We start from the raw sequence: 72,089 nt of genomic DNA, 5'->3' as shown, positions 1-72,089 counted from the left end.
CTTGTTCAAATTGGATCAAACTGAAGTTGAAAGCCTCTAGATCCCAGTTGGAATTGGTTGGTGGCCTCCCTCTCCTATAAATAGAACCCCATTCCTTTGTATTTTCATCTTAGGGTATTTACATGCTAATGTAATTTTTAATTTAGTGTAATTCTATTATCCCCCTACCTTGCCTCTCCATTGTGAAATTTTGGAGCTTCATTAATCCTCTTCTTCTCTTGGAGATTATCCTCTTCTACTTGGTGGCCAAACTTCTTCTTTGAGGGCTTCACTTCTCTCTAAAGAATCAAGCTAAAAACCAAGGGTAAGCCTAAAACAATGGTGTTTTACTCTCTTCTTGAATGGTAATCTTCTTCCCAACCTCTCTAATGCTTGGGAAGCATTTTAATCCATGGTTTCTTCTTAAAACCATGCTTTTATTGATTTATGTTGTTTAAATGCATTAATGTTAATCTCTTATTCTTAAAAATAATGTTTTTGAATTGTAAATCTCTCTTTCTGAAGAATACTCACCTATATGGCTAAATATTTCTTGGAAGGATAGACCTTAATCCTAATCTCATTTTCTTACCCAAAAATCTAGGCCTAACAAGCTAGAGATGGAGATTAAGCATTTTTTATTTTTAATCTAATTAAAATGAGGATTAATTCATTTAAGCTTGTTTTATGTTAAGAAAATTCATAGTTATTCATTTTAAGTTGAAAGAGAGTTTATGGTAACATTCTTATAATTATTTTCATAAGGAAGTCATATTTGGGTATTTTTTTTAATAAACAAGATGCATAGATGTAATTATGCTTAGGTTTATGCATAAACTAATTTTTATATTAAAAGTAGAATTTTAAACATTCAAATTTCATAGAAAATGTGGGGAAGTTATGGCAAAATTTTATCATTAGAAAATGAAGGTTTATGCATATTTTTAAGAATGTAAAAAGAGGAATTTTCATCATATTCTATGCATAAACAATTTAAATGCTAAAAGAAGGATTTTTGTTATATTTTTTAATATACATTTATAGTATGCATGCATAAATGTTTAAAAGTTAAAAAGAGGAATTCTCGTTATATTTTAAATAGGTATATTCATGGTATGTATATACATGGGTATTTTTATTTATCAAAAGAGGAATTTTCATCGTATCTTTAAATAGAAAAATGCATAAATTAATTTTAGTATCAAAAAGAGAATGTTTCATCATATTTCTATGTAGATAATTATGGCATGTTGATGCCTAGGTCCAATTGGAAAAAAAGAATATTTTTATATCAATATTTTAATAAAATTTTAAAGGATCATTGGAAAAAGAAATATCCTTGTTAAATTTCATTATTCACATGAATAGAGTTATTTATAGTTCTATTATGTCCAAGGAAGAATGAATTTTCATAATTTTCATAATTTTAGATATTTACCCTTAACGATTAGAAAACATAGTTATTTTATGAGATAAATGGAGAATTATCTTTAGGAAATATCTTTAGGAATAGATTCCAGTAATTCGGTGCTAGACCATGACCACGTGAGAAAGGTGGGCCAGTAAGATGCCTGCCCATCTCTTGAATCAGAAATTAAGCCAAGTCTTGTGACCATTCCCATTTCTTTATTTAGTATGAAAAATGGATAACTGTCTGGTTTAGAGAATTCCTCCTAAGACCGAAATCGTCTAGAAATAAGTTGGAAATTCGTTGTAATTGATGGATGGATCACTGAGATACGAGATTTGTGATTTTCTTTGAGAAAGATTGGGTTTAGAAAAAAGGGGTCTTGTGAAATCAAACTCAATGGGAAATCCTTACTTGCATAGAGACTCTATTTTTGTAAAGGACTTTCTTACGCCAGAATGCTGGGTGGAGGAAGCATTTGGCTTATTGTTAATCTAAGGAGAGTTATGTTACAACAGCTGGCGGGGAGTCATCGAGAAGGATGTCTCTCGGCAAAGCCTGCCAAGGTCTTGACCAGCCTCGGTATGGTTAAAAATGGTGCGCTTCTAGTAGGATGGGCGAGGGTTGACGAAGCGGTCCCTGAGTGAAGTGCTAGGAAACCTAAGGAGGATCCTAGAGGGTTTTGATCAGGCGATGCACGGGTTTGTGGGGGTGGCTACTAGGACACCCATGCGTATGTCAAGGAAGATATTCATGGATTATCCAAAAATTATTTAAGTGAACTGGAAACTATGAAATTGGATCTCATTGGTTGACTAGCTGTCCCGATGACACTTGTTTGTAAAAACAATGGAACTGGAACATTGAGGATTATGATAGAAACATTGTGGTTTTATTGCAATTCTGTCTTAAAGATAGTTGAATCTGAGAAAAGGCAATTTCATATAAGTGGTGTGTCTGTTTAGTATATTTGCATGAGTGCCAGCTAGGGGGCTTGGGAACTCTTTTCCCTAGTACCCGAGACAAAACACAATTAATTTTTATAAAGAGGGATCCCACCAATACAGTGGTTGGGCGGTTGGCTAACCCATGGGCCAGTTGGGGTTAGGTAGTGGATTCCTACAATAAATTTCAGTTATGTTCAAGTTACAATAGTTAAATTAAGTCACAGGGAGATTCTTGTTCTATGGGAAAGAATCAACGGCTGTGCCTCTCTTGAGGGGAAAAAAGTGATGATCTCTATGAACTAAGTGCAAGTCCCTTCCTTGATTCGACCATGTGACCTACGGGTTCGGTCAGAATAGAAAGGATAGTTAAGGCTCTTGACCCCATTAGATAAATTTTAGTTAGAAGATTTTCCTAGAGGAATCGCCCGTGCTTTTTGGGCGAGGAAAGTATTTCCGGTCTTGGTTTCAGAAGAACCGCCGGACTAGTCCCTTGCCCGGACATCCGTGGGCGAGGCCCCGAGTGGAAAGCTCTGCCCTGCCAATGAGAGGTTGCTACTTCCGCTGCTAGCACTCCTAAGTTTAGGGGTCTCACAGCTGGTATGAGAGCTTTTTTGAAAGCTCAAGAATTGAAGATGGATTTTATCAGAATTTTATAATAAAATCTTAGAAAGATGCATTCATATGTTATATTTTCATTTAGATTAAGCTTCATTGATGAAGACTTATAATTGATAAATTGGAATTTATAGATGGACACCCCGTACTTATCTGGTATCCTTGACCTTACCCAAAATCAGGATATGATTGCCTTTGCTTTTGAGCATAGCCTCTCCTCCACCAGGACTCGAACGAGCATGGCAAGCCTTGCTAATTATTTCCAAGAGTTATATTTTCGAGACCCAGTGGAGAGACGACTGCATATGTGGTACTCAGCACTATATGTCCATGCCTGTTGCAATTAGCGAAAACGACTGAGGCTGAGTCAGAATGTCTCTTTAGCAATGGTTCTGTTGAGGATAGGGGTAGTTCATGGTGTTGTACTTTATCACCCCTCGCCTCAAGATTTTAGAATTAGTTGTTGTCATATTTTCAGGCTTCTCAGCCGTTTTATTCCGAGGAGTAGAATTGTAGCATCAATGGCGATAAGGGCACAATTGCATCGCAGCATGTCCACAGTGCAGTATCGCCACTACATGCATATGCAATTGAGGCATTGAATTTTTGGAGCCATAATACTCTATGTATATATTACAAACCTTATGTAAATAAAGAATGTGTTGCAAAAATTCCAGTTGTTTAAGTGATTATGAACACCAGATATTGAGTTTAAAGGAATAAGTTTTGTTTTCTCACAAGACATATGTCGTGGATCTATAGTAGAACGATCACCTTGTTGAATGAATTAATTTTGAACTTCTTAAGTCTTAGAATCTCGGAACAAAGTCGAATAGAAAATTTAATGATGTATCATTTTCACAGAATCATGAGATGTGCAAATCGTGGTAGATAGCTAGATCCTCAGATGGATGAGGATGAGCTTGACCCTGATGTTCGCAAAGCTCTACATAGGTCCCAGCCAGGTCCCTTCAAGGGCAAAGGGGAACACTTAGGTGAGGCCGTAGAAAAATTAATCGAAGCAATGGAGGAGTACTTCAATGTCACTGGTTACAATGAAAAAAGTAAGGTGGCTCTTGCCAGCAGGCTGAAGATTGTAGAAACAACTAGAGTAGCATGGAGGAACCACTGTGCGAGACAAACCGCTTGGATCGGAACACCCAAACGTGGGACAATCTCAAAGCGTACCTGAGGAAGAGATTCTGTCCTCTCGACTTCTTGGAAACAAAGATGAATGAGTTCCTGGAGCTAACCCACCAGGGAAGCCGAACCACGGAGGAATATCACTAGGCATTCGCTCTCCTCCTCAAATACTCGCCACCGCTGGATGAAGAACAATTGCTGGTGGCCAGGTTCATTCGAGGAATGAACGAACCTTTGGATACCCTAGTAAATAATGCTAAGTCAGTTTCTATGGCCGAAGCAGTGGCAAAGGATTTCGCCAAGGCCTTTGTTGTCAAGGTCCCGCCCGAAGCCAGCTCCCTCATCCTTCAAAAGATTCCAAACTCTAGGAATCACTTCCAACTTTCCACCTCCTAAGAGACAGCAAGGTCCCAATCAAAACCAGGAGATGGGAAGTTTCAGAATGGAAGGAAGGCCTTTTCCTCGGAGCACATTTTCTGGAACTCCGACTCTTTCCAGGATGTAGAAGGAAGATCTTCGAAGTGAGAGCATGTGTTTTGGCTGTCAAGGTTTTGGACACCAGCTCAAGGATTACCCAACTCCTTCTATGACAATGGGCTAGGGAAGCCAAGGTCCTAGAATGCCGAGACTAACTCCTTCACATCAATCTAATCAAGGTCCATCTCGCTAAAATCAGGGCAACCCCAGAAGAATGCCAGCTCAGCCTGCAGCCTCAATGCAAAATAGTCTCAGATCTCCCTCCCAAATTTGGGAAAGCCAGAGAGAGAGAGAGAGTTCCACCCCAAATAGTAGCAGCGAGAGCTGTCACAATAGCTGATGCAGTGGAGGAAGAAAGAGGATAGATTTATGCCACCATTGAAAATCAAGTGTAAAATCGGCAGTTCTCGGTCCTTCAAACTCTAGCAGAGTACAAGGGTAAGCACTTTAAGCTTTTGATTGATTCAGGCAGTACACATTCTTTTATTTCCCTAGGATGCTTGCATAAGTTAGTCCTAGAACAGAAAATAGGGAAACCTATGCAACTAGAATTGGCCAGTGGGAAGATTCTTTTCACACACCATGAGACAGACCATATTCAGTTTAATCTAGATGGGAATGTAATGGACTGCCAGTTCAGAGTCTTACCCTTGGGAATCTATGATGATGGAATCCTTGGAATGGATTGGCTCCATAAGAATCCGCCTGACATTCACTATCACAATGGAACCCTCTTTCCTCGACTTTCACGGGAATCAAGTTCAAGGAACTGGAATTTTTGGATCCCCAATTTTGCAATTAGTCAAAGCTTCTAAGTTGCTGAAGGGACTCAGAAAGAAGCAAGCTTTCTATGTCATTAAATTGAATCCAATAGACAAAAAATGCAAGGCTAAGGAACCAGAGTGGCTAAGTGAGTATGCTGATGTATTCCCAGAAGAGCTGACCGTGAGTGATGCCTCCGACTCGTGAAGTAGATCATGAGATAGAGCTAACCCCTGGAGCTCAGCCGATAGCCCAGCGTGCATACAAAATGCCGGTCCTAGAAGCCATAGAACTTAAGGAGTAGTTAAGACAACTGCTAGAGCAAGGATTCATAAGACCCAGTGTTTCACCTTGGGGTGCGCTTGTTCTCTTTCAAAAAAAGAAAGTTGGAACATTAAGACTCTGTATTGATTACAGAGGATTAAATCATTTGACAGTCAAAAATAAATATCATATTCCTAGGATTGATGAATTTTGGATCGGTTAAGTGGAACATGAAAGATCCTTGTTCCCTCTGGTGCAACGAATTCAGGGGTGCTAGCGCAGCAAAAGTAGCACTTCTTGCACGGAGGCAGGGTCCCTCACTCGGGGCCTCGCCCATGGATATCCGGACAAGAGACTAATCCCTCGATTCTTCCAAAACCGAACCCGAAAAAACTTCACTCGCCCAAAAAGCACGGGCGAATCGTCTAGGATATTTTTACTCTTTCGTAGTCAAAAGCCTTAACTAACTAAATTGATCTGACCAAACCCGTAAGTCCCATAGTCAGATCAAGGAAAAGATTGCACTTGGATCATAGAGACCAATGCTTTTTTCCTCATTGAGAGGCACAGCCGTTGATTCTTTTCCATAGAACAATTTTTATCCGGGATCTACTTCATCTATCATACCATAACATAATTGAGTCTCATTTTAGGGATCCATCAGTCCAGCAGTCCCGTGGGTTAGCCAACCACCCGCCAACCGCCCAACCACTGTAGTGATGGGATCCAATTAAGAATTTGGGTAGGTTTTTTCCTGAGTATGAGGGAAAAGAGTTCCCAAGCCTCCTAGCTGGATATTCATGCAAACTTAGAACTAGTCACACCACTTACACACCTAATATGAAATTGCCTTTTTTACAGATTTAGTGGTCTTTAAAACAATCTTTTAATGAAACTATAGCATCACTGATCATAAACTTCCAAAATATCCAATTGAATCCTAATTTCCAAATTTTCCTTCATCGGTGTACCTATGGCATCATTGGCAACCAGAACGCTCTCCACCTGTCCACTCATGGGCCTTTTCGATACTTCCTAGCTCATAGAGTAACCGGCAATATTTTCACTTATAACAATCAAAATGGAATCTCCGTTGAAGATCAGCAAGACCAACCAACAGATCCATATAAAAGAGCCATGGACTCATCCATTGCGGACCAGCAAAATTAATCAACCAGATCCATGCCCGAATTCAGAAAACAACTCTTACTCCTTGTTCCAAAATCTTCCACGACGCTCGTGTGGGTATCTTTGGCGACCCAGAGCTTGAGCACCGTATTTTCAGCACCCTCTAGGATCCTTCACAGGTCACCTAGCACTTCACTCATTGGTCCCTCATCCATCGTACCGGAAGCTCACCATTGAAATCATGAGACGTCCTCCATTGACTCTCCGTCAACTATTGCAACTTTATTAGATAGGTCTCCACAATCTCATTCACAAGATGGTCAAAATGCTTCCCCAGCATTTTTGACATAAAACAGTCATTTAAAAACAGGTCATAAATACAGTTTCTATAACGAACTCTCGTCTTTCCACATCAATCCTCATTTATTTTATATGTATTCCCATTAACATCACATCATTTTCCATCTCATCACATCTTTTCTCATTTATCCGCATCATTTCTCATCACTCGCATACATCTACCCATATCCACATCTCATCACATCATATTTCACATATCACATCTATCCCAATTTACATCACATCTCATTCACTCACATCCCGATTCACATGACATCACATCTCATTCATTCACATCCCGATTCACATCACATCACATCTATTCACATCCATCACATTCATTTACATCACGTCCATTTACATCCATCACATCACATTCATTCATATCCATCACATTCATTCATTCATATCCACCACATTCATTCTCATAACCATCCCATCACATGTATTCTATCCATGTTATATTACCTCACTTCTATCCACATCATATTACATTACTTCTATCCATATCATATCTCATTCATACACATCTCAGCTCATTCATCCATATCCATCCAATCGTTCACATGTACGACTACTCACATCTATCCATACATTCATATCTATCACTTCACATCCATATGTATTCATGTCACATCACATTCTTTCACATACACATCCACATCCATTCTTTCACATACATCCACATCCATTCTTTCACATGCTCATCCACATCCATTCTTCACATACACATCCACATCCATTCTTCACATACACATTCACATCCATTTTCATCACATATCATCCATTCATTCACATCTATCTAATTCACATCATATCTATTCACCTCATATCTCATCACATCTATTTACTTCACATCCCATCCATCCATTCATTTACATTTATCTGATTCACATCACATCTCATCACCTCATATCTCATCACATCTATTCACTTCACATCCCATCCATCCATTCATTCACATTTATCTGATTCACATCACATCTCATCACCTCTATTCACATCACATCCATCCATCCATCTCTTCACATCCATCCATCCATTCATTCACATCTATTTTATTCACATCACATCTCATCACATCTATTCACCTCACATCTCATCACCTCTATTCACATCACATCCATCCATCCATTCATTCACATCTATCTGATTCACATCACATCTCATCACATCTATTATCCTCACATCTCATCACATCTATTCACCTCACATCTCATCACCTCTATTCACATCACATCCCATCCATCCATTCATTCACATTTATCTGATTCACATCACATTACATCCATCCATTCATTCACATCTATCTGATTCACATCACATCTATTCACCTCACATCTCATCACCTCTATTCACATCTATTCATAGAATTTAAACATAGAATTTAAGAGTTCTAATTTTGATATAAAAATTCTTTATGCATCTATTTATGCATAAAAATCAATTTTAATGGGAATAACACTTTTGAAATAAAAATAAATCCTTTATCCATCTTTCTATGCATAAAATCAATTTTAATGAGAATAACACTTTTGAAATAAAAATAAATCCTTTATGCATCTTTCTATGCATAAAAATCAATTTTAATGAGAATAACACTTTTGAAATAAAAATAAATCCTTTATGCATCTTTCTATGCATAAAAATCAAATTTAAGGAGAATAACACTTTTAAAATAAAAATAAATCCTTAATGCATCTTTCTATGCATAAAAATCAAATTTAATGAGAATAACACTTTTGAAATAAAAATAAATCCTTTATGCATCTTTCTATGCATAAAAATCAATTTTAATGAGAATAACACTTTTGAAATAAAAATAAATCCTTTATGCATCTTTCTATGCATAAAAATCAATGCATCTTTCTATGCATAAAAATCAAATTTAATGAGAATAACACTTTTGAAATAAAAATAATTCCTTTATGCATCTTTCTATGCATAAAAATCAATTTTAATAATTAATATCAGTGATATCCATGCATATTCATAGGTGAATATGTACTTGTGCTTTTCTGGGCGAGGGAAGTTTTTCCGGGTTGTTTTGGAAGAACCGAGGGATTAGTCTCTTGTCCGGATATCCATGGGCGAGGCCCTGAGTGAGAGGCTCTGCCCTACGCAAGAAGTGCTACTTTCACTGCTAGCACCCGAGAATTCATTGCGCGAAGGGGGCAAGGATCTTTTAAATCGAGCTCAAACTTGGTAGGTCAGTAGGCCTATGGATGGTGGGTAACAATGACCTAGGCTTAGTTTTACAAACAAACACCTAGTTAGGGCATCTCTCACATGGACATGGAATCTTTAGATGTAACCACTCACACGGGTGCTATGTCATCATCAAAAGAAGAAGTCAATGGCCGTCTATACATGGTGGGCACCTAGTTGTCAACATCCATAATATAAAAGTGTATGAATACACTGTTCCATTTCATCAAACAAAAAATTAGCTCTCTCTAATACAACTCTCTTGAATTTTATACCAGTATGTGGCTATTGGTGTGCAGCTATGGGCTTGGCTATACCCACGCCTATAGCCATGCCCATATCCGTGCATGATAGCCGCGTACTAGGACAAAATAATCGGATACCTCTCTCCCGTGTGTTATATTGCATGCTTTTACTTTCTCAAGTCATCTCCTCACGCGTTTATAGGTCGACTGGGAGCAGGCTATGGCTCCCTAAGCTCCCTTGCCCTCCCTTTCCCTTAGTACAAGCCCTTCTCCCTTCACACAAGCCCTCCCTCACTACCACAAGAAAAACCTCCTCTTCTCCCTTTACAAGCCCTTCTCAAGCTCTTCTCACAAGCCCTTCTCCCTACACAAGCAAACCCCCTTATCCTGTCTCACAAGAAAACTCTCTTCTCCCCTCACAAGCTAACCCCTCTTCTCCATTCACAAGGAAGAAAGGTCTCTCTCCATAAGCATCACAAGCAAGGCAATATCAAGGTATGTACCATATCCTTATCTTCTTTGTTTTCTTTAATCTTTTTTTTTTTAAATAAACTAATTGCTAGGGTTTGAGACTTACCTCCATATGCTTGCTTTCTCTCTTGTATGCTTACTTGCTCTCTTGTATGCTTACTTGTTCTCTTGATTGCTCTCTTGTATGTTTAACTAGTTGTATTAATAGTTATTTATAAATAAAAACTTTACTAATGTTTTTCTTTTTGTGGCTAGGTCAAGGCATTCTTTGGCTAAGTTAAGGTAATCTTCTCCGAACTCCCTGAATCGCCTACAAGCTTCTAGAAAGCTAAAGAGGTAAGCCCTTGACCAAACTCTTTATTATTTTTGTACCTTCACGTGCTGGGGATTATTTTTTGAGTTCTTTAAACCTCTAGTACTTATTAATGCATTATATATAAAGCATTAAGCTTATGTATAATGCATTTATGCATAATATTATGTATTATGCATTCATGCATTAAGATTTATGCATTATACATTCATGCATTATACATTCATGCATTAAGCTTATGCTTAATGTATTATTATAGCGTGCAATAAGCTTAATGCATTATGCATAATACATAATGCATTAATGTTTAATACATAATGCATTAAGCTTATGTTTAATGCATTATTGCATATTAAGACTTTATGCAATAATGCATGAAGTATAAGCTAGAAAGAGCTAGACATGTTTATAAAAATACTCTTTTTCCTAGTGTTGCATTATGGGCATTGCCTAAATGCACACGCTTTTTCTCGAGGTTTTCAAAAGGACCTGGAATGCTCAGAATTTCACCAAACTTGATTTGGTGCATATTTGTAGTGCAAACAGTGTGTTGGACTCCTTAGACCCAAGTTAGCAATGAAAAACTGCTAAAAATAGGCAGTGTGACGGATAGTCCATCCTGAAGGGTCCAAAATCAAACTTGTATGGTTGGGCTCAAACTTTGTAGGGTGATAGGCCCATGGAAGGCAATCAACAACCTATGCTTTGTTTTGACAACTTTCAAAACTAGAAAGAAAATAGGTCAAGGTTTTCTCTAGATTTATAATGTGTTTCCAACACCCCCCTGATTAGTTTCGACTATAACTAAAACTCTAAAACTCCAATTTTGATGATCTTATAGTCAAAATCTATCTACAAGAGGAAAGGATTCCAAAGATGGACTTATTATGTGATTTTTACATGCACAACATGAGTAGTTTTAGTTGAGGGAATTCGTAAAAAGGTGGTCTAAAACGACATGTCTTCCTACAACTCAGTCCCCAATCTACCCCCTCACAATTTAGTGATTTGCTATGTGATGATATGTTATGCAATGCTCAAAATGATCACTAATATGAAAATTTTAGGGTTTAGGACTTACTAGGATGTGGTGAATGCTCGTGGGATATCATATTGATGACTAAAAATGCATCAAAACCACGACTTGCGCTCCTTTTGTCCACAAGTTTTTGAAGCTCGAACCCTCCCTCCTCCTTGCAAAAAATAGATCACAACCCTTGCAAAACTTAAAGAAAACATCTTTAAAAAAAATTTAAAAATATAGGTAGCAAATTTTTACTCTATGAGTTCTCGAGACTCTAGACGAACTAGCAACAATGACCCTTAAAGTTATGTTGCAAAATGTGTGTGTGTGTGGAGGGATGGGATTTGATGCTTATCACCACTTACCCTCAACCTTGTCTTGGTTCTTTGAAGATGCCAGTGGATTCATATGAATCTCTAGAGTTTGATTTTTTAATAGGCGTGAATCACCCTCCTATGCCCTATGCCTGCTCATGGATATAATAGAGTGATCCAAGAAGACACAAAGGCAAGCTAAGGATAATACTTGTACCTTCTACTGACCTTCTTCCTCGAATATCAAGATGTCATAGGAAAGCACCATCATGCAAGAGCATGCAAATACAACTAGGTAGCTTTTGGTATCACCACACTAGTAAAAGTATGTTGGGTGAAACGATAGAATCTCTTACCCCATGCTCTCTTACCTTGAGCCCACCACCCATAGGAGCAATAGTTTTTGATGTTCTCGTTCTTCTTTGCTTCAAACCTATCACAAAGAATGAGTCCCCAAAAGGTAACAAAACATGACTTCTAAGAAAAGATGCATTAAACTATTAAAATCCTAAGTTGCAACTCAAGCTCTAGAAGTGATACGAACATCAAGACACATGTTCAAATTCTCAATTCTATTACCATAAGCAAATAAGAAATGTGAACACAAGATTTGAACTCTCTATAAAACACTCTATTATAGAGTAAAAGAGAGTAATGTTTTGATTAATCATAAACCAACTTAGTTAAACCCAAATACTAAAGTCAATATAAAAAATTAAAGCTAATACAAATTAATTTATGATGGTAAGCTTCATTAATCATGATTAGTGGTGGCTAAAACTCAAGATTTTCTATAATCGTAATCTAGTTGATTGTTGCCACCACTAGATGAAGACTATTCCTCACAGCTTTTGAGAATGGAAGCATGACTAGGTAAGAGGAGTTGTTCACACTTTTCATTCATTAGGGAATCCCATCCTCTAGCCTAAGAGCATTTCACATTATGTATGGCCATGTGCCTCAATGATGTAGCAATTGTTTAGCCATAAGGCCTGCATATAAGAGTAGAAAATACGTATATATATAACTTTTGATAATGTGAATAGGGAGAATTAATCATTTCTTAAGTGTAAAGCTTTCTTCTTTTGTGCTCTTACCTTTTTGTTTGCTTGTAGTATACATGCTTATGTGATTGCTTGTAGTGTGTGGAGTGAAGGGTGGTTTAAGCTTTCTAGCTTAAACCATGAAAGGATTAACTTAGAGGTTCAAGAGTCGAGGAAGAGCTTAAACAAGAGAGATTAATACACCTCTTAGCCTCTTTTCCCTCTCCTAATGGGACTTCCATCCAAGATAAGTGGTTTGGCCACTATCCTATGATTCCTTGCAAATGGGCAAGAATGTTGAGATATCGAGCTCAACTAGTGCTACGGTGGACATTGACCCGTCTGGGTGATAGCTTCCACATCTACACTATTGGCATGGTTGGTGAGATTATGGGTGATATGCAGCTAGTGGGATGACAGGCTGTGTGTGACAGCCATTTTGGATTACTAGATACTGGCATAGTTATAGAGCCACCTCATTTAGTTGGGTTCACATTACAGACCGACCCTTGTATGTTGTAGTAGTTGAGTACTAACCCATATAGTGTGTACTCTTATCTTTATGTTATGTTGGTTGAGTAGAGAAGAAGAAGATAGAAGAAAATTCAACTATCTGTCTCTCTCTTGTGTCTTGCTCTCTCTTGTGTGTGTATGTTTGCTCGCTAGGGTTTGAAGCTCTCTCTCTCCCCCGAATTCTCTTTATGGTATCAGAGCCTGGTTTGTGTGAGAGCTAAGGAGGCAAGCAAGGGGCAAGAACAAGCAAGGAAGAAAGCAGTACTACACGGGTAAGAGCACCATCATCTCTTTCCCCTTCTTGGTTTGTGTGAGAGCTAAGGAGGCAAGCAAGGGGCAAGAACAAGCAAGGAAGAAAGTAGTACTACACGGTTTAGATACAACACCCCCTTATTGGTTTGTGTGAGAGCTAAGGAGGCAAGCAAGGGGCAAGAACAAGCAAGGAAGAAAGCAGTACTGCACGGGTAAGAGCACCATCATCTCTTTCCCCTTCTTGGTTTAGATACAACACCCCCTCAGTAGCTCTGGGACTTACACATCTTCGATTGAGGAGGTATCTTCGCAGGAGCGAAGCTACAGGGTAGGTATTCTGTCTTATTGGACTAACTTTTTACGGCCACATTTGCATTTTGGACGCATTCCGAGCCCTGTTTTGTCACTATAGAGTATTTTCGACAGTTTTCTGAAAGTTCTGGTGGTAGAGAACTATTTTTGCTCGAAATTTGGTTATTGCAGTGCAACAGTGCATTTTGGAAGTGCAGACAGGGTTTGCACATGTATTGTTGATACTGGGTGTATGTACATGTACTCTGGTCACATTTGGTAACGCACAGGCTGTGCTGAAGTACCGTTGCTGCAGCAGTTAAAGGAGATACTACTGTATTATAGGTTGCATACAGAAGTTGTATGTTTGTAGGTTATTTGATTGCTGCAGGAAAACATGTCTGACAGAATTAATCAGATTGTTAGTGAGAAGCTGGATAAGAATAACTTCCATGCCTGGAAGTTCAGAATGATCAATTTCCTAATGGTGGGTAAAGGATTTTGGGACTATGTAGAAGGAGACAATGAGGAGCCTCTAGAGTTATCTGAGGAGAATGCCACTCATGCGGATATAAAGGCATTCAAGGATTGGAATCAAGGTGCAAGAAAAGTCATGTACTAGCTTTCAATTAGTGTCACAGACACTATGATAGGACACATACAAGATGCAAACACTCCAATAGTTGCATGGCAGAATCTAGTTCAGATGTTCTAGACTAACACAAAGGCAAGGAAGTTGTAGTTAAAGCAAGAGTTGCATACTGTGGAAAAGAAAAGTATGTCCATCAATGAATATGCCTTAAAGATCAAGGGCATTGTTGAATCCCTTGGGTCTATCAATGTATCAGTGGAGGATGATGATTTGGTGAGTGTCTGTCTGAATGGGCTTGGCAAAGAGTACAAGCCATTCAAGACCTCCATTGCAATTAGGAAGAATATTCCCAACTTTCGGGACTTGATATCTATGCTGATCATAGAAGAAAAGGCTTTAGGTGAGGATTCTTCTTCACAAAGCAAGAACACATGAGAAAAAAGGTTATAGATGCTATAACCCTACCACTCGTGAGATGCGAGTAAGCAGAGATGTTGTCTTTGATGAGATGAGTAGCTGGTATGCACCAGTAGTGAAGGCAACAAAAGATGCAAATGTAAGAAGTGCTCATGTTGCACCACATGTAGAGCAACAATCACAGGTGCTGAGTGGACCTGGGGAGTCCTCGAGCAGTGGATCCAATGTTAGCCCATGGTCAGGTAGGTTGAGGAATGATGTAGGTACACATGTATCACAGAAAGGAAATGAAAGGTAGATCAACCTTTTTTGCCTGATCTGTAAGCAGGTCACTCATATGTGGATGGTGACTCTAGTGGCTCTGAGAAGAGCCTTGATGAGGAGCTTGGCATTCTGTATGTGGTTACTCTTGGTGTAAGGAGAACCAGGGCTGTTTTGAGGACACCTAGCAGTGATCCAGGTGTATGCAAGTCTATGAGGGTTAGATACCTGTTGATAGGTTAAGATATGATGGATATACAGTCCATCATTATGCTTACATGGTAAAAGTAATACAGGAGGTTGAGCCCACTTTCTTTGAGTAGGCAATTGGAAATAAGAAATGGGAAGATGCCATGGATGAGGAGATGGCAGCATTGGATGCAAATGCAACATGGGAGTTAGTGCCTTTGCCTAAGGAAAAGAAAGCAATTGGATGTAAGTGGGTGTATAAAGTCAAGCACAATGTTGATGGTTCAGTGGCAGGTACAAGGCAAGATTGGTTGCCAAGGGCTATGCGTAGACTTATGGCATAGACTATGAGGAGACATTCAACCCGTTTACAAGAATGGCAACCGTGAGAGGTGTCATTGCTATGGTTGTATAACGAAGGGTTGGTCTTTACATCAAATGGATGTAAAGAATGCTTTCTTGTATGGTGATTTGCAAAAAGAAGTGTACATGATGCAGCCACTAGGTTATGAGAGTGATGCACATCCAGATTTTGTGTGCAGGTTACACAAAGCCTTGTATGGCTTGAAGCAAGCACCTAGAGCATGGTCAAACAAGATCGGTGAGTATCTTATTATTATTGGATTTCAGATATCCAATGCAGATTTTTCACTATATGTGAAAAAGATAGATAGAGGGATCATGCTATTAGTCATCTATGTTGATGACTTGATTATCACTGGGGGTGGTGATAGTGATGCAGACATACATGATGTCAGAATGCTTTTGAAGCAAAAGTTTGAGATGAAGGATTTGGGTGAGCTGCGGTATTTCTTGGGCATAGAGGTGGTGAGATCACCTCATGGTATTTTGCTATTGCAGAGGTAGTATGGCTTGGACATGTTTTCCAAGTATGGTATAACAGGCTGTAAGCCTATTTCAGTGCCATTGGAGCATAACACAAAGCTTTCCGCAGATATAGGTGAGCTTTTGGAGGACCCCACTACATACAGGCGCATAGTGGGTAGTTTGATCAACATGACCATTACAAGGCCAGACTTGAGCTATGCTGTTGAACTTGTGAGTTAGTTTACATAGGCCCCTAGGAAGCCACACTTGGAGGCGGTGGCTAGATGGATCCTCAGGTACATAAAGTCCACAATTAATTATGGACTTTTCTATGAGGTTGGTACAGAGATACAGTTGCATGGGTACACAAATGCTGATTGGGCTAGTAGTATTGCAGACACGAGATCTACTAGTGGTTTTATGTTCTCATTTGGGAGTGCTACTGTGAGTTGGAGCACTAAGAAGCAGCCAACCGTTTCCTTGTCGACTACAGAGGCAGAGTACAGGGGTGCTGCTATGGCAGCTTGTGAGGTAGCTTAGTTTCAGAAGCTACTTAGTGACAATGGAGAGCTCGTGGATAGGGCAATTGTCATATATTATGACAACATGAGAAGTATACAGTTGGCCAGTAACCCAGTATATCATGCTAGAACGAAGCACATCGAGGTGCATTATCACTTTGTGAGGGAGAAGGTTCTAGCAGGAGACATAGATTTGGTATATGTCAGCGCACAGAGGATCAGGTGGTTGACATCTTCACGAAGGCATTGGGCACAGAGAAGCTCCACAGGTTTAGGAGCTTACTTGAAGTGCAGTGTGTGGAGTTGAGCTCCAGGGGGAGTGTTGAGATATCAAGCTCAAGTAGTGCTACGGCAGATATTGATGACCCGCCTGGGTGATAGCTTCCACATCTACACCATTGGTTGGTGATATTATGGGTGATATGCGGCCAGTGGGATGACAGGCTATGTGACAGCCATTTTGGATTACTAGAGACTGGCATAGTTATAGCACCAACTCATTTAGTCGGGTTCACATTATGGACTGACCCTTGTATGTTGTAGTAGTTGAGTACTAACCCATATAGTGTGTACTCGTATCTTTATGTTATGTTGGTTGAGTAGAGAAGAAGAAGATAGAAGAAAATTCAGCTATCCATCTCTCTCTTGTGTCGTCTTGCTCTCTCTTGTGTGTGTGTGTGTTTGCTTGCTAGGGTCTGAAACTCTCCATCTCTCCCTAATTCTCGTGTCTTGCTCTCTCTTGTGTGTGTGTGTGTGTGTGTGTGTGTGTGTGTGTGTGTGTGCTTGCTAGGGTTTGAAGCTCTCCATCTCTCCCTAATTCTCTTTAAAGAAGTCTCTTTGACATGAACCATTATCATTGATGTAGGTCATGTAGGATGAATATGACTCATCCTACATATGTAAGAAATCTCTTTAACATGAACAATTATCATTGGATGCAGGTCATTGTTTCTTGCTGCTTTCACTCTCACAGCGGAATGGCAAGATAACATTCTGGGGTAACAGACCATTCAGGCAATGTCATGGGAGACATGTAGCCACCTGTCAGAGCTTCTGGATTCAATCACCAACTCTAGTGTGGTCATGGGGACACACAAAACACCACTCAGTTTGGAACTTCTCACACTCACGCTCTTCTCTCATACCACCACATAACTCTCTCACTCTCTTGCACTCTGTCTCTCAAGTACACAACATGTTTCTTAGGACAGAGTTACATTATTCCTATTCAACACATTGCAGCAATTACACAGAGATGAAGGGAAAAGCAACATTGTTTGTAAGATCCCTGTCCCCACCGTGCAACAATTTCAGGGGTGCTAGCAGCGGAAGTAGCACTTTTTGCGCATGGTAGGGTCCCACACTCGGAGCCTCACCCACGGATATCTGGACAAGAGACTAATCCATCGGTTCTTCCAAAAACCGAATCCGAAAAAACTTCCCTTATCTAGAAAGCACGGGCGATTCCTCCAGGATAACTTTTCTCTAACGTAGTCATCAAAAGCCTTAACTAACTGAACTGATCTGACCGAACCCGTAAGTTCCTTAGTCAGATCAGGGAAAAGATTGTACTTGGATCATAGAGACCAATGCTTTTTTTCTCATTGAGAGGCATAGCCATTGATTCTTTTCCATAGAATAATTTTTTTGATCGGGATTTACTTTATCTAACGTACCATAACAGAATTGAGTCTCAGCTTAGGGATCCATCAGTGCAGCCTAACCCCATCCAGTCCCATGGGTTAGCCAACTACCCAACCACTATAGTGATGGGATCCAATTAGGAATTTGGTTAGGTTTTGTCCTAGGTACCAGGGAGGAAAAGAGTTCCCAGGCTCCCTAGCCGGATGTTCATGCAAACATAAAACTAGTCACACCACTTACACAACCCAATATGAAATTGCCTTTTTCTTAGCATCAGCTATCTTTAAAACAATCCTTTAAATGAAACCATTGTATCACTGATCACAATCCTCCAAAATATCCGGTTGAATCTTAATTTCCAATTCCTTCATCGGAGTATCTATGGCATCATTGGCAACTAGAACGCTCACCACCTGTCCAGTAAGGGATCTTTTCAATAGTTTCTAGCTCATAGTACCCAGCAATATAATCACTTATAAAAATCAAGATGGAATCTCCATTGAAGATCAGCAAGATCAACCAACAGATCCATATAAAAGAGCAATGGACTCATCCGCCGTTGAGGATAGCAAGATCAATCAACCAGATCCATGCCCGGTTTCAGAAAACAACTCTTACTCCTTGATTCAATATCTTCCATGATGCACGTGTGGGTATCTTTGGCGACCCAGAGCCCGAGCACTGTATGGTCAGCACCCTCTAGGATCCTTCGCAGGTCACCTAGCGCTTTACTCATAGGCCACTTCCTTGGTCCCTCATCCACCGTACCGGAAGCTCACCATTTAAATCGAACTGAGGTCAAGACCTCGACCGACCTTGCTACACAAGACGTCCTCCATTGACTCTCCGTCACCCACAGCAGTTGCAACTTTATCAGTTAGGTCTCCACGACCTTAATCACAAGACGGTCAAAATGCTTCCCCAGCATTCTTGACATAAAATAGTCATTTACAAACAGGTCACAAATATAGTTTCTATATTGAACTCTCGTCTTTCCACATTATCCCTCATCTCAGTCCACATTACTTATTCCACATTTCATTCATATATGTACTCATTCTCATCCAATCACATCATTTTCCATCTCATCACCTCAGATTCATTCACATCACATATCATATATTCACATCCCAATTCACATGTCATCACATCTCATCCATTCACTCATATTGACGACACATCATTTCACATACACATTCGCATTCATTATTCTACATACACATCCACATTCGTACATCCACATCATACATCTAATTCCACATCCGCATTCATAAATACACATCCATATCCATATCCATACATCCACATCCACATTCACACATCCATTTTCACATCCTTATTCATACATCCACATCCACATACATACATCCATACGTCCACATCCACATCCATACATCCACATCCACATCCACATCCACATCCACATTCACATCCATACATCTATACATCCATTTTCACATCCACATTCATACATCCACATCCACATCCACATCTACATCCATACATCCACATGCACATCTACATCCATACATCCACATCTATATCCATACATCCATTTTCACATCCACATTCATACATCCACATCCACATACATACATCCATATCCACATCTACATCCATACATCCACATCCACATCTACATCCATACATCCACATCTATATCCATACATCCATTTTCACATCCACATTCATACATCCACATCCACATCCACATCTACATCCATACATCCACACCCACATACATACATCTACATCCATTCTTTCACATACATATATCTACATCCATTCTTTCACATACATACATCCACATCCATATCTACATCCATTCTTTCACATACATACATCTCCATCCATTCTTCATTCATTTTCATCTATTTGATTCATTTCACATCCTCATATCTATTTATACAATACAAGAGAATTCTTATTTTTGATATAAGATTTCTTTACACATCTATTTATGCATAAATTCTATTTTAAGGAGAAAAACACTTTCGAAATAAAAATCAATCTTTTATACATCTTCCTATGCATAAATTCATTTTAAATGAGAATGACACTTTTGAATTAAAATTCAATCTTTTATGCATCTTCTCATGCATAAAATCAAAATTGATGAAAATAACTCTTTTGAACTAAAAGTAGATTTCTTTATGCATCTTTTTATGCATAAAATCAAAATTGATGAGAATAACACTTTTGGGTTAAAATAAATTCTTTATGCATCTTTCCATGCATAAATCCAATTTAGTAGGAATTACACTTTTAGAATAAAAGAATTTCTCTTATGCATCTAATTTATGCATAAAATCCATTTATGATAAAAATCTCACTTTTAATATAAAAAAAATCTGTTATGCATGTGTTTATGCATACAAATCATTTATGATGAAAATCACTCTTTTAATATGAAAGAATTTCTTTTATGCATCTAATTTATGCATAAAATCATTTATGAGATGAAAATCACACTTTTAATATTAAAAAATATCTTTTATGCATATGTCTATGCATACAAATCATTTATGATGAAAATCACTCTTTTAATATAAAAGAATTTCTTTTATGCATCTAATTTATGCATAAAATTATTTATGATGAAAATCACATTTTTAATATATATAAAAATATCTTTTATGCATATGTTTATGCATACAAATATATAAAAAAATATCTTTTATGCATACAAATCATTTATGATGAAAATCACTCTTTTAATATAAAAGAATTTCTTTTATGGATCTAATTTATGCATAAAATCATTTATGATGAAAATCACTCTTTTAATATAATTTTTTTATCTTTTATGCATATGTTTATACATACAAATCATTTATGATGAAAATCACTCTTTTAATATAAAAGAATTTCTTTTATGCATCTAATTTATGCATAAACTCGTTTATGATAAAAATCACACTTTTAATATAAAAAATATATCTTTTATGCATATATTTATGCATACAAATCATTTATGATGAAAATCACTCTTTTAATATAAAAGAATTTCTTTTATGCATCTAATTTATGCATAAAATCATTTATGATGAAAATCTCACTTTTATAATCAGAATAATAATTTCAATATACTTCCTTCTATGCATAGAACTTAATTCTAAAGAAAGTAACACTTTTTTAATAAAATATTTTTGGTATGTATTTTCTTATACCTAGGATGAAAATTAACACTTTAAGAATACATATACGATGGGAATTACTCTTTTTGAATAAAAATAAATAAAACTCATTTTACATAATTTTAGAAAATTTCACCATAACCTCCTTTGTATGACTGACCATTTTTCAATTTTTAACTCTCTAAAATCAACTAGAATTTCACCAAGAGTATTTAAATCATTCTAATGTAAACAATTTCTACTTATTTAAGAAAAACATTATGAAGAACTTGATTCTATCCATTAATCATTCATCTAGGATAAAGAATGGTTGGATTTACTAAAGAAGAGAAGGGAATACATTTTTTCAATGAGGCATAACATCATAATCATTTTAGAGAAGATAAAAATCATAAAAACCATTAAAATTAAGCATAAATGGGAATTTATGTATTTCCTTACTACCATTCATCAATTAACTTCAATAGCATTAAAAAGCCATTCCAATTAAGCTTCTCAAGCTTGAGAGGGGTTGAGAAGAGAGAAACATTGAGAAATTATGGAAAAAGATCAAAATTCACACTTTACCTTACAAATTGCTTGATTCTTTGATCACGGTAGAGGCCCCCAACCAATCAATTGGTTTGGTATGTTGATGGAACCACCAATGGAGATTGAAGAAGGAGAGGGAAGCTCCAATTTCTTCAATTTGGAGAGAATTTTAGAGAATTTCTTCAATTTGGAGAGAATTTTAGAGAATAGTAAAAATTATCATTATTTCAGCATAATTCTGGCATAGTATAATTCTCCTATTTTTTTACAAAGGACTCGGGTTTTATTTATAGGAGAGGGAGGCTCTAACCAAGACCAACTGATTTCTAGAATTTTTTAGATTTAGTTTGGTTGAATTTGGACTAGATTTGGACCTAGTTTGGTTCCTTTTTTATTCCTTTTTGATTTGGTTTGATCCAAGAGAGAGGAGAGATAAAAATATCACATTATTTTTTAGTTTAACACTCATTCAAGCATGTGAAGTAGGCACCTCCTTGAAGGGACTCCCCTTCCTTACACATGTGTCAAAATGGAATCGTTATACCCAAAATATCTCATTTTTTTAGTAATACTCATAGTTTTTTAATAATAACCCTTGTACATAGTCAACTCTTCATCTTATGTGAGCATTTACTCATTTTTGGGTATTTTTATTTTACAAATTGGATTTATCTCCTCCCCACACATGGATTGATCTTATTGGTCCATAGGAACCTTAATTTAAAATTTTGAAAAAATCTTGACCCTCAGGAGATAAGGCCTTGAACAGATTATACTTGATTTCTAATGCACCTTCTGAAAATCTTTTTGAACTTCTGTTTCGGGGGAGCTTATTTTAGTAAGAAAAGATATTTTTCCATCCAAAAAATTGAATTACCACTCTCTAGAAGATTTTCTCTCTCTAGGCCAAAACTAGTAGAAACAAGATCTTTTATATTTCTGAAGAGGGATTTGACTACAGGGGAAGATACTGGACATCCTGAGAGATTGGGGATGAATCTTACATTGTTCTTGTATTACTTCTAGAACCAATACAAACTCACAACTAAGCAACTGCTTGAAATAAGACTAAAAACATGCTCTTTTACAATCTTCAGCTGGTGCCTTCTCCTCTCTCTTTCTCTCATTGCTTGCCTTACACCATCCTTTTAAGCTCGGTCTTCTTGATCTTAGCGAAACGACTACTCCAGTGGTTACAACCCGCCATCTTCACACGTGCAAGAGGTGTTGAGATATCGAGCTCGTCTAGTGGGGCGGTGGCCACTGATGACCCGCCTGGGGGATAGGCCCCACACTTACACCACTGGCATGGTTGGTGAGATCATGGGAGATATGCGGCCAGTGGGATGACAGGCTGTGTAACAGCCATTCTAGAGACTGGCATAGTTATAGCGCCAGCTCATTTAGTCGGTTCACACTATAGAGAACCCGTGTATGTATTGGTTGAGTACCTTTCATATTATGTGTACTCTTATTCTTGTATATGGTGTGTTGAGTGTTGAGTAGAGAAGAAGAAGATTTTCAGCCTCTCACCTTGTGTGTTCTCTATTAGGGTTTTGTGAGTGTGTGTGTGTGTGCTTGCAAGAGCTCAAGCTCTCTTCCCCCTGCATCTTTTCATGGTATCAGAGCCTGGTTCGTGCTAAGGGTTGAGCTGCAAGCAAGAGAACCATAGGAAGCGGTACGAGGGTAAGAGCTTCAACTACTCTTCCCTATTGTGTTGGTGACTACACCCTTGTCGGGAGCTCTACGGGAGGCACCGGCAAACGGTCTCTAATTGAGGAGCTTTCTTCGCGGGAGTAAAGCTATAGGGCAACTATACAATCCTATCGGACTAAGATTTTTGGACAGAAAACGCGTTTCGGGCGCGTCTGGACCTCCATTTTTCATAAAGCAGGTGATTTCGAGCACTGCTGCGGGTAAGTCATCGATTCTCTACAGAACTCTGTTTTAAGAACTGCAGGAAGACAGATTGACTGTGCAGACACTATGGGTGCTGCAAAGAGGTCTACAGTTGCCATTGGGTGTATGTATGCACATTGAAGTCACTGGTTGTGACATTTGAGAGTACTACAGTACCGCTGTGCAGAAAATATAGCAGTTTGTGCAGAAAAACCAGAGTGCAGTTTCTGGTAAAATTGTGTGTTTGGCAAGATGTCTAATGATGGCATAACACAAATTATGGCTGAGAAGCTGGATAAGAATAACTTCCATGCTTGGAGGTTCAGGTTGACAAATTTCCTAATGGGAAAAGGCTATTGGGACTACATAGAAGGTGAGCATGAAGAGGCACCGGAGATACCGGATATACTGCTCTGCTGTGCAGATGTGAAAGAGTTTAAAGACTGGAACCAAGGAGCCAGGAAGGTTATGTATTGGCTCTCCATTAGTATACAGGACACCATGATTGGGCACATTCAGGATGCCAAGTCCCCCAAGGAGGCGTGGGACACCTTGGTAAAGCTCTATGAAACAAATACCAAGGCACGTAAGATACAGTTGAAGAATGAACTTCATACTATGGAGAAAAAGAGCATGTCTGTGAATGACTATGCGCTGAAGATAAAGGGTATTGTGGAATCCCTTGCATCTATTGGTGTGTTAGTAGATGATGATGATAAGGTGGAGGTCTGTCTATGTGGTCTTGGGCCACAATACAAGGCATTCAAGACGTCCATTCAGACTCGGGAAAACATTCCCAACTTTACAGATTTGGTGTCTATGCTGATTATCGAAGAGAAGAGCTTGGGTGAAGACCAACAGTCTTCACAAAGCAAAAACAGTTCAGAGCAACAGGCCTTCTACACGAGTTCAGGAAGAGGACGAGGTAGAGGAGGCTGTGGACGCGGTCAAGGAGGTGGCCGAACAGGTAATCAAAATTATGGTCAGCAGCAGCAACAACAACAACAGTCCCAGAATCAACAACAACAACAACACGCAGGTGGAAGAGGCAAATTCAGAGACAGGGGGAGTCAAAGAGGTCGTGGAAATTGGCATCGGTAATATAATGATGCACGTGAATGCTATTATTGTGGTAAGCCTGGACATGTGCAGTCAGAATGTTATAAGAAGCAGGCTGACATGCAAAATGGGAAAGTGCAGCAAAACAACTATGCATCCTCAAGCAGAAATAATGAGGATAATGAAAGGTTGTTTGTTATGCAGCATGTTGTGAATGCCATGTCTGAAAATGTTGATGCAACACAAAAAGATAATGTATGGTATGTGGATTCAGGCGCTTCGAACCACATGACGAGTCATGGGGAGTGGTTCAAGGAGATGAAAAACCCGAAAAGACCAGGTTTTGTGGAAACAGGGGATGACACTGCTCATCCAATTGCCCACGTTGGAGATGTGCCATTGTCTATGCAGGATGGCAAAGTGAAGCACCTTGCAGATGTACTTCATGTACCGAACATAACAAAGAATCTGGTTTCAGTTGGCCAGATGATTGAGTAGGGTTTGCAGGTTCGGTTTAACCCTGATGGGTGTTATGTTGAAGATTTTAAAGACAAGTGCAGGTTGGTTGCAAAAGGCAACAGAGTGGGCAGAATGTTTACGTTGAATGTAGACATGCCTGAAATGAGTGCTGCGATGTTTGCAAATGGTTCAGGAGTTGTTGCAGACACAGACATATGGCATAAAAGAATTGGACATGTAAATGTGCAGAGATTGAAGTCTATGCATACAAAAGGAATTGTGAAAGCGCTACCAAAATTTAAAGTGGAAGGTATGCAGAAAATATGTGAAGCATGCCAATTTGGGAAGCAAACAAAGCATGTGTTTCCACGTAACAGATATGTGAGCAAAAATGCACTAGATGTTGTGCATTCAGATGTATGGGGTCCTACGAAGACCATATCTATGGGAGGCTGCAGGTATTATGTGACTTTCATTGATGACCACACAAGGAAAGTGTGGGTATATTTCATGAAAGAGAAGAGTGAGGTGTTCACTCACTTTCAGAATTTCAGAGTTTTGGTTGAAAAGCAAACAGGAAAATATGTCAAGTGCCTAAGGTCAGATGGAGGGGGAGAATACTTCTCCAATGAGTTCTCTGAATTTTTGAAGAAGAATGGTATTCGGAGACAGTTCACATGCAGATACACTCCGCAGCAAAATGGAATTGTTGAGCAGAAAAACATGCACATTGCTGAGATTGCGCGAGCATTGATGGAAGAGAAGAATATGCCGCATTGCTATTGGGCTGAGGCTGTTTCTACAGCAGTATACATCATGAACAGGACTCCAACTACAGCCATACATGATGTAACTCCAGAGGAGAGGTTTACTGGTAGAAAACCAGATTTGTCTCATCTGAAAGTCTTTGGATGCATTGCATATGTGCATGTGCCAGATGAGCTGAGAACTAAGCTGGACCCGAAAGCTGAAAAATGTGTGTTTATTGGATATTCCCTTGAGCAAAAGGGATACAGGTGTTATAACCCTGCTCTATCCAGTACAGAGGCCGAGTACAAAGGAGCTGCTATGGCAGCATGTGAGGGAGCTTGGTTGAGAAAGCTACTTACAGATTTGGGTCTGTCAGTGGATAGACAAGTTGTCATTTTTTGTGACAACATTAGCAGTATATAGTTGGCCAGGAAGCCAGTCTTCCATGCTCGTACGAAGCACATAGAGGTTCACTACCACTTCGTCAGAGAGAAGGTCTTAGCAGGAGACCTTGACCTTGTTTATGTCAGCACAGAGGATCAGGTAGCTGACATCTTCACCAAAGCATTGGGGTACAGAGAAGCTCCGCAGATTCAGAGCTTCGCTTGTTGGTGTACATGAGATGGAGTTGAGCTCGAGGGGGAGTGTTGAGATATCGAGCTCGTCTAGTGAGGCGGTGGCCACTGATGACCCGCCTGGGGGATAGGCCCCACACTTACACCACTGGCATGGTTGGTGAGATCATGGGAGATATGCGGCCAGTGGGATGACAGGCTGTGTAACAGCCATTCTAGAGACTGGCATAGTTATAGCGCCAGCTCATTTAGTCGGGTTCACACTATAGAGAACCCGTGTATGTATTGGTTGAGTACCTTTCATATTATGTGTACTCTTATTCTTGTATATGGTGTGTTGAGTGTTGAGTAGAGAAGAAGAAGATTTTCAGCCTCTCACCTTGTGTGTTCTCTATTAGGGTTTTGTGGGTGTGTGTGTGTGCTTGCAAGAGCTCAAGCTCTCTTCCCCCCTGCATCTTTTCAAGTGGTGGTGCTCACGACATGGAAGGTGGTCAAACTAATCAGCCTGAGCGCTCCGCCGCCACTGAGCTATTGGGCACAACACCTGGCACACCCGGTGCTAGAGCTTCTTCTCCGGAACCCACTTCCTTGACAAATTTTTGGTTGGATTATCTTCCTCCCCTCCGGAGTCTGAGAGAACAAGAATTGAGAGCATGGATGTTTCGGAGGAGGAAGGGGTTCCCTGCTCAATATGGACCTTATTCTATCTGCATTTTGAAATTATTGTGGTAACTCCATGTTGGCCTTCAGTAGTTCTGAGAACATCACATGAGAGGCTTCAAAAAATGGGTTATCTATGCTTGCCCATGGAGCAACTGATCTGTTGACTAAGCTATCTTTTAGGCACTCATTTTCTTTGTTCATGGCTTGGTTGGTGTCCTGCAATTTACGGCTCTCAATTAGTAGGTCCCCTTGCTCTCAATTAGTAGATCCCCTTGCTCCTTTCTTGGCACAAGGGCTAGCAACATCTTTGTGCTTTCTATGGCAAGCTCCGCATCAGCTTTCACCTTGGTTGGTGTCCTGCAATTTACGGCTCTCAATTAGTAGGTCCCCTTGCTCCTTTCTTGGCACAAGGGCTAGCAACATCTTTGTGCTTTCTATGGCAAGCTCCGCATCAGCTTTCACCTTGGCAATTTCAACTTGTAGCCTTGTGACTTCTTCTTTTTCTTCTCTCAGCTCCATTTTCCACTACAATCTTGTTTTATGGGTTAGCTGTATCTTTTCCGCCATTGGCCGTGCCTCCTCTATCTGCCTCTGGAGGGCTGTCTTGTATTCTTCCCAGTCTTGGGGCCTTTATCTTCTGAGCTGATCCTCGTTTTCTAGACAGTGTTACATTTCTAATTATGGAGCATTTAGTTCTCTGATTATATCCATTTCAAATTTTGTGCTCTTCTCTAGTTTTTCCTTATACTTTTTTGCCTGTGATTTGGCTTCATCTCCGTCTTTTAGGCTTCTCTCAAAATTTATGCATACTCATGGGAGGATGTTGCATCCTATAATTCCTATTGTAATTCTTTGTTTCTCTTTGCCAGCTTTTTGACCTCGTTCTCCCTAGTGAGTTGCTTTCCATGTGGTAGCCTTCAGGGCTTGCACCAAGCTCTGCTTTTCACTTGCTTCTCTTTTCTAGAAGTACTTGGCCTAGGAGATCCCTAGTCTGTAGGAGGCTACTGCTGCTCATGTTGTTGTTGCCGTTGTGTTTGCTATTGTTGTTGTGGTTGTTGTTGCTATGTTTGTTGTTGTTGTTGTTGCGGCTATTGTTACTGCTCCTTGTCAACATCATCATATTCATCTCGATCATGGATGACCTTTTAAGCTTTACAAGCCATCTATTCTTATGTTGCAATCAGAGCATCTAAAGCTTGGTCCATACCTTACTGAGTTTGGCCTTTGGTGTCTTTATAATTGATGTTTTGGCATCCAACAAAAGGCATAGTATCTCTTCTTCCTCCTAGTTCTTCAAGGCTTGGACCTCCGTCGGGGTGAATGCCAATGTTCTAGTGCTTTCTAGCACTTCTTCTTTCAACCCTTGGATGTTGTCACTCCAAACTTTGGCTGGCTTCTAGGCTTCTGCTAATTCCGCTCTGAGTCTCTCCACCTAAGCCTGGAACATATTTTTATCGTTGGTGAGGGTTCTGATCTTCCCTTCAACCCAGCTCTTTTTGCTAGACCAAGGCCTTCTCCGTCAAGGCAAGTTTGTTCTGCATCTCCACATTATGTTGAGCCATGAGTTGTGCTTTGTTCTCTAATTCCTTGGCTTTGTTTGTAGCTTTTGTGTGCAGACCGTGTTGTTGATGGTTCAGGGCGCACATCTTATGAATAGTGTTCTGGGCCTTTGACTCATAATCCTCCATTGCAGTCATGGCCTAATAAAGAATGTTCTAGGCTATGGTCATTAGCCCTTTGTTCATGCTCAACTATTGAGTGGGGAGTTGCACCTCTAGTTCTTCGGGTAGCTTTTGGACCTTCTTGCATTTTTTGTGTTAGAGTTGCCACCCAAGGCTAAAGTTCTCGTGGTGTACAAAGTTCCGCCCCTACAGCCATCTTGCCCTTTTGTGCCTCTTCTTCTCTTTTTATGTTGTTCCCCTTATCTTTTCTTTTTCTCTTCATCCTCTTTTCTTCTCTTCTCTTCTTCCTCCTTTTCCTTTTTCTCCTCTTCCAGCTTCTTTTTCTTTTTAGACTCTACAACAGCTACTCGCTTCTGTATCTCCTCTAGTTACCTTTTCCTTTCCTCTTCCACTTTCTGTTTCTTCACTGCTTCCGAGTCTAGGAACAGGTCTTCATCCACTCTATGCTTTCTCTTTTTGCTAGCATTATGGGCTATCTTCTACCATTCATCCACATCATCTTCGAACAAACTGAAGGTCATTTTAGTGGTCTTTGAGGATCCTATGGCTTCATTTTGTGATCATCCCACATTGGATTCTCTAGACCTGATATCCACGGACCTGGCAGCTTGTGCGATTGCCCTTAAGTGTGCATGCACCACCATTGGGTGTTTTTCTTTCGCCCATGTGTGGCTACTCATTTTGCCAAATTTTCCTTGTAGATAGCTACCCAATTTATTTTATCTCCTACTTCTGCTGCTCTGAGCAGCTTATAATTCTTATTTGACATGACCTCCAACTTTCCCATGAACATTACATTCTGTAAGAAGAAGACAAATTACTCTCTCGGGTCTCATTTGCCACATCCTTCACACCTGGTGCATGTTTCCTGTCTTCGGGATTTCTTCCTCCACCCTAGGCTTTATGTTTGTGTCTAGCACCCCATCCATTAGCAACCCTAGAATGTGGTGCATTACAAGCTCTAAAATCTTTATGGGCTCCTTCCCCTCCACATGCACCATGTTCATCTCAAGAAACTGATTGATCAGTTTTCCCCCATCCTCAGGGTCGTGCAAGTCCTCCCATCGACAATCCAACAACTTTTTGAAGCTGCACTTCTTTGCCCACTCCTTCTCTCTAGCCTTTGTGTCGTTAATATTTGGCATGGTTTTGTCTTCAGAGAGAGTGCTGTGAATCGGTGAGAAAGTTGGGATCAAGAAAGCAGGTAGTGAATGTGCACGTTTTGGCTCCTTGTGATCTTTTTTGCGATTCTTTTTTCTCTTTCCTTCCTTTCTTGGGGCGTTGTCATTTTTGGCTTCATGCTTTTTGATGTGACTTGACCATTGATTCATATCATTCCCGTCGTCTTCGCTTAAAGGCATTAAACTTTGCAGATGCTCCGGACCGGCTCCTGGTCCTCCACTTGTTCTATTTTCGGTGTGACTACCACCAGTTGGACCATGTATTTTTTCATCTTGAAGTCGTTCATTGTTTTGGGAAAAGGTATGCCATCCAAGCCTTCTAGTGTAAAGACATTCTGACTTACCGGGCCTATCCACCCGAATCTTGAATTTTTCGGGATGCGATTCTAACTTGTAGTTGTAGACCAATACCAGGTCTCCTTGTTTGAAAATTTTGTGCTTGAGATTCTTGTCAATCCAAGCTTTCCTTCTCTCCTACACTATCTCCGCCTGTAGAGAGCTCAGTTGCCTTTCCTCCTCTAAAGCTAAGAGCTCTTGTATTTTGTGCCCCCGAGATTCCTCCATTGGTAACTTCTCTTAGTTTGCCACTTTTAGACTAGGCACCACAAATTCCATGGGCATTACAGCCTCCAACCCATATTCCAGCTTGAATGGTGTTTGCTCTGTTGAGATTTTGTATGACGTGCGGAATGCCGATAAGGCGGCATCTAATTTCTGGTCCCAATCATTTTTGTTGGCATTTATGATCTTCTTTAGAATTTTGGTCAGAACCTTGTTGGTGGATTCCACCTGGCCATTGCATTGTGGGTAATAGGTTGAGGACTTCTTGTGATTGATATAAGGTATATTTCCATCAACCCTTTCATTACTTTGTTCATGAAGTGTGTGCCCTGGTGGTCACTCACTGACTATCTCCACTGGCAAACCATGCCTAGCAATGATGTCTTTGAAAAGGAACTTCACCACCTGTTCTGTGGAATTTCTCTTTACAGCTATAGCTTCCAGCCACTTGGTGTAGTCAGTTTGCCACAATTATGTATTCACACCTACTGCCTTTCATGGGTGGTTTGATTGGTCCAACAAAATCCAATCCCCCCTTCATAAATGGAAATAGTGGTGGCAAAATGGGCGAGATGGGCAATCTATCAGAATCTCCGGGTTGACCCATCGCTGACAAACATCACATTGCTTTACTTCACTATTGGCATCCCTCATGACCGTTGACCAGCATAGGCTTACTTGCAAAATTTTCGGGGCTATGATTCCTCCGCCTATGTGTCCTCTTGTAATGCCGCAGTGTGCTTCTCTTAAGACCCATCCTTTATTTCTACATAGTTCCCCATCACTTCATCTATATGTAACATGTACAAGGGCACCAAGTCGGGATGTTCGTGGAGTATTATGTCCTCTTCATCATCATCAAAGCCTTCTGACATATTGAATGTTTCTAAATGAACTAGCCTACTGATCCTCTTACTCCAGAAAGGTCGGCATGGACTTTTCGCTTCCCTTTCTGATGGAGATTCTATTTCTGGCCCAGTCCTTCTTCACTCTGTAACCAGGGCCTTTCCAATAACACCTGGTAGGACCCAGTATGGTTCTCAATGGTTATGACCACTAGGTTGGCCCTGAAGTCTACTTGCTTGGCTTTCATGAGAAATTTTTGACAATTCCCATAGGAGCCACCATTCTATTATCTGCCATTCTCATGTTAAATGGAATGGGTTCCCATTTGAGACCCAATCCTACTGTAGTTTCCTCTGTAATGACATTTACTCTAGATCCACCATCCAACATCATTGATGAGTACATTGTTGAGTTGAATTGTGACTTTGGCCACTTCATTATCTGTGGAAAAACTGGGAGTCCCTCAGCTTGCATTCTACTGCATCTCGGAGTTTCTTCTTCTTCAAAGTTTTTCAATTCTTTACTCGGTCCTTCAATGCTTGCCATCGAGATTTTAGTCTTGAATCTTGGACATAAATCCAGCACTTGTCTCAATAGGACTTATTTGTCCAACAACATTGATACCACATTGGTTTGCAACCAATCAGCATCCTTATTGCTTTCTTCCATGCTTCTTTCATTATTGAGCTTTGCTCGCATTCTTGTGCAGATTTTTGCTTGTCTCCGATAGATTTGCCGATGACTTCACATGAGCTACCCTCCTGCTTGCCTTGCCTTCTTTTTATTTCCTTTGTGGCTTAAATCCTCACCTTCTCTTGCTGATCCTAGTCCACAGCTGCCTTCTTGTTTGCGGGCTTTGGGTGAGTCAGGATTATTCGCCGGAGTTACTACTATAGCCAATTCATTAGCTTTAGCCCTTGTGACTGCCAGGATGCCTTGAACCTCTGTTAGCATGTCATTCGGCTACATCATGCTGGTGCTTGTTGACGGATTTTCTTTGAGTTGCATTAATTTCGCCTATCTTTCCTCATCATGCTTTTTCTTCATGGCACATTCTGCCTTGGTGTGCCCAGGCTGTTGGCAATAGTAGCATGTGAAGATGGTAGATCCACCATGTCCTTGGCTTCTCCTTCCTGAGTAATTTTCATAGCCTCTGCTCCCATACCTTCCCATTTCTAGGGGTCTTCTTTTCGCTTCTCCCACGATGTTCACCATGGAGGCTCTATTTTTCATTTTGTACCTACAGTTCCATGTACTATGACTATACATGTTACAAATGGTACACATCGGTGGCACCGTGCTCCTCCTTAAGGTTGCCTTCCTATTTGCATTGAGAGCAGAGCATATTTTTGCGGAATTATGAGCTTTTGATCTTTTTCCTTTCTTGCAATCAGTTGCTTCACCTACATCACAAGTTCTCTAGGGCTCATTTTTGCCTTTGAAGATTTCTTCTTTTTGTCCTTTCATTGGGGTGTCCCAGTGAGGTGTCGCTTGAATCATCCTTCTCAGTTGTGACACTTTTCTTGGGCTTCCTCTTTTGCCTTCTTTCTTGGCTCCTTCTTTTTGCCATTTTGGCCAGCTCAACCAGTTCCTCAAACTCCTCTTCAGTTTTCGGCCTGCTTTGTGTTAACCGCTGCATGGATGTCCGGCTTAAGCCCTTGGACAAACCGATCTGCAACAACAATTTGCATCGAGGGTTGGGTTTGTTCCACCACTCTCTGCCTCAAGTGTAGCAGTTTTGTTGCATAGGCTTCCACATCCATGTCTTCTTATCGGAGTTCTCTCATTTGATTCACAGAGTTAAGTTTTAGAATCTTGTAGAATCTCCCCATAAAAGTAGTCATGACCTCTTCATAAGTCTGGAAATGGTTGTCTTGGTACCTTGATATACCCACTCCGTTGGCTCTATCTTTGAAGGTGTTCATGAAAGCGTCTCTACGGATTCCACTCAACTCTGACTCTTCCACATCCCTGGCTACTTTCCAGTATTTCTCAAACTTCCTTACATGCAAGTTTGCATCTTCCCCTTTTGCTTCTAAGAACACCGAAATTTTTTTGGCCAATGATGCCATGGCTCCCTTTGAACCTTTTCTGGGGGTTTTGTTGTGGGTGTTCTATGAATTTTGTTGCTCCACCCTTCTTGGGCTTCCTAGACCTGGGACTATGCACAGCTCTTAGCTCTTGGCACTCCTTTTCTTGGTCCAAATCATTCTTGAACCCTGAGACTCCCTCTTGCTCATGTGGTGTTGTGGAAGTTTCCGCACTATCTTCCTAGTTGGAACGGTGCGAGGCACTCCGATCTGCGACCTTCCTAGAGGGCTTCTTGGAAGGCATTACTTTTCTCCATTCTTGGGTTCACTATTATGCAAAAGGCATGCCTGAATCCATTCTTGTTGGTTGGGTAGTGTGGCGAAAGGTTCTCTGCGCTGACCTTTACAAAAAATTCCCTTCATGTTATAGCTTTTCTGCAGGCTTCATATAGAGTTAATTGTGCAAAACCAGAGTTTTCCTTTTCCTAAAGGTGCAAAATGCTACTTAGAGGAGATTTTTCGCTTCACCTACCGCCGCAGTATCCCCCACAAGAAGGAAGAGTGGAGATCTTTCAACACGACATTTCCCAATGGTTTTGCGTAGTAAATCCCCAGCAGGATCGCCAGGTGACTCTCGCTACTTTCACTCTCTCAGCGGAATGGCAAGACAGCAGTCCGGGGTAACGGACCAGTTAGGCAATGTCGTGGGAGATATGTAGCCATCCGCCAGAGCTTCTGGATTCGAACACCAACTCTAGTGTGGTCATGGAGTTACACAGAACACTGCTTAGCTTGGAACTTCTCACACTCACACTCTGCTCTCACACCACCACATAACTCTCTCACTGTCTCTCTCAAGTGCACACAACATGTTTCTTAAGACAGAGTTACAACATTCCTATTCAACACATTGCAGCAATTACACAAAGATGAAGGGAGAAGCAACATTGTTCTTGTATTACTTTCAAAACCAGTACAAACTCACAATCCCAAATAATGACACTTGGTATATCATGGCTCAGTTTTCTCAACATGGTATCAGAGCCTATGTTGATTAGGACTCTTGTGGTGTAGATTAGGTCATTTTTTCCTCATTTTTCCCTTATCTTCTACTTGTGGAGCTCAACCCCCTGGTAGTGGAGGAGCTCTACCACCTTGTAGAGGCCTCATCTTGAGGAGATTTCAACTAATGAAGTGAAGTAGACTCGTGGGCAAATTTGGTCGTACAGCCAATTGCAAGTTTTGGTGCTTCATCACGGCGGCATTCCCTCTGGTTCAGCCTGACGCCTGTGTTTCTGCTGCAGTCGTGGCCGTACAGGAATTCACCGTGCACAGGCGATTAAAGCCAACATTAGTTAAGGGCTTTGGTAGCCCACTCTCTGAGGACTCCATAGCTCAAGTTTGAGCTTCAACCATGCTCTGACGCGCTGGCTAGAACAAAAAAACCAATCGCTTCTTCTCCTTCTCCATGAAGCTTTCCATTAAAGCTTCATAAGTGATTTTCTCTTGCTCTAATCACCTTCTCCCTTGCTCTAATCATCCAAGTGATGATGTGAATGATTTTTGCTGATCTTTCTCTTGAGTTTGAAGTGGTGCCAACCACATGCGGTATCCATAAACCTCATTCTCATCAAGCTCCATCATCAACATCAACTTTCAAGCTTTCAAAGCTTTCAAAATGTGCTTATTATGAGCACTAATAGTGTTGTTTAACACTAATGAAGCTGTTAAACCAGCAAAAGAAAGTTATTATAAACACTAAGAGTGTTATTAAACACTAATGGTAAACTAATCACCAAAATAAGTGTTATTAGACACTAAAAATATGCTTTTAAGCACTAATTATATTTTCTACACACTAATGATGATCTTAATCACCAACCAAAGTGTTCTTTAACACTAATGCAGCTAATCCCCATCAAAATTAGTAATTAAGCACAAACCCTAAGTGCTAAACCATAAAAATTACTATTTTAATCTCCTATTTATGCAACATTCTCAACTTGATTAGGGTTGTTGCACTCTCATAAGCCTCTCTTTCTAATTAAGCCTAAATATCATAAATTTTTGGTTTTTTCTTCTTCATAATTAGCCCATTACTCACTCATAATCTCTTTCAATACCCAATGTCAAAGGACAACACACAAATCAAGAAGTTCTCGGGAGAGGGCTTCCACACTTGGCAAGTCCTTGTCAAGTACAAGATGATGTCCAAAGGCTTTTGGCCATTCATCTCCGACCATTCATCATCTTGTCAAGTACAAGATGATGTCCAAAGGCTTTTGGCCATTCATCTCCGGCACTAAGGTTATTGATCGAACAAAGGCTGAAGATATTGAAGATGATGAGAGGGCACAAAAGCCATCATCATGCTTCATCTTGATGAGGCACTCATCCACTATGTGGACCAGCTTCCGACTGCAAAGGAGAAATGGGATGAGCTTGATAAGCTCTATGGAGCTCGTGGGGGTAAGAATTCCAAGATCTCACTCAAAATTGAATTTTTTAGCTTGGAATTCAAAGAGGGAGATAGCATTGGAGCCTTCATCTTGGTCACCACCGTGAAGAACATACCTAATCCCACCCTCGAAGGAGTCATTCAATCATGTCTTGATGAAGAAAAGAGGCCAAAGGGAGCAGCTGAATCTTCAAATGCAACCACTTCATTGACTATCGAACAAGCTTTGTCACATCAAGTGGTCAAAGTAAGATGTGCCCATTGCAAAAAGGTGGGTCATTTGGCAAATAATTGTTGGATTAAATATCCCAACAAAATGAAATGTAATAAGTGTAAACAAACGGGACATATCACTTCTAAATGTCCTAACAAAGAGTCAGAGGCCAACTTTGTATCAGCCTCTACCTCTGCTGAGAAATTGTTTTAATTCTCAATGTAATCACACCTATATTCCAAACCTTGTACGCCTAATATTATAAAGGCCTCCTATGTCCAATACCACCTATTCCATCCTTTCATAGTTAGTATTGAGAGGGGGGGTATTAAGAGACTAAGTTTAAGTAGAAGGGGAAGAGAAGGGTGTGAGTGTGAATGGACTTAAGGTCCACTAGCTCATCTATTTAAAGGTGGAGCTATGAGGCATTTTGTATTGAGCAAGGCCTAGTTGTATGCATAAACAACTTAATAAGTAAGATATTGTTCTTGTATTTTGTGAGTTCTTGTGCTCCACACACTTGATCTAGCATGAGCACCACGTTTTCTCAACAATTTTCATTTGGGATTGATCAGCCACATGATCCCTCTACATGTTCACATCTACACTGTAGGGGGAATTTGCAGCTATTAAGATGGTAGTGATGTGTGGATGTAGGCTAATAATGGGTCAGGTCACTTTTTCCCTCCTTACAAGGTTCTTTTCCTCCTTGAGCACGTGTACACACTCATATGAGTGAGTGTGTAAGTGACCTTATCATGTCACTTCACGTGTGCTTCACTCTCATCAATCTACTTTGAGTGTTGTGCTTCTCTCTATATTTTCCTTATTACATATGTATGTGTTTGTCTCCACTCTAATAATTTACCTAATTTAAGTGTGCTAGAGAAAATAAAGTGCAATAAAGTTAACCTATAAGAATCTAACATGCTATCATGTGTCTTTAACCCATTGCTTGTTATTTTTATGATATCTCCCCGTTAGACAATACAGTTATGCTTGTTATTTTTGTGATATCGTTCGTTCAGATAATATATGGGTGCAAAAGAATGTAGTCCCCCCTTCAGAAAATATATTTATCTAATGTGGGTGCAAAAGAATGTAGTCTCCTTTTTGACATGTGTCTTTTCATTCCTGAAGAGAATCTATGAGCTTTTAGTAATGGAACATGCCACCTATCTTCTATCCTATTCCTCTCCTTCATGCCTTATCCTCTTGCATAGAATCTTTTAGACTAGCCATATTAATCTTGAAAATTTTCATTTGGTCTCAAAGATGATCAATTTTCAATATAGACCAATGAGTAAGCTTATGGATAGAGATCACCTCTTCATACTAGTTGGGGGCTCTCAATGTTCTTTAATTATGCTTCAAACCAATCACTCACCTTCAAGGGAGGGGACCTTCAACCAAACACTCTTGCATGTGTAGGATAGTCACTTGGGAAGTATAAGTGTGGCACTTCTAAACTAATCACTCAAGCCAATCACTCACCTTCAAGGGAGGGGACCTTCAAAACCAAACGCTCTAACATGTGTATGGGATAGTCACTTGGGAGGTATCAAGTGTGGCACTTGTAAACTACTTTATAATATGTGGTGAGTGTCGGGGATAGATGCTTAAAGCTTTTTAATATGAGTTGTTAAAGCTTTATATTATAAACTTTACAACATAAGCTTTATAGTGTCAATTGTAAGCTTTATAACATATGTCTTAGAGTGTTTGTTTTAAAGCTTATACTATAAGCTTTATAGCATAAAGCTTTAACAAGAAAGATTTGTATTAAGCTTTTGAATAAAAGCAATCGGTGATGGTGCGGAGAGTGAGAAGAGAGACTAGAACTTAGTAACGGCAACTGTAGCACAAAAAAGAGGAGAGAAAAAACTAATGGCCGGCAGTTTGCACTAATGGGTAGCGAAGAGAAAAAGAGTAAATTGGTTGCCGGTTTAGCACAAGAGATGAAAAAGGAAAGAATTGATCGGCGGTAGCACAAAGAGGTAGATAAAGATTTTTCTTACTAAAATTATTGAGAAATTATGGATCATTCTTCAAGACTGCCCAATATAGATTTTCTTAATTGGGAAGCTCTAAGAATTTCAAAGTAGAGGAATGATCTTCAAGTATAATTGGTCATTCCATCCATCAGGTTAGATTTTGGAGAAGATGAAAGGTTCAAAAGGTGGCGCCTATACATAGTAGGATCCTCCAAAATCTCTCCTGAATCTGCACTCAACTTGCCATTCTGATCCAATGGCACTGAGATAGGCTTACAGCCTGTCATACCATACTTGGACAACATGTCCAAGCCATACTGTCTCTGCAGTAATCCAATACCATGTGGTGACCTAATCACCTCAATGCCCAAGAAATATCTGAGCTCCCCCAGATCCTTCATCTCAAACTTCTGTCTAAGCAAGATCTTTACATCAAAGATCTCTGCATCATGATCCCCCGTGATGATCAAGTCATCTATTTAGATGACAACAAGCACAACCCCTCTATCACCGTGTCTCACATACAGCGAGAAATTTGCATTGGCTACATGAAAGCCAATAGTGACAAGATATTCAGAAATCTTGTCAGACCATGCTCTTGGTGCTTGTTTTAACCCATACAAGGCTTTCTTCAACCTGCAAACATGCTTGGGGTAACCCACATCCTCACGTAACCAGGTGGCTGCAACATATACACCTCTTCCTGCAAATCCCCATGCTGCAAGAATGCATTCTTTACATCCATCTAATGTAAAGAATGCATCTGATGTAAAGAATGCATTCTTTACATCCATCTGATGCAAGAATGCATTCTTTACATCCATCTGATGTAAAGACCATTGCTTTGATGCAGCCACTACTATCACAACTCTCACTGTTGCCATCTTGGCAACTGGGCTAAAAGTTTCCTCATAATCAATGCCATATGTCTGCGCATATCCTTTGGCTACCAATCTAGCCTTGTACCTGCTTATGCTTCCATCACTGTTATGTTTTACTTTGTACACCCACTTGCATCCAATGGCTTTCTTGCCTTCAAGCAATTGCACTAAATCCCAAGTCTCATTTCCATATAGTGCATCCGTCTCCTCATCCATAGCTTTCTCCCAACACACATTTCCAACAGCCTCATCAATGCATGTTGTACAACCTTTGCCATGTATGCATAGTGATGTGCCACATAACCATCATAGGTAAACCTCTGCACAGGATTCTTCACTCTCCTAGATCTTCGCAGCTTTGCAATCATGGCTTCCATAGCCTTCTTTACACTAGGTGTTCTCATAGCTGGTATCCCAAGCTCCTCATCAAGGCTCATCTCTGAGCCACTAGACTCTCCATCAACATGAGTGCCCTCCTGCAGAAATGTCAGGCATACTAAGGGGCTCAACCACTTTCTCTTTGACTTTATGTGATGTACTAATCACATTTGCAGGACTGGTATTATGACGCAGCCTGCCACTCCTCCATGGTCTATCAACTGAACCACTAGATGAGGACTCTCCTGGTCCACTCAAAGACTGTTTGCTGACTTGCATTCTGTGCAACCACACTTCCACTCACATCAGCCCCAATAGCTTCTTTTTCAGCAGCATACCAGCTGCTCATCTCATCAAAAACAACATCCCTGCTTACCCTAAACTCACGTGTAGAAGGGTTATAACACCTGTATCCCTTTTGCTCAAGGGAATATCTAATAAACAGTAAACCTCTCCTCTGGAGTTACATCATGTATGGCTGTAGTTGGAGTCCTATTCATGATGTAAACTGCTGTAGAAATAGCCTCAGGCCAATAGCTATGCGGCATATTCTTCTCTTCCATCAATGCTCGCGCAATCTCAGCAATGTGCCTGCTTTTCCGCTCAGCAGCTCCATTTTGCTGCGGAGTGTACTGCATGTAAACTCTCTCCGAATACCATTTTTCTTCAGAAATTCAGAGAACTCATTGGAGAAGTACTCTCCCCCTCCATCTGACCTTAGACACTTTACATATTTCCCTGTTTGCTTTTCAACCATAACTCTGAAATTCTGAAAGTGAGTGAACATCTCACCCTTCTCCTTCATGAATTATACCCACACTTTCCTTGTGTGGTCATCAATAAATGTCACATAATACCTGCAGCCTCCCATAGACATGGTCTTTGTAGGACCCCATACATCTGAATGCACAACATCTAGTGCATTTTTGCTCACATTTCTGTTACGTGGAAATACATGCTTTGTTTGCTTTTCCAAATTGGCATGCTTCACATACTCTGCATACCTTCAACTTTAAATTTTGGTAGCCCTGTCACAATTCCTTTAGTCTGCATAGACTTCATTCTCTGCACATTCACATGTCCAATTCTTTTATGCCAAATGTCTGTATCTGCAATAATTCCTGAACCATTTGCAAACATCGCAGCACTCACTTCAGGCATGTTTACATTCAATGTAAACATTCTGCCCACTCTGTTGCCTTTTGCAACCAACCTGTACTTGTCTTTAAAGTCTTCAACATAACAACCATCAGGGTTAAACCGAACCTGCAAACCGTGCTCAATCATCTGGTCAACTGAAACTAGATTCTTTGTTATGTTCGGAACATGAAGTACATCTGCAAAGGTACTTCACTTTGCTATCCTGCATAGACAATGGCACATCTCCAACATGGGCAATTGGATGAGCAGTGTCATCCCCTGTTTCCACAAAACTTGGTCTTTCAAGGTTCTTCATCTCCTTGAACCACTCCCCATGACTTGTCATGTGGTTCGAAGCACCTGAATCAACGTACCATACACCATCTTTATGTCCTGCTTCAACATTTTCAAACATGGCATTAACGACATGCTGCATAACAAACAACCTTTTATTATCCTCATTATTTCTGCTCGAGGATGCATAGTTGTTTTACTGCAATTTTCCATTTTGCATGTCAGCCTGCTTCTTATAACAATCTACCTGCACATGTCCAGGCTTACCACAATAAAAGCATCCACATGTATCATTATACTGCCTTTGCCAATTTCCACGACCTCTTTGACTCCCCTTGCCTCTGAATTGGCCTCTTCCACCTGCGTGTTGTTGTTGTTGTTGTTGTGAATTTTGGGACTGTTGTTGTTGCTGTTGCTGGCCATAATTCTGATTACCTGTTCGGCCACCTCCTTGACTGCGTCCACGGCCTCCTCTACCTCGTCCTCTTCCTGAACTTGTGCTCTGAACTGTTTTTGTTTTGTGAAGACTGTTGGTCTTGACCCAAGCTCTTCTCTTCTATAATCAACATAGACACCAAATCTGTGAAATTGAGAATGTTTTTCGGGTCTGAATGGACGTCTTGAACGCCTTGTATTGTGGCCCGAGACCACGTAGACAGACCTACACCTTATCATCATCATCTACTGAAAGGCCAATAGATGCAAGGGATTCTACAATACCCTTTATCTTCAATGCATAGTCATTCACAGACATACTCTTTTTCTCCACAGTATGAAGTTCATTCTTCAACTGTATCTTTGTGCCTTGGTATTCGTTTCATAGAGTTTTACCAAGGTGTCCCATGCCTCCTTGGGACTTGGCATCCTAAATGTGCCCAATCATGGTGTCCTGTATAGAGAGCCAATACATAACTTTTCTGGCTTCTTGGTTCCAATCCTTGAACTCTTTCACATATGCAGCAGTCGGATTGATCTTCGGTATCTCCGGTGCCTCTTCATGTCACCTTCTATGTAGTCCCAATAACCCTTTCCCATCAAGAAATTCGTCAACTTGAACCTCCAAGCATGAAAGTTATTCTTATCAAGCTTCTCAGCAACAATCTGGTTTATGCCATCATTTGACATCTTTCCAGACACACAAATTTAACAGAAACAGCACTCTGGTTTGTCCTGCACAAATTGCTGTATTTTTTGCAACGGTACTGTAGTACACTCAAATGTCACACCCAGTGATCTCAATGTGCATACATACACCCAATGGCAATTGTTGACCTCCTTGCAGCACACACAGTGTCTGCACAGCCAATCTGTCTTCCTGTAGTTCTTAAAACAGAGTTCTGCAGAGAATCGATGACCTACCCGCAGTGCTCGAAATTGCCTGCTTTCTGAAAAACGGAGGTCGTGACACGTCCGAAACGCGTTTTCGACCCCAAAAAACTGTGTCCGATAGGACGATTTAGTTGCCCTATAGCTTTACTCCCACGAAGAAAGCTCCTCAATCAGAGATCGTTTGCCGATGCCTCCCATAGAGCTCCCGACAAGGGTGTAGTCGCCAACACAAATAGGGAAGAGTAGTTGAAGCTCTTACTCTCGTACTGCTTCCTGTGCTTCTCTTGCTTGCAGCTCAGCCGTAAGTGTGGGGCCTATTCCCCAGGCGGGTCATCAGTGTCCACCGCCTCACTAGATGAGCTCGATATCTCAACACTCTCTTTGTCTAAATACTTGTACCCTTTACTGCTACAAGCTTTTGGAGACCTTCCTATTTCCCGTGAGAATTCTCCTTTGATTTATTGAAGCTTTAGTAATTCCCAAAAATCAAATCTTTGGTCTTATTTACTCCAATTAATAACGTAAACCTTGCTTTTGAATTTTCCTTCAAAAATCTGTCTCCTTAAGTAGTCCTCAAAGCTCAATACACTATCAAGACCTTAATGACACTTGGAGAAGGAACTCTAATTCTCAAACACAAAAATTAGATCATGACATATACTTGCACAAATTAAGAGCATATACCTTAATAAACAAATTTAAATAAATAAAGAGAGATGGAGAATAAAGTAGAGGTCACCGCCGTCAACACAAGATTGGGTTGAATCTCCCTTGGATGCGTGTGACTCTTGTACCACTCATCCATATTTATATGTATTAGGAAAAGCTTGCTTTTAAAAAAATAACTTTAAAAAACAAAGCACAAGTGCTTTTGAGTTTTTGAGTGTAAATGCTCTACAAAAATATAGCAAGAAATAATAGAAAGTCTTGGGCCTACCAAAAATATAAAATACTATTTGATATGTACAAAGATATGAGGCCTTAACTTTATAAAAATATAATATCTAAATATAAAACCATAAAAGATGTTCATATATCTTTCAAAATATCTCATAGTAGTCCAACACATATCCTACCCAACAACGATTAACATATAATATGCCACTCAATCATCGCCTACATCCAAAATGATATTAGTTAATGCACACAGCTGATTGAACACATTAATGCTAACCATATCATATCAACACACACACAACTGATTGAACACATTAATGCTAACCATATCATATCAGCGCGCACACAACTGATTAAACACATTAATCTTGGTAAATAGTATACAACACATCCAAATAAAAAATCTTGAAATAAAATAATGAGCTTCTCCATAGAGGTTGTGACTAAGATGATGATTCAGTTTTTACCAAATTTTATCATTATGGTCATTTATGAAGAAAATATATTCTAACCTCTTCCCTTAATGAGAATATTGTGCAGATTTTCTCGAGAAGCAAAGGAGCACGGGGATGGGGACGGGCGAAGGCGGCGGATGTGATCATGAGTCCGCAGTGTGCTTGAGCCAGTTTGAGGAAAAGGGGAAAGGGTGCGGGTGCTGCCCCTGTGCAACCACGCCTTCCACCTGCCTTGCATCGACATGTGGCTTCACTCCCACTACAATTGCCCCCTCTGCCGTGCCAGCATCAATATCTCTACCGCCCCCCTGCGCCAGCAGTAGTCCATGCTGAAGCCACCGTGACACCACCACCTCCTCCTACTGCTGACAATGCTCCAACCCATTCAGCTATCGATGAAGATGCAGGTGTCGCCCAAATTAATCCACCTGGCCATCACCTTAATCACATTATTGGCCGCCTTCGAATCCCCTCCCCTCTAAGATTTGTCACCTCACCTCCTCATCTTCATGGCAGCTGGTGTCGCGTCCTCATCTTCCTGGCAGTTGGTGGAAATGGGACACGCGTGTGTGAGGGGGAGAGAGAGAGAGAGAGAGAGAGAGAGAGAGAAGGTGGCGCACACGAACGACATGTCGTTTGGCTTTTTCTTGTAGACGAGAGAAAACCTTCAACAATAATGATAATCCATCATCCCAACTAAGGTTTTAGAAAACCTTCAACCATAATGATAATCCATCATCCCAACTATTTAATTGAATTCCTTTTTTCACACATTGTATGCCCCTATTTGTTGGCATATCAAGAATGCATGTGATTACTCCATTAGGTTTTTTTTACCCAACTAGCCTTAGGTTACTTGTGGGCATATTAAGAATGAATGTAATTACCGCTGAATGTAATTACTGCACCTTATGATTTTTCTGCACCCACGCATTAGATTTCCCCTTGAATTGCATGTCTCAAAAATTTCGAAACCATCTTGAATTGCATGTCTCTCCTATGTTCTAAAGCTCCAGTACCTATAGGAAGCCATCTTGTAACTCAGTACTTTGGTAATCTGTAATCCCCCATGAATCCCGGTATGTAACCTATAGGAAGCCATCTTGTAACACAGTACTTTGGTAATCTGTAATCCCCCATGATTCCAAGTATCAGGAGCTTGGCCATTGCTAATTCTCCGTCTCTTGTAACCTGTATTGTCTTTTTTCAGTAATGAAAATGCCTTTTATTGAAAAAAAAAAATTTCGAAACGGTGGTTTAAAACGATCAAGCTTTTAACTCACATCCTCTGCAACCACCACTCTAGGAGACCACCGAGCTGCTAATGATTTTGCGCTAGAAGCACGGCCTAATGGACATCTTTTCTTCCCCTGTGGTGGCTTCTTTGAGCTACTAGTCTAGATTCTGCCCTCTGTAAGTCATGTGCGCATGTAAACACTCTCTCTCTCTCTCTCTCACTGACGCAAGGGCACACACAAACACAGACACAGAGCCTCTTAAACTTTAGTGTATAGCATGGCAGCTACTCCATTATTGTGGGCTAAAAGAGGTGCAAAGGCAGGGGCCATCTGTGTGCGTGCGTGTGTGAGAGAGATTGATTGCGAGGCCAATATACAATGTGACCAGTCATTTCCATAATATCATGCTCACCGAAGCCTCCTTAAGCGCCCCTCTTCAAAATTAAAATTTCCTTTCTAATGATAGTTGAAAAAATATCTCCCTTTAAATAGCTTTGAATGCAAAAACGTGAACCAACCTTGTTTTGCAATTTTTTGAGAAGAGCAGAATACCCCCAAAAAAGGCTCTTCAAATGAAGGGGACAGATCAACTGCCTTAGATACAATTTTCTTTACCTCCCCCGGCTGACAACACCACTTGACCCACACAGACTAAAATCAAAATTTCCCTACTGAGACGATATGTAAGAGTTTTAGAGTGTAAATCATGTTTTCCAAATATTGATATTCAAGGAAGTATACAGTCATAGCACTTCTGAGAGCCCAAAAATGGTAGCACATTTTGCACCCAAGCTTCCTGCCTGGGCGTACCAGGAATTCTGTACATGCATGCCAAAACCACCAATTTGTTACTCTTCACATGTCCATGTACATACGTAAGCATGAAAAAACATGTCAATGTGTAACAGTGTATCATTAAGCCAACCTGTCTTGAGGGCCTTCAGAGTAAGCATTGTACAAAAGTTGAGTTCAAAACCATTCCTCCAATCAAATGAGCTAAAGGTACAAGCACAAAATTCAGCTAAGTAGAACTGTTGTTAAATTCCAAAACAGCTGACAGCCTTGAAACAAGCATATGTTTTGTGTGCGCACACAACAAGCATGCATGTAAAGCATAAAATCTATTAGAAAAAAATAACTAGCATGTGAAGCATAAAATAACTACCTCTTTGCCGACCTCGGCTGCATGCACAAGGGGCATTCCTCTGCTTTCTTGATGCTTTGAAGAAAAGCCAAGGCCCTCTGCATCTAAAACAACTCACTGATAAGCTCTCAAAAACACCCATAAACCTGCATATCCTCTCTCTGGGACCACTTCCATCAAGTAGGAAGATTGACAAAGACCAATTGTGCCAACTGACCTAATTTGGCTTCAGGTGCATTTTTGTCCCCTCTAGGACTGCTACTTTGTCGCAAATGTGCTGAAGTAGTCGCTGCATTATGGATCTCGGCAGGTGCAGTTGGAGCAAGACCACTGAAACCATTCATGGCACTAGACTTGCTCATGCTCTTGTCCCTTCCCTTGTCAAACATGGACAGTGAGCCTTCGCTGCCTGAGACTGGCAAGCTTGCTTTTGGTCGGGAAGTAATCATAGTGGACCAAGACCTACCACTTGACCCGGCAAGGGTCATGATTGCATCCGCCTAAACAAACAGTACAGCACAGGAATTAGAATCAGCACCTATGGCTGCAGTGCTAATGGCATCTCTCCTGTGCATCCTTCTGTATCAAACAGCCGAGTCATAAACAAGGTAAGAGATTGCACCTTATCAGATGGCACATCATCAAAAACATGGGCCTGGCCCCCATAGAAGATGGTTAGTTGTCGACTTGTTGATGTCTGCTGACTGCACAAAAACGCAAGTAATTGGTGTGTAAGCCCCTGCTTTGCCAGTTCTATTTGCTGTGTATGAAGGCTTTTGAACATATAATTATGGCAGTTCAAAAAAACACCAACCTTGCCACATACACAGACTCTGAACCAGCACTTTGAGACCAGGATTCGGACCGTCCTGATGGAAGATTTGTGTGGGCGGTCCCCACCATAGGATTGGCAGGGCTGCTGTTGAGAAGATAACCAACACTGGAGCCTTTCAGCCCGGTTCTCGAGCCCTCATCAGCAGGAGGACGTGGCAGTACAACAGCATTTTCCCTGATGTTGTTCACAGCTATTTTGTCTGACTGTAAATTTAGATGACCAGTTCGGGTTGATCCAAGCATCCCTGTGTTCAATGAGACATGCCTAGAGCTATCCCATTTATTTGACATGACTGTGGATAGACCGGACTTAACTACAAATGAAGAGTGTGGGTTCTGGCAATTAGATGACAAGCGAGGCGGCTGCATTGGCGAATGTATATCATCCCTACCAGCTTCTGCACGTCTGTGATTCCTGTCATCTGACCTTTCAAGTCGAGAGACCTTCCACATACAATACAACCACCCACGACGAGGTAAGGAAATCAACTTAACCATTAAAGCAGTGTAATAGTCATTGCAATGTAGCCTTACCTTCAGAAAAGGAGAGCTGTCCAAAGTTTCCACCCCCCTCTGCAGCTGGTGTTGTATATAATCCATACTGTTCACAATGTCCCTTCTCTTTCCTTGCCTATTGTTCACCTCAGACTTGTAGAGCCCACCCTTACTTCCTACGTGCTGTGCAGCACCAGTCCCTTGGGGCCACGACAATTGCTCTACACGCACCCGAACATCATCAAAAAGGTGTGTACATGCATGAAGGGTTTATCGTCAGAAAGAAGCTGAAAAATACACACCTGACACAACCACCGAAGGAGAGCATGCCTCAAAATGGCCGCCGTTTGTTGAAGATGCTCTTACAGGTACATCCTCCCCCGCTACTTCTACATTCTGAAGATCCTTCTTAGAATCTAGGGAATGATTTGGCACTTTAAGCTCTGACTGTTTGATTGGATCCCCTCTTTGTCCTGCAATGCCAAGGAAATCATGAAAAACAGGGTGCTCTTCCCCGGCCATAGAAACTGTCATGACCATTGAAGGCAGCGAATCATACTGTGGCCTTCAATATCAAATGCAAAACCTGCAAAGCAAAAAAGCACCATGTTACTGGTTCGGTCTAGAGTTGCACAACATAAGCGTCTGGCTTTCCAATACACTCTGCTTACCGAAACAAAAAACCCATCTCCACATTCTGCTAAAATCTGGACTTTGTGTTACACCTGGTTTTGGCAGCACGGTAGGCAAAAACACACAAGGGCTGCTATCTTTTGCACTAAACTCAAAGTTTCTAGTACAATAGCGTTCCATCAAGGCCGTGCATTTAAGAGCCATTGTTTGAGTTAAAGCCAAAAACAGGTCCTACATGATGTCGGGAGTTTGGGACACTCATAATTTCAATTGCATTTGAATGTTCAATCCCGTAACATTTTGCAAAGCTTGTCTAAGCATGAATGGTTCATATACAACACGGGCCCTAAGGAGGTTCCCAAGCACACACACAAGACCGCCTGGCAGTTCAGCATACGTAAACAGATTATCATATTGTCAATAACTAATGGTTGTATGAAAGTAGCCCACAATAAAATGATGCAGAATGGGGTAAATTTGAGCCCATAAAATCCTGGCAGAACACCAACATAGACGAACTCTGAAGAGCCTTCACACAAAGGCTACGAGGCTCCATCATTTGGATAGTGTGAGTCCAAAAATCTCACAATCTACAGTTCTCTCGCAGTAACACATAGTTACTTCACCCTAACGCCTGCTGGTTAAAATCAACCACCATATACTTGTATAAACTACACAGATGAGTCATGGAAGGCCAGATTTCCATCATAGTAACACGAATCTCAGAGCGGGGACTGGCAAATTACGGGCTTCCAAACAATTAGAGGTGTTTAGAGCGTTGACAAAGCACCATGAACTAACCTTGCCTGCCGGAAAACGAGGCTTCTGCAGTGAGAGATGATCGTGATGGTGATTATGATAATGATGACGACGATGAAGATGCGAGACTCAGCCCACACAGGCGATGGAGACACGATCTGCAGCAGAAATTAGGGTTTTACGGGGCTTACTATGTTAGATGCTAGCTAGGGTTCAGTAACGGTAGTGGAGGGACAATTCTAGGTTTTCGCAGGAGAAGACGAGGCAAACAACAGCAGAGGCCAAAATCTGGGGTTTTGGAGCAACCACACAGGTGAACGGAAAGAAAGCCCCCTAGCTCCCATCATGACCATCATTCGGGCTGGCATCACACGTGTCTCGAAACTGGCAGCACAGACTCTCGCACGTGTCCGGGCTCTGCCACGATGGCATTATCGTCTCCACGTCGGCTGACGGCTCTGCAAAACAGATCTGTACGGAGCGACGCAATGAAGAAAATGCAGCCGGGGAGAAGAAGAGTCGTTGCGGTGGGTGATGACGTGGACAGGCATCCATGATCCGACACCAAATTTTGACTTTGCCGCGTTTTAAGCAACGGGCCCCGCTATAAGAGGCCATCTGGACCGTCCAAAATCTCCCCCTCGTTCTCATCTCCGCCGTCCATACAAGAGAATCTTTCGCCTTGTTTAAGCAGCACAAAATTCTCTCTTTTGAAATTTACTCTCATCGTGCTCTGGTCTGGCCTGCAAACGTCAACATCATTTGTGGGCCCACGTCCCCGTGACATTAACTCTCCTTGAAAGATACTTTGATTAATCATTAAACATATAGCCCAGGACCCAGGCCCTAAGGTTCTAACGTTTCGGCTTCCTGTATGCTATAGGCTATACAGTTTAATAAAAAATCATATTACCCCCCTATAAGCTATAGCCTATATGTATATAGATAGTATAAGGCTTCTTGAAAAAACTAGTCCCACGGGCCAAGAGATGTGTCCTCTTTTATATATAGTAAGATAAGAAGTGGCATGATCTGTCTCCAATGGGAGGTAGCCATCTCTTGTCTCCCAGTAGGGCACACCATTCTAAATGACAACTCTGCAAAAAACTCATGAACGGGAGGTTGCACAACGAAAAAATTTACACACTTCAAACACCTCTCTCTCTCTCTCTCTCTCTCTCTCTCACACACACACAGATGCACACATGAGTTCCTTACATTCAAGAGTTTGCTACCTTCTATTTGAGATCAATTAATTGGAACAAAATGGTAGCACATTCTGTTTGTTTTGATCAATTAGAGTGAAGGCCTTGCATGTATACGCATTTGTAGCATCTGAATACGGCCATGCCCCTTCGTCGTTTCTCTCTCTCTCTCTCTCTCTCTCTCTCTCTCTCTCTCTCTCCCTCTCTCTCTCTCTCTCTCTCTAGTCGGGTCCTCTCTCTCCGTAGTATAAACCTAGAAATCAGTCGGGTGTGCTCTCTCTCCCCTCTAGAAACCTATGCACTCTCTCTCTCCCCTAGAATCCTCAATGAGTAGTAGACTGGTTAGCTCATGGAGTTGTTATTCAACACGTCTTGTGTTCGAATCTCACTCCCATCTGATAGATCAAATTGGTCTCTTGGGATTGTTCCTACGACGTTAAAAGAGCTTCTTCTTCTTCTTCTTCTTCTTCTCTCTCTCTCTCTCTCTCTCTCCATTAACAGAGATTACCCCCTCTCTCTCTCTTTCTCTCCACTAGTCGGTGTTGAGTCTCATCTTAAGTAATAGAGGCATTACCTCTCTCTCTCTCTCTCTCTCTCTCTCTCTCTCTCTCTCTCTCTCTCTCTCAAGTACTTTGATTTTACCATATACATGTAGCTTACACTCTATAGGGTTTCATAAAATAATATACCCTAAATTTTTTAAATGTGTTGTCTCGTATGCAAGTGTTGTATTGTAGGGGAGGGTACTAAAAGAAATGCCATTTTAAATGTGTTTAGTGTACAAGTGTTGTATTGTAGGGGAGGGTACTTTAAAAAGTGCTATTTTGAGGCTTGCACCTTGAAGGTTTGGTGGGTGAAAGGATTGACCCTAAGACTTATGTGTTCCTCACGTTCTCCCTTAACTAACTAACCCACCTCAACGCTTGTCACCCATGGTTGCATAAGGTATAAGTTGTAACTCTTCTTGAAAAAGACTTTGATTTAAAGCACATAGCCTAAGCCATATACTTGTTTGCTTAAATTTGAAGCAAACAATCTTTGAACCATATAAGCCCAAGCAATATCCCATCTTGGTCACATTAACTTGGTAAGCTATGGGATTCAAGGAGAGAATCTATAGCCTCTTAATGTAGTTGTATTTTACCTATATACTTAAATAACTAAATGGCAGTTGGAACTTGGAATGTTCCACGGCGCACAAAAAAAACCGAGGTTTAGTGTGGGGTGATTAGCAAATATACTTAAATATTTTTGCTTGTTGAGAAAATGTAGACAGATGGTAATGATAAGGTGCATGATGGGGAGTAATTAATGGCGCATAACGGACGTATTTAAAACAAGATCTAGCTAGTAGTAGAATAAAAGAAATGCGCCCCCGAGGTGGCCTCTTTTGCGCCCACTAACTCCTCCGTTGGCTTTAAATTCTAATCATCATTCCGAGTGGATTTATTTTTATTTTGTGATGGGGCAAGCGGCATGGTACCGCATCGTGAGTCGTGCAGCGTGACTCGTGAGCCGTGAATCCCACAGTCCACTGCACAAGCGAATCACACAACCAAGATTCGGCCCCCCCTCGGTAATGGGAAAAAAAAGCATCTTAATTTCCACATAAATGCGAGGGTACATGGAAAACCCTCAACGAAATAGCCTGTGTGTGTGTGTGTGAGAGAGAGAGAGAGAGAGGAGGAGGAGGTATATGGGCCAAGTAGCAGCAAGTACCTACTACCACCTACTCCTTAGTCCTTCCTCTCATAATAAAGCATGCCGTCTCGACTCTCACATCATAGCCCCGAGTCCCGAGAGCCCAGAAAAAGAACCTAAGGCCTTAATGCTGCCTTCTTTAGCCCAAAAAAAAAGGGTCCCCCCCTTCCCCTTTTACGGTACCACGGGTTTGGAATAAAAGGCAAATTATATTACACTTGCTTGTTTCAATTCTCGGAAGGAATTGTGTCGTGACTTTGAAGTTGCCCAACACAATCTCTCTCTTCTTCTTTTTTTAGTTTTGGCGAATTAGAAACCCCCGTCTTTACAAGCCAAGCGGCCTAGTGGGGTTTGAACCTGCGATCTCATGCATGGACTTCGAACACCCTAACAACTCGGCTATGCGCTCGGAAACGGACACAGCTATGCACAATCTCATCGCCACTCTAGTGGCAATGAGACCTTCACACCCATGGCGTGGTGTTAGGCCGCAAGCTCATAGCACTAGCCGCATGGCCCCACAATCTCATCGCCACTCTAGTGAGTGGTGAGACCGTCACACCAGTGGCGTGGTGTTAGGCCACAAGCTCATAGCACTAGTCGCATGGCCCCACAATCAGGCCACCAATGCACATAAATGTACACATTTGTACCTCGCATAAACCACCACAATGCACAAATTAATTAAGCCCTCAAAAGTCATGTGGGCATAATGGTGAATTACAATCACTGTGAAGCCATTTAACTAGTTTATGATCATAAATAATGGTTGAGAGGAAATATAGCATAAAGTGACCAGTGGGGCAAATTACAAATATCATGCCATAAAGTGGAGCAAATTATAAATATTATGCAATAAAGTGATTGCATTATCACCATTAAGGCTCGGGAAAGGTGGCATAAAGGCAAGCTTCAAATACATTGACTATCCAAGATTACTATAGGTATAAGGACCCCTCAAGTAGACAAGATCCATCCAACTCCAAGAAAACAAACACTTTTCACACAATATCAAAATTTAAGATCACAATATGGTGTTGAGGAATCTTGTAAATGATATATATATTTGGTGGTGTGTGTGCGTCTTTCGAAATGCACTTCAAAGTTTCCCATATAAAATTTAAGATCACATTATGCTGTACTTTCTTGGCAATACTCAAGGGCACTTCTTCTCATGATCGAGTGCATGGATTTTTTTAAAGAACAAAATCGAAAGAGACATAAATGATATCTTTGGAAGTGCCCCTTGTAAATGATAGCCATTGTGTTCATGTGAGGATTCTACAATCCCATTTAGTAATCGTTATTATTGAAGTGCAAGCTCTTTATGTGGAATTTCATATCCAAGCACTCACCTTCATGGTGCTTCTTGTCAACCAAGCTTGTTCACATTGTTTGGTTTTCTTAATTCGGGTAATTCTAAAGGTTTTGATAACACTTGTGGAGTCCCACATGGCTTCTTCATAAGGCTAGACTTTTCTTTTAAAACTCATAACTTGTTGAGGTTTTACATGCAACCTGAAACTTACAAATTACACTCAATTGCTTTACCTATTTGCAGTGTAGAGCACAGTGTTTGAAAAAAAAAGTATTTTCCCAAAAAGTGGAAAACCTTTATCTAAGAATTATGAAATTAATTATAAAGGAAAATCTTGAAATCTAAAGGTTTTGTTCTATAACTTCTCAAAATATAAAGATATTTGTACCTTCAAGTTTTACATTTGAACATATTTTTCAAAGTATGCAGGTGCAAACTACGCTAAACTCGAGCTTTTTTCAAACACTCATGCAGAGTGTGAATGACTTTGGACTTTTGGAAGACCAGTTTTATTTGGGCAATGTGGAGTGCGAATGACTTAAGAAGTTTGGGAGATCTCCTAGTTTTATGATGTATTTTAGTTAGGATCAAGTGCCATATGTATCATCAAGCTTGAAGAAATGCTCATGGATCTCATATAGTAAACCTTACCAATTTATATTGCAAAACAATCCTCAAAGAACTCTGTTGAAACCTAAAAATTCTTGTAATAGTAGCACTTGTTAGCATATTGAAAAGGTGTATCAAGCTTTACATTGTCGTTTTTGTATAAATTCCCAAAAAAAAGAACATGAAAAAACTTGGAGACTTTCTATATAATAAAAAGGAGACAATTGCCATGTATATTAAGAATAAATAATCTAACCACTCTCTTAGTTTTGGAACCAAAGATTCATTACTTAAAGTTATATCAAAATTTTTATCTTGTTGTAAACAAGGTAACTAGTACTAGTGTTGTAAACACTCATTGGTAATTATCTTGTTGTAAACAAGATAACTCCATCAGTACTAGTGTCGTAATTATGTAATAAATGTAGGTGATGCATGAAAAATCCTTGTTATAGTGGAACAACTCCTAAAGGGATAATGGATATTTCACATAGTTATTAATTTTCAATAACTTTCTCTTAAGAAGGTGACTCCATATTTCACCACCTAACTTCTAGGTACTAATTTTCAGTAACTACCTCATAAGAAGATGACTCCATATTTCACCACCTAACTTCTAGTATGAATTTTCAATAGCTACCTCTTAAGTCTTAAGAAGGAGACTCCATATTTCTTATTAAACAAAAGTTCAAATTTCATAAGTTTGTTCTAGAGAAGCAATAAGATTTATGTGAAGGATTACTACAAATGGCAAACTTATGATAATGGACATCATAATCACGTTGGACATCAATGAGGCCATGTAGTGATGCCATGGGAACTTTTGTCCCACTGGGTTTTTCCCCATGGCCCTCCAAGTGTGAATGGATACCTTGGGGTTAGCTAGCATATAAGTAACCACATTTACGTTTGGGCTTGTTTCTCATTTGTACTTTTTCCTTTGTACTTGCAAACAGCTGTATCCTAGTTTGGCAATGTAGAGTGTGAATGACTTAAGAAGTTTGGGAGACCTCCTAGTTTTATGATGTTTCTTAGTTAGGATCAAGTGCCATATGTATAATCAAGCTTGAAGAAATTCTCATGGATCTCAAACAGTAAACCTTATCAATTTATATTGTAACAATCCTCAAAGAACTCTATTGAAACCTAAAAATTATTGTATCGATAGCACTTGTTAGCATGTTGAAAAGGTGTATCAAGTTTTACATGCCCATTTTTTGATAAACTCACCAAAAAAAACTTGAAAAATCTTGGAGACTTTCTCTATAATAATAAGGAGACGATTTCCATGTATATTAAGAATAAATAATCTAACCACTCTCTTAGTTTTGGAATCAAAGATTCATTACTTAAAGTTAAATAAAAAATTTTATCTTGTTGTAAGCAAGGTAACTCCCTCAGTACTAGTGTTGTAAACACTCATTAATAATTATCTTATTGTAAGCAAGGTAACTCCATCAGTACTAGTGTTGTAAGCAAGGTAACTCCATCAGTACTAGTGTTGTAAGCACTCCATCTTGTTGTAAGCAAGGTAACTCCATCAGTACTAGTGTTGTAAACACTCATTAATAATTATCTTATTGTAAACAAGATAACTCCATCAGTACTAGTGTCATAATTATGGAATAAAATGTAGGTGTTGCATGAAAAATCCTTGTTATAGTGGAACAACTCCTAAAGGGATAATGGATATTTCACATAGTTATTAATTTTTAATAACTTTCTCTTAAGAAGGTGACTCCATATTTCACCACCTAACTTCTAGTTATTAATTTTCAATAACTGCATCATAAGAAGATGACTCCATAATTCACCACCTAACTTCTAGTTATGAATTTTCAATAACTACCTCTTAAGAAGGAGACTCCATATTTCCTCGAGATTTCTTATTAAACAAATGCTCAAATTTCATAAGTTTGTTCGAGAGAAGCAATAAGATTTATGTGAAGGATTACTACAAAGGGCAAACTTATGATAATGGACATCATAATCACTTTTGACATCAATGAGGCCATGTAGTGATGCCATAGGAACTTTTGTCCCACACTGGGTTTTTCCCCATGGCCCTCCAAGTGTGAACGGATGATACCTTAGGGTTAGCTAGCATATAAGTAACCACATTTATTAATTAGGCTTGTTTCTCATTTGTACTTGCAAAGAGCTCCATCCTAGTTTGGCAATGTAGAGTGTGAATGACTTAAGAAGTTTGGGAGACCTCCTAGTTTTATGATGTTTTTTAGTTAGGATCAAGTGCCATATGTATCATCAAGCTTGAAGAAATGCTCATGGATCTCAGACAGTAAAACTTACCAATTTATATTACAACAATCCTCAAAGAACTCTGTTGAAACCTAAAAATTCTTGTATCAGTAGCACTTGTTAGCATATTGAAAAGGTGTATCAAGTTTTACATCGCCATATTTATATAAATTCACAAAAAAAAAAGAACATGAAAAATCTTGGAGACGTTCTATATAATAAGAAGGAGACAATTGTCGTGTATATTAAGAATAAATAATCTAACCACTCTCAGTTTTGGAATCAAAGATTCATTACTTAAAGTCAAATCAAAAATTTTATCTTGTTGTAAACAAGATAACTCTATCAGTACTAGTGTTGTAATTATGGAATAAAATGTAGGTGTTGTATGCAAAATCCTTGTCATAGTGGAACTACTCCTAAAGGGATAAAGGATATTTCACATTGTTATTAATTTTCAATAACTTTCTCTTAAGTAGGTGACTTCATATTTCACCACCTAACTTTCTCTTAAGTAGGTGACCATATTTCACCACCTAACTTCTAGTTACTAATTTTCAATAACTACCTCATAAGAAGACTCCGTATTTCACCACCTAACTTCTAGTTAAGAATTTTCAATAACTACCCCTTAAGAAGGAGACTCCATATTTCTTATTAAAGAAAAGCTCAAATTTCATAAGTTTGTTCTAGAGAAGCAATAAGATTTATGTGAAGGATTACTACTACAAAGGGCAAACTTATGATAATGGACATCATAATCACTTTGGACGTCAATGTAGTCCTTGTTAGATATTTATGGTAGTACTAAATTGAGGCCATGTACTGATGCCATGGGAGCTTTTGTCCCATTGGGTTTTTCCCCATGGCCCTCCAAGTGTGAACAAATACCTTAGGGTTAGCTAGCATATAAGCAACGACATTTATTGTTTAGGCTTGTTGCTCATTTGTACTTTCAAAGAGCTTCATCTCCCTCTTTTTTGAGCCAGTCATTCTCCCTCAGTATACCCTTATGTTCTTCTCATTAAGCATTGTCTAGGTGTGAGTTCAGGTCCATTGTGAGCTAGCAGTGGTACCATAGCTTTGGAGGTTTTCTTTAGGCTGAAGTTTTCTTGCTAAATATTTGGTGTTCTATTGAAGCTTCTCTTGCAGACTTAGAGATTTAAGCTGCTTCACTCAAAGGCAACTTTATTAAGAAGGTAAATTTTTCCTCATTGGCCAAAGGCAATTCTAACACTTACTTCTACAACTAGGCTTTTGATCCTTACCTTCAACTCTTTATAGTCGTCTCTTCTTAATCGACTCCAACAGTTGGCTAGCGGGCTGCAGGCAACAATTTTAACAGTGGACTACAGCAGTTCGTCCTCTAATAGTCGAGTTCAGTTTCATTGTCTTCACTCGCGGTGCAACGATCGTCAATTCTCTACTCTATATCGTACTGCTCTCCATTTAACACTATTAACTCACCACTTCTCTATAGCTCGACATGTATAGGATAGGTCATCAATCCACCGCTCACTATACACTTGCATGTGGTAGATAACTTGGAGCCAAGTTCTTTAACTGCCCCATCCAATCTTTGTAATCATTGATCAGGTACAGTTCATTCCACGATCTAACTTTTACAATTGACAAGCCGATTCGATTGCGTAAATCATGGGATTCACCATGATTCAATCATGCGATTCAGGTTTAGTTCGATCGGCATTCCAACTTCTTCAATCGCTCGATAAAATCATCAAATCGAGTCCAATCAATGATCTAACTTCTTCAATCGCTCTTTTTTTGTCATTTGATTCAATCTTTCAAATAGCGATTCATCTTTTTTTATCATCCAATTCAGTCTTTCCATCCACCATTGATTCAACTTTTTCGATCAACGATTTAACTTCTTTGAGATCGCCCAATTCTCCTACAAAATAATCATCCTATCTAAGACTTTAATCGACTGATCTGGTGGTTGATTCTACTTTAACAATCGACTGATCTGGTGGTTGATTCTACTTTAACAATCATCCTATCTAAGACTTTAATCGACTAATCTGGTGGTTGATTCTACTTTAACAATCATCCAATCCAATACTTCAATCATTCGATTCTACTGCAGACTTTAATCATTCGATCCTACTGCAGCCTTGGATCACTCGATTCTACTTCAACAACATCCGATCTAGGACTTCAATCATCTGATTTAACTATAGGCTTCAATCACTCGATTCAATTACAGACTTTGATTGCCCGATTCAACTACATATTAATGATGACCAAACAAATCAACCTTTGCCAATGTACCCTTAGTCTATTCCTCTTTCTAATGTGTATGCTCCTACCCTTGCTCTATTCATGTTGCACCCTCACACATTGTTTTTCTCAACACCTCCCCTCAATGTGATGAGGGTCTAACACCTAACATGTAATTGACATGACCTACACTCCATACTCATATGGTTGGAGTGGTCCATCTAGGTTGTTCTATGAGAAAAAATATTGGCTTTATCTTGAGACTTTGCACACCGGGAGAGGGGGGTTACAACCAAGAGTTAGGAGCCATTCTCCTTATATAATCTACAAGACATGATCGGTGTTGCCTCCATCTTGTGAGGCCACATCACTGTCTTCCTTCTTTGACATTACATTGGCTGCTTTGGCTCTCTTTTTATACCAACAATCCTTTGCTATGTGACCAGTCTTACCGTAATGATGATAGGTTATCTTTGTCCTTGGTACTTCTCTGGTCCTTAGTCCTAGTCCTCTTAAGAAGAGTGCTTTCTCCTCACTCAATGTAGCTTAAACTGTCTTCCCTCAAATTTGCTTCTCTTCTTCTATGAGTGTTGCTTCCACTCCTACAATGGTTGGATTTGGGAGGTTCTTCAAGAAGGTAGCCACTAAGGGCCCATACTCCTCAAGTGTCATGCTTTTTCACAATATGGTTATGGCATCCTCTTCTTCTACTGGTGCCCTAATATAATTCTACCCTAGCCCATTGAGTGCTCTACCTCAAGCCATGAACATTATATGCTCTACTTCAATAGATTTCACGGAAAACCAGCTATATCCGATCTTGGTTATTCGGATAGGTAAGCTTGGAGAAGAGCTTTCCCCTCGATGGAACAACCGAATTATACTCTTCATTTTGTTAAGGTGTGCTAAAAGTGATTCACTATCCTTAATGTCCAAGCCAAAGAATTATATTTTCAAGCTTATTTTTGAATTCTTTTACTTTGCCCCAAACAATTTCTCTAGCTCATCTCAAGCACCCTAAGATGTATCTTGTGATGTAATGTGATGGATAAATCCATCTCCCAATCCTAATGCAATGATAGCTAACCCCCTTTCATTCTGGCTTAACCATTTTTTCTTTTCATCCCCTTCATCCTCCGGACATTTTTGCCTTCCATTTACAATGCCCCATAGCCCATCCTTTATTAACATGATTCAGAATTTGATTTTGACTTGCCATGTGTGGAAGGACTCCACTTTGAACTTATCAATCATAAATGAAGTAGTCATTTTAGGGTTAAGAAGGTCTTAACACTTGAGTATGACTCAAGGTTAGTTTCTAATCTCAATACAAGAGAGATTGGATGAAGAGATTAGTGCTAATGCAAGGAATTAATCATGAAACCTCAAAGGCAAGCTTATTGTTTTTATGTAGAAAACTATCAATGTTCAAGTGAACAATTGACCCTTCAAATCAAAGGGGAAATTGAATGTGATGATGTAGACTTGTAGAGAAACTCCCAACGTGTGATTTGATCTCTCACTTACTAAAAAATACCAAGAAATGAGTGAGATAGTTAGTAGCCTATTAATAGAGACTATTTTGGAGGGCAAGCCAATTTTGAGACTCAATTTATAGCTTGATTAGCTCACCATTTTCAAGATGTGAAACTTGCTAGGCATACTCCTCATGAGCTTTATTAGACAATGTTAAGGTCAATTTATAGTATTAATGACTAAATGTCTTTATTCTTCACCTTCAGCTCAGAATTTTGCCACCCGTGTGTTTTCGATTGTTGTAGCTTGTACAGTTGATCAATCTAGGTGAGATTTGTTATGCCAGATCCTCATACCATGCTTTAAACACACCTCAAAGGAATTTGACTAATTCCTCTTGTGTACAACGAATGAGCCGATTTATCACCTCTAGTTGTTGGGCGGCGCACGTTGTGTGTAGAATGTGACGAATTAGCTCGATTCCTCCTAGCTGTGAAGTCACCTAGAGCTGATAAATATGTGGCTAGAACCTTTTGCCAAACGATGGAGAAGATTGGAAGAAAAAGGCTCATCAAATTTTTGCCATAAGAGAGAAAAGGGATAAAATGAGATTAGTGGATTTAATCAAGATTAATGATACTTATTGTACTTACTTTTACTTTTAATGCTTGATGCTTTCTACTGATTTTTCTTGCTTAGCTAGTTGGATTGTCTCTAACACTTTGATACTTTTCAATGATTTTTCTTGCTTGGCTAATTGGATTATCTTTGGATCTAATTACTAGTTGGATTAATCATCCCCAAGATGCCCTTACACCACCACAAGATTAATTAAATTTTTACTTTTACTTTTAACTCTTAATGCTTTTCATTGATTTTTCTTGCTTGGCTAATCAAATTGTCTCTAATACTTGATGCTTTTCAATTATTTTTCTTGCTTAGCTAATTGGATTGTCTTTGCATCTAATTACTAGCTAGATTAACCACTAGACTTTGGTCAGATCTGGTGACATACAAGTTCTGCTAAAGTACCGCCTACAGTAGTTACATAAGAGACTTGTGTTACAGGTTACATACAAAATTATCTGTTTGCAAGTTTCTAATTGTTGAAGGTAATATGATGACGGACTCAATTAGATTGTGAGTGAGAAGCTAGACAAGAACAACTTCCATGCTTGGAAGTTCTGAATGACTAATTTCCTAATAGGTAAAGGATTTTGGGGCTATGTTGAAGAAGACTTGAAGAGTGCCACTCTAGTAGATATAAAGGCATTCAAGGATTGGAATCAGGGTGCAAGGAAAGTCATGTATTGGCTTTTAATCAGTGTCACAGACACATAGAGGATGCCAACACTCGAACAGTTGCATGGCAGAATCTGTGTAGCTATTCCAAACCAATAAAAAGGCAAGGAAATTTTAGCTAAAATAAGAGCTGGATACTGTGGAAAAGAAAAGCATTGAGTATACTCTAAAAATCTAGAGCATTGCTAAATCCCTTGGGTCTATCAATGTATCGGTGGAAGATGACAATTTGGTGAGTGTCTTTTTGAATGGTCTTGGCAAAGAGTATAAGCCATTCAAGACCTCCATTATAGTCAGAGAGAATATTCCCAACTATCGAGACTTGGTGTCTATGCTGATAATAGAAGAAAAGGCTATAGGTGAGTACTCTTCTTCACAAAGTAAGAACACATGAGAATAGGCCTTCTACTTTAATTCAGGTAGAGGTAGAGGTCAAGGCCAAGGTGGTGGTGGCTAACAAGGAAATCAAAATTCTAAAGAACAACAGTCCAATGATTCGCAGAGCGGCGGAAGAGGCAAGTCTAAAAGCAGGGGGAGCCAAAGAGGTCGAGGTGGTTGACAAAGAAATCAGAGCACAACAATCCAATGATTCGCAACAGTGGAAGAGGCAAGTCTAAAGGTAGGGGAGCCAAAGAGGCCGAGGTGGTTGACAAAGAAATCAGAGCGCAAATAGCATAGAGTGCTATTATTCGCAAAGAAAGAACATATAAGAATAGACCTGCTACTCTAGTTCAGGTAGAGGTACAAGGTGGTGGCTAACAAGGAAATCAGAATTCTGGACAACAACAATCGAATGATTCGCAACAGTGGAAAAGGCCAATCTAGAGGTAAGGGGAGCCAAAGAGGTCGAGGTGGTTAACAAAGAAATCAGAGTGCAAATAGCATAGAGTGCTATTATTGTGGCAAACTAGGGCACATGGCAAAAGACTGCTATAAAAAGTAGAATGACATTAAAAGTGGAAAGTTGCAACAAAGCAACTATGCATCATCTAGTAAACATGGTGGTGATGATAGAAGTGAGCAGTTGTTTGTGATGCAACACATGCTCAGTTCCACCAATAGGAGATGTGTTAGGATCTTAAGATATATGGTATGTGGATTTTGGTGTCTCTAACCACATGCCCAATCATGGTGAGTGGTTTAGAGACATGTAAAAAATGAAAAAATCGGTTATGTAGAAACAGGTGATGATATTGCACATTGCATTGTGCACATTGGTAAAGTGCCATTGTCTATGCAAGATGGCAAAATGAATTACTTTGGCAGATGTACTTCATGTTCCAAATATTACAAAGAACTTAATTTCTGTTGGACAGATGATTAAGTAGGGTTTAATACTGTGCATCCCATTGCGCATGTTGGTAAAGTGCCATTATCTATGCAAGATGGCAAAATGAAGTACTTTAGTAGATGCACTTCATGTTCTAAATATTACAAAGAGATTGGTTTCTGCTGGATAGATGGTTGAGCAGGGTCTGCAAGTGAGGTTTAATCCTCAATGATGTTTTGTGGAAGACTTCAAAAATCATTGTTGCTTGGTTGCAAAGGGTAACAAAAATGGAAAAATGTCTACTTTGGATGTGAACATGCCTAAGGTAAAGGTAGCCATGTTTGCACATGGAACATGTGTCATTGCATATATTCACATATGGCACAAGTACCTTGGTCATGTGAATATACAAGGCTGAAGTCTATGCAGGCCCAAAATATTGTTATAGGTTTGCCAAAGTTTTAAGATTGATGCTATGCATAAAGTATGTGAAGTATACTAGCTTGGTAAGTAGGCCAAACATGATTTCCCACATGAAAATCATGTCAGTGCAAGGTCATTAGATGTTATATGTTCAGATGTATTGGGACCAGCCAAAATTGCAACAATTGTAGGTTGCAGGTATTACGTATGATAATCATACTAGGAAAGTGTAGGTTTACTTCATGAAGGAGAAAAGTGAGGTGTTTACTCACTTTCAGAGATTTAAAGCCTTGGTCGAGAAGAAAAAAGGAATGTAAATAAAATGCCTGAGATTAGATGGTGGGGGAGAATATTTCTTCAATGAGTTCAGTGATTTCCTAAGAAAGTAGGGAATCATGAGACAATTTACATATAGGTACACTCCGTAACAGAATGGTGTTGCAAAAAGAAAAAATAGGCACATTGTAGAAGTGGCATGTGTCTTAATGTTGAAGAGAATATGCACATTATTTTTTGGGCAGAAGTAGTAGCAACTGCTGTGTACATTATGAACAAGACACCCACTACAGTTGTTTGTGGTATGACATATGAACAAAAGTTTACAAGTGTAAGACTGGATGTGTCTCACTTAAAAGTGTTTGGGTATATTGCATATGTGCATGTTCCTAATGAAGTAAGAACAAAGTTTACAAGCGTAAGACTGGATGTGTCTCACTTAAAAGTGTTTGGGTATATTGCATATGTGCATGTTCATAATGAAGTAAGAACAAAGTTGGATACAAAGGCAGAGAAATGCATCTTTATTGGTTATTCTATGGAAGAGAAAGATTATACATATTATAACCCTACCACTCGTGAGATGTGAGTAAGCAGAGATGTTGAACCTTTGACGAGATGAGCACCTGGTATGCACTAGCAATGAAGGCAATGGAAGATGCATATGTAAGAAGTGGTGATGCCACACCACACGTAGAGCAGCAAATCACAGGTCCTTTAGTGGACATGGGGAGTCCTCTAGTAGTGGATCCAATGTTAATCCATGGTCATACAAGACAGATGTAGGTACACATGTATCACGTAAAGGGAAGGAAAAGGAGGTAGATCAACCTTTTGTGCGTAACCTGTCAGTAGGTCACTCATATGTGGATGGTGATTCTAGTGGCTTTCAGCAGAGCATTGATGAGGAGCTTGGCATTCCATCTCTGGTTACTTCTTGTGTAAGGAAAAGTACTTTTTCAATGGTTCTTAGCCCTTTGATTAGAGGTGAACCATAATGCCAATGGTATCAGCAAATGAAGGAAAAATATATAAAAACCATGCTAACATACCATTTTGATTCTATTTGGATTTTGTCTAATTAGAACTTGTTTTCATTATGTTTCTCTTAGGAGGTTGCACTTTGTTAAGTGCATAAGCCCTTTACCTATATTCCTTTTGAGATGACAATATATTTCATTCAATATCCTAGCTTGTATTCAAGTATAAATTAAAATTCTGGTAGTGCTTCACCGTTGTGAGGTTATACACTTATGCCATGGGAAGTTTTGTCCGACTGGTTTTTTTTCCATGGCCATTTAGGTGTGAACCGGCACCTTAGGGTTAGCTAGTATATAAGTAACCTTACTTACATTTTAGGATTGCTTACTCATTTGTACTTATAGAGAGCTTTCATCTCTCTTCTTTGAGCTTGCCATTCTCTCATACACTCTACACCCTTATGTTCTTGTCATTGAGCATTGTGTGTGTGTGTGTGTGTGTGTGTGTGTGTGTGTGTGTGTGAGTTTGGTGCTCCATTCTACCAGATCCAATAGTGGTATCAAAGTGAACTTTCTGGTGTTTCTCTCTACAATATGTGCAAGCTTCCATAGCTTGTGTTTAAGATTTCAATCGCTTTTTCATTTGGTCTTTACTTGGCACAACCCAGTTTGAAGCTTTCCATTGAACTTCTCTTTCTTATAGTACTCTGAAGGAGGATAAATATGAGAGTTATGAGGACACTAGGTAAAGTCGTGTGTTGAAAGTTATGCAAAGTGTAAAAATACAAATATGAAATTTATAAGCTGAACATTGCGAAGAGGGTAAAAATACAAATATGAAAGTTATGAGTTAAACACTAGGGGAAGTGTGAAAATACAAACAAAATTATAGTAAATGCCAATTCACTCACTATAGCGAATGCCAATTCAAAACCACCAAATACTACCACTATGAAATCTACTACTAAATTTAAAGCATATCTTGTTTCATAAAAAGTGAAGATGCTATGAAGCATGCCCTTGAGGGGGTGTTCAAATTTTGTAGGCCAATTGGCGGCATACTACAAAACATAAGAAAAAGGTGAATCTTAATAACATGTCCTTGAAATGGTCTAGTTGTGAAATTTCCAAAACACTCCTTGATGTCAGACATCAAAATCATCATTTATATTATTTTAAAGAATATATAGGATTATAGGTGTAGCCTTCACTAGTAACCTAGTCAATTATGACATATAAAAAGTTTTTCATCTTGAATATCTACAAAATAAACTCAAAACCTCACTAAATATTGATATAACTTATCAAGCTTGACACCCATCCCCCCCATCATCCACACCACACACACCACATGTACATGGTATAGAGAGAGAGAGAGAGAGAGAGAGAGAGAGAGAGAGAGAGAGAGAGAGAGAGAGAGAGAGAGAGAGAGAGAGAGAGAGAGTTTTTTGATATTGTGGAGGATAAGGCAATCACATTAGAGTGTTGGGTGAAGGGAGGGGTCCAACATGTAGGCTAAGAGGCTAGGTAGAGAATTATGAAGAGGGAGACTCACAAGGTAAATTCTTGCTATCTAGCTCATTCTTGTTCCATTAAGGGGCAATAAACTAAGTTACACTTATAGTTTTCACCCTTTTAAATGTTATCTTAAAATGATCTCAAGGATTATTTGATCTTTTTAAAAGTTGGTGAGCAAATGAATTATGTGATTTTTACAAATGGCAATCTATTTTTATGGTGATTAGGCAATTCCATCAAGGTTTGATCACTTTATTTATTTAAATATTCTAAAGCTAAAAAGGCTCTTTTGGTAAGGTGAAAATAACACATTTTTCCTCCACTCCAATTACGATGAGCATTGTAGTTTCTTATATTTAATATTACCCATATCGGTGGCTCAGAATATTGTATGATGCATTGATTTAATCTATTTGAAACTATAAGATTTTATTAACTCCATTTAAATTTATATTGATAGAACTAAAAAGAGCATAATGAATAGCTACACTTGTCATGAAAATAGACATATATGACTTAAGTTGTGTTCATACATCAACATAACATATTGTACTTTAACACCTTATGTATAATGACTTGTAGGATATCACAATATTTGGGTATAGGTATCTATATGAGATATATCACAACATTTTGTAATAGGTATCCATATGAGATATATCACAATATTTGGGAATAGGTATCCATAATACGATACATATCATAATATTTGGGAATAGGTATCCATACGATACATAGCACAATATTTGGGAATAGGTATCTATATGAGAGATCTACTTCTTAAAAGGTTGGAAAGATATAAATGAACATTTATAGTTTGGATGCATAAATAATATTCAAAAATGAGCATGCCCCTAGTAGCTTTTACAAATCTATGGATGGAGAAAGATATAAAGAAAACCTTGATTTTAGTGATGAAAGGACTTTAATATGGAGTATATCAAGAAGTGGTGTACACATTCTTGATGGGATACTAGAACATATATTTTATGATGTCTTGTACACCAAAATTCTTAGCCTATTTTATATATTATCTCCTTATCTATGAAACTTTACTCCAAAAAAAATTTATCTCATTCTTCCATAGTTTTTTTCCTTAGTTCATAATGGCCCCATCCATTTGGTCATTTATCACACATTTCATACATTATTTGTGTGAAATAGTTGTAGGTACAATTTATGAGTGCCTATATTTTAACAAATCTAGAATGGCTATGAATGTTCTTTTATTGAATGGTCCCATCACTTTGATCAGCACTTCATACATTGTTTATGTGAAATCGTTGGTAGCTACATTTTATGAGGGCCTATAGTTCAACAAATCTAGAATGAATATGGATGTTATTTGTAACTTGCATACGCTTTTATCACTATATGTGTTATTTGTTTTATCGTTATATGTGTTCAATATTTTCACAAATAAGTAATTGAGTTTTGGTGACATCGTGGTGCCTCATACCAATTATCAATTAACTTCATCAAAAAGAGTGGATTTTTGTATTATCTTATATTTATTGATAATCATACTTCATGCATACAAAACTAAAAACATATTTGTGCTATAAATCTATGATATAATAGTTATCCCATAACATATATTTACAAAATTTAGCATGAAGGTAAAGTTTGATTTTTTAATGCTAAACAATAACATATTATATTATTATGGATACAACAATCGTATTTGGGTTCTCATTTTTACTAAAAATTTTAGTACTAAAAAGGCTATCAAAAATGTTGTGATTTTTCAATTATAAAATTGTACATATAAGTTAGTACTAAAAGGTTATCATTTTTTAAAACTTTGTGATTTTTTAGTTTTATAAGTTTGTAAATATAATAATTTCCATGGTTCCAAACACATACATGTTTGTAATTGTATTTTTTCAATTATAATCTTGTACATGTACATAGTCACAAACACATACATGTAATTATATATATTTTCAATTATAGTCTTGTACATGTACATGGTCACAAACACATGCATGCTTGCAATCATGATACACTTTAAATGTGATAAGAAAGAATCAACATTGTATACTATGAGTTATGCCAATATTTCTCATTAGAATTTTATATCTAATAACAAAAATTGGGATTCATGTGACAATGACACATGATTTCATCCATATAGTGTAGTATTAAAAGAGTTACTTTTGACAAAAGTGTTGTTGGATGGGTTATATGTCATTCCCATTGTACATAGATGATTGGTTGTTTCAATGAGTGACCTTTTTAAAATAATCTCTTGACTAAAAATGCTTTCATTACAATAGTATGATTTAATGCTAGCTTTAACATGCTCCTCATTGATGATTCCGAAGGTCTTCACATTGGTGAATTAAAGTATACAAGAATCTATAGGTGCTTCAAAATCTATCTAAAAAATCAATGCTACAAATTATATAAGGATAAAGTTCAAATATGGTAAATCACTCAAATGATTTAAATTACTCAAGTGATCTAAATTTAGAAAAGAGCATGCAAATGTGATAAAGTCAAATCATGGGCCATAATCATGTAGCCAAGGTCAATGGCTCATTAGATTGGCTAAAGGAAAGAACTCATTGTTTTTCTAAACAACTTTTAACATGCCCATAAACTTTTAACATGTCCATAAATAAACTTTTAACATGGCCATAAATAAACTTTTAACATGGCCATAAATTAACTTTAATATGTCCATAAATCAATGTCACCTTCACATAGTGACACTTGCATGCTAGAAGCCATAAATGAAGTGTCACACTTGCACTGTGACACTTGCATGATGTTAGAAGCCATAAATCAAGTATCACACTTGTACTATGGCACTTGCATAATGTTGGAAGCCATAAATCAAGTGTACTATGACACTTGCATGATGTTGGAAGCCATAAATCAAGTGTCACACTTTAACTATGTGACTTGCATGCTAGAAGTCTAAGAATACTGACTTACATATGCTGGAAGCCTAGTAATACCAATGAATGCATCTAGGCTAATACTATTTAGTACTAGTTAATAAAATGTGAATAGAAATTAAAGAAAAATAAAGTTTAAGAAGACATGGGCTAAAGGCAATATGATAGAATATGCATTGAACACATAAAACTAAGGTATATATATATATATATTTCCTGCAAACACAGAATGCTAAGAAAACTAAAGTTATTACTAAGGGCTAAAGGCCATATATGCAATATTCGAAGGTTGCCTAATTGACTGGCTAAACAAGGAAAATTTTTAATTTTTTAATGGACTTTGGAAATTTTTCCCTATAAACAATATCTCTTCCCTCTTGTAATCAATTTCTCTCTACTCTCTTGTAGATTTCTTGGTGTTCTATTTTCTCAAATAACTTAAGACTATATCCAAATTCTCTGTAGTATATGCTAAAAGATGCTAGTAAAAAGGAACACAAGAAGCATTTTTATAATGTTAGATAAAAGAGCACAAGTAAGGTAGAGGTTAGGTTTGACTTGCTATAGACTAGCTTAGGATAGAGTTAGGGGTAAAAGATCCTTCAAGACAACTAGAAATTAGCAATGGATTTAAGCTTAGAATTATAGTGAGAATATTATTAAGGACATATTGTATAAAGAAAAGGTATTAGGTAGAAAAGCATCGACAAAGATTACATTGAAAGCTTACTCTTTATAAATAGCTTTTGACTTTACACACTTTATAGGCTATAGGTTATGAAAAGTATATGCTAAGATAAAGTAATAAATTTGCAATTATGAAAATTAATTGTACATGGAAACTTGTAATAGAAAGTAGAAAATTACTAAATTTCATAAAATTTTAAAGTTACAATTATGAAAGTTAATTGTACATGGTGAGTTGTAACAAAAAGTAAATTAGTTTTTTGTTGCTGTCTGCAAACTACTAAATTTCATAGAGTTTAAAAAATTTGAGCAAACTAGTTTTTATAATTGGGCATCACTAACTCATGAAAAAATATAACATGTAAAGTGACACCAATGCACAATGAAATACCAAAATTTATGGCAAGATATACAAACCTAAAAACATAATGCAAAACATTCAAGTTCATGATTTTTAAGAGCCAAAATGTTATTGTACTTTTCACTACAATGTAGTTTTTGAAGTAAGAAATAGTAAGTAGAGGTTTGAACGTCAAACTATGAATGAAACTTAATCCACAAGATAAAATAAAAAAAGGCTAATAAATTTGTAGCACTTATTTAGTTTGAATTTTCTTAGTGATACAATAATGAGAGAGAGGAATCTTTAAGCTTAGTGAGCTTAGGCCTGGTTCATATATTATATGCATCTAGTGACATACGATTCTAAGAAAAGGCATCTATTGGTTTTTTTAATGGGTTGATGGGACCTTATACTTATTTCAATTTTAAAAAAAAAAGGGCAAATTACATAAGCTGACAACTCCTACTAGAGTTAGTTACCAAACAAACAAGACCAGTCCTATCTATGCCCTTCCCAATTAAACTCAAATCCTAGATGAGAACAAACAACATGAAGAGAGAAGAAAGGCAACTCTTTTCTCCTACACAAGAGGTACCCATGTATCTTTTTGAGGTAGCTGCATCTCCAAAATCCCATCTCAATCTATCCATTAGAGAGGTGAACTCTATACCTAAGCTTGATATGAAACCACCATATTTTTTAGAAGACCCTACCATAGCTCCCTTCTCGTTGCGGAATTTGTTGAGATATTGAGCTCAACTAGTGCTACGGCGGTAAACATTGATAACTTGCCTGGGTGATAGCTTCTACATTTATGCCACTTGCATAGTTGGTGAGATTATGGTTGATATGCCACTAGTGGATGATAGGCTGTGTGACAGCCATTTTGGAGTACTAGAGTTATGGCATAGTTATAGCGCCAGCTCATATAATCAGGTTCACAATATGGACCGACCATTTGTATGTTATTGTAGAGAGTGTATGTAATCTTATCTTTTAGTTATATGGTTGTAGAGAAAAAAAGAAGATAGAAGAAAATAGGCATCCATCTCTGTCTTATGTCTTGCACTCTCTTGTGTATGTGTGTTTGCTTGAACTCAAGATCTCCCTCTCCCCCGCATTCTCTTTATGGTATCGAAGCTCCGGTTCGTGTGAAGCAAGGAGCTAAGAAAGAGGAAAAAACAAGTAAATGAGGGAAGCGGTACACAAGTAAGAGCATTATAATCTCTTCTCCTACTTATTTAAGTACAACACCCCCTCGGTAGCTCTGGGAGCTACACATCTCCGATTGAGAATCTATCTTCACAGGCTTGAAGGTGCCTATGTGGTACTCAGTACTTTTGGATGTATTTTGGTCTCCGTTTAGTCACTACAAGGTATTTTTGGCAGTTTTCAAGAAGTTATGGTAGAGAACTATCTCTGGTCAAAATTTGGTTATTGCAGTCGAGCAGTGCATTTCGGAAGTACAGATAATGTTTGCACATATATTGTTGATACTGGGTGTGTGTACATGTACTCTGGTTAGATATGGTGACATACAGGTTATGCTGAAGCACCACTGCAAACAGTCACATAACATACTGCTGTGTTACAGGTTGCATATATAAATTATCTGTTTGCACGTTTTTGATTATTGAAGGTAATATGTCTGACGGACTCCATCAGATTGTTAGTGAGAAGTTGGATAAGAACAACTTCTATGCTTGGAAGTTTAGAATGACTAATTTCTTGATGGGTAAAGGATTTTGGGACTATGTCGAAGGAGACAATTAGGAGCCTCTAGAGTTGTCTGAAGAGAATGCCACCCTAGCAGATATAAAGGCATTCAAGGATTGGAATCAAGGTGCAAGGAAAGTCATATATTGGCTTTCGAATAGTGTCAGAGACATAATGATAAGACACATACAGGATGCACACACTCCAGCAGTTGCATGGTAGAACCTAGTGTAGATGTTCCAAACCAATACAAAGGCAAGGAAATTGTAGCTAAAACAAGAGCTGCATACTGTGGAAAAGAAAAGCATTTCTATTAAATAATGAGTATGCTTTAAAGTTCAAGGGCATTGTTGAATCCCTTGGGTTTATCAATGTATTGGTGGAAGATGATGATTTGGTGAGTATCTATTTGAATGGGCTTGGTAAAGGGTATAAGACATTTAAGACCTCCATTGTAGGTGGTTGAGGCCAAGTTGGTGGTCGGCAAGGAAATCAAAATTATGGACAACAACAATCCAATGATTCACAAAGCAGGTAGCAACAATCATGTACATGTGGAAGAGGCCAGTCTAGAGGAGGGCAGAGGGAGCCAAAGGTGGTTGGCAAAGAAATCAGAGTGCAAATAGCATAGAGTGCTACTGTCATGGCAAACCAGAGCACATAGTAAAGAACTGCTATAAAAAGCAGAATGCCCTTAAAAGTGGAAAGTTGCAACAAGGCAACTATGCATCATCTAGTAAACATGGTGGCGATGACAGAAATGGGCAACTATTTGTGATGCAACACATGCTCAGTTCCACAACATGAGATGTGTCAGGAACTCAAGATATATGGTATGTGGATTCTGGGACCTCTAGCCACATGACTAGTCATGGTGAGTGGTTTCGAGACATGTAGAAAATGGAAAAACCGGTTATGTAGAAACAGGTGATGATACTGCGCATCCCATTGTGCATGTTGGTAAAGTTCCATTGTCTATACAAGATGGAAAAATGAATTACTTGGCAGATGTAGTTCATGTTCTAAATATTACAAAGATCGTGGTTTTTGTTGGATAGATGGTTGAGCAGGGTTTACAAGTGAGGTTTAATCCTCAAGTATGTTTTGTGGAAGACTTCAAAAAATCAGTGTCTCTTGGTTGCAAAGGGTAACATA

The 72,089-nt window shown here is 39.2% G+C and overlaps 1 protein-coding gene across 3 annotated transcripts; it reads right to left on the bottom strand.

The window, feature by feature from the left end:
• Positions 1-45,348: 45,348 nt before the first annotated feature.
• LOC147638363 (uncharacterized) lies at positions 45,349-49,035 on the bottom strand. 3 transcript variants are annotated; one of them, XM_086798292.1, is made up of 10 exons: positions 48,747-49,035; positions 47,872-47,898; positions 47,615-47,785; positions 47,352-47,533; positions 46,798-47,261; positions 46,606-46,687; positions 46,201-46,483; positions 46,005-46,087; positions 45,765-45,835; positions 45,349-45,657 (listed from the first exon to the last, which is right to left on the bottom strand). In XM_086798292.1, the coding sequence occupies exons 4-9, from the start codon at positions 47,415-47,417 to the stop codon at positions 45,827-45,829; spliced, it is 987 nt and encodes a 328-aa protein (XP_086654418.1). In that variant the 5' UTR covers positions 47,418-47,533; positions 47,615-47,785; positions 47,872-47,898; positions 48,747-49,035; the 3' UTR covers positions 45,349-45,657; positions 45,765-45,826. The 3 variants fall into 3 exon arrangements, with proteins under 3 accessions (XP_086654418.1, XP_086654416.1, XP_086654417.1); XM_086798290.1 differs by having other exon boundaries at positions 47,615-47,898; XM_086798291.1 differs by having other exon boundaries at positions 46,005-46,081; positions 47,615-47,898.
• Positions 49,036-72,089: the final 23,054 nt, after the last annotated feature.

The sequence above is a fragment of the Cibotium barometz genome, chromosome 5 (assembly GCF_041138505.1).
Source record: "Cibotium barometz isolate CiBa-2024 chromosome 5, ASM4113850v1, whole genome shotgun sequence".
Lineage (NCBI taxonomy): Eukaryota > Viridiplantae > Streptophyta > Polypodiopsida > Cyatheales > Cibotiaceae > Cibotium > Cibotium barometz.
The sequence above is the reverse complement of the archived record's forward strand: the minus strand, read 5'-3'. Positions and strand labels throughout refer to the sequence as shown.

Bases quoted from the DNA above. Each gene is read 5' to 3' on its own strand.
- LOC147638363 (XM_086798290.1), bottom strand. From the start codon at position 47,852: ATGGTCATGACAGTTTCTATGGCCGGGGAAGAGCACCCTGTTTTTCAT. The intron at 47,262-47,351 runs GTAAGGCTACAT...TGTATGTGGAAG, and splicing joins ACAGCTCTCCTTTTCTGAAG to GTCTCTCGACTTGAAAGGTC. The intron at 46,484-46,605 runs GTGCAATCTCTT...CTGTTTGTTTAG, and splicing joins ATGATGTGCCATCTGATAAG to GCGGATGCAATCATGACCCT.